At 38.9% G+C, this 72,089-nt stretch overlaps 3 protein-coding genes and 1 long non-coding RNA gene across 4 annotated transcripts; 3 read left to right on the top strand and 1 right to left on the bottom strand.

The window, feature by feature from the left end:
• Positions 1–4,630: 4,630 nt before the first annotated feature.
• On the bottom strand, positions 4,631–8,500 carry pax1a (paired box 1a). The gene is made up of 5 exons (XM_061300758.1): positions 8,268–8,500; positions 7,218–7,850; positions 6,512–6,645; positions 6,161–6,374; positions 4,631–5,595 (listed from the first exon to the last, which is right to left on the bottom strand). Exons 1-5 carry the CDS (start codon positions 8,269–8,271, stop codon positions 5,501–5,503), a joined length of 1,080 nt encoding a protein of 359 aa, XP_061156742.1. The 5' UTR covers positions 8,272–8,500; the 3' UTR covers positions 4,631–5,500.
• Positions 8,501–8,577: 77 nt separating this feature from the next.
• LOC133168986 (uncharacterized) lies at positions 8,578–17,451 on the top strand. Its single transcript, XR_009718343.1, has 2 exons — positions 8,578–8,701; positions 9,381–17,451. It is a non-coding gene; the product is annotated as an uncharacterized LOC133168986 (long non-coding RNA).
• A 20,485-nt stretch (positions 17,452–37,936) lies between these two features.
• Positions 37,937–39,623, top strand: nkx2.2a (NK2 homeobox 2a). The gene is made up of 2 exons (XM_061301703.1): positions 37,937–38,537; positions 38,871–39,623. Exons 1-2 carry the CDS (start codon positions 38,273–38,275, stop codon positions 39,425–39,427), a joined length of 822 nt encoding a protein of 273 aa, XP_061157687.1. The 5' UTR covers positions 37,937–38,272; the 3' UTR covers positions 39,428–39,623.
• Positions 39,624–54,529: 14,906 nt separating this feature from the next.
• nkx2.4a (NK2 homeobox 4a) lies at positions 54,530–60,359 on the top strand. The gene is made up of 2 exons (XM_061302235.1): positions 54,530–55,131; positions 56,046–60,359. The coding sequence occupies exons 1-2, from the start codon at positions 54,762–54,764 to the stop codon at positions 56,687–56,689; spliced, it is 1,014 nt and encodes a 337-aa protein (XP_061158219.1). The 5' UTR covers positions 54,530–54,761; the 3' UTR covers positions 56,690–60,359.
• The last annotated feature ends 11,730 nt before the right edge of the window (positions 60,360–72,089 follow it).

A 72,089-nucleotide genomic window follows, 5' to 3' on the forward strand; every position in this document is an offset into this window, starting at 1 on the left:
TTCTTTTCCATAGCAGAAACATATCTAGAATTTACTCATTTGTCGAGTCCAACTGTGTTTCCCACATGACTTTACTTCTTATCCTGTAAGACACAGTTGAGTTGCATATTTGTGAGGCGCCATCATCTTATTAACACTTAATAAGAATTTAAGCCAGTTACTAGCACTAACATGGAGTAATACACTGTTTCAGAAAACTTTAAATAAGTTACAGATGGGCATTTTGGCAGAAGAGAAAATAATATCAGCGTAGGTTCTTCTTGTGCAAACTAAAATGCACCAAACAAGGTCTGTGTTTGATTGTGATTAAATGACTTTAATATTGACAGTACATGTTAGTTTTACAGCCTAATTCATTTTATGACTATTTTGCTGGGTCTCCCAAAGATGAAAAACAGAACCGGAACCTCTTGAGATCAAATGTAAAATGACACGTTTCCATTCGGAAAGTCAAATGTCATCATGTCGCGTCTCGGCCCGTTTTGGCCCACTCAAGCATCCGGTCGATGTGGTGAGCTGGCGGTGCAAGTAGGAACATGGTGAAGACACATTTATCATGCTGCAGACTCCAGAGCTGTAACACTGCCTGCTCGGAATTGTTGGGGATAGTCAGTCGAAGGGAGAAAAAAAAAAGAGAGAAAGAAAAGTAAACAGCAGATGGATTGCATGGCAGACATTTTCTTGAACGTACTAGAAATTAATAAAAAAAAATTGATCACTTCTAACGTCATCATTGGTCATGTATACATTGTACAAGACATCATGGATAGTAATGGTAATAATTTGTTAACTTATTCGCAGCTGCACGTATTAATGTAACATATTCCTCCCTGCAGTCTGTCACAACTTGAAGCCGCCAACAATGAGCAGAGGTGAACTTGTCAAATATTACACTCTGCTTGACAAGACTAGACCGTACACTGTTATCGGACATGTTTGCATGCACTGTCGCCATGGTAAATCCATTTATTTGAAACGTTAGACGTGAAAGAGAAGTGCTGACACACGTCGTCTTCGTAAGCCATTGAGATGCGAGGCCAACTCTTTCTCTATTCCAAGATATATCTCACCTGACGTAGCTGTCCCGAGATGATCTCTTCTTAACTTAAAACAATGCCAAGAGAAGTTTGCCACACCCCACACGGTAAAAGAGCGCAGTGAGTTTTATGTTCTGGAATTTTTTTCACTAAATGATCTGTATGGTACATGTCATGGATCATTTGAGTTTGATTTGAAGGTCCGTACTTGCTTTTTTGGAGAACCTCTGTCATCTTTTGATGGCTGCTCGGAGGATTTGTGTGCGGTCAGTTTTAAAATCCCTTCCAATTACAGACTTTGGTCAAACAACAGATTGGAGCTCCAACGTTCAAACGGTCAGAGATTAAACTTGTGCTTGTTTTAAGATATCTTTTAATTTTCATCCGGGTGAGCTGGAAGATGGCTGCCAATAAAGCATTTACACCTATGAGCAATTCAGGGTGCTCAGTGAAGACATATTTTTGAAATGTGGGAGGAAAATGGAGGACCCACTCAAGACCCACGCACACTCGGGGTGAACATGTAAACTACACACAGGAAAACTGGAGTTAAGATTTGCAGATCACAACTCCGAGCGACTGGGACCCACGGCAACAAGATTTTAAAGTTTTTTTTTTTTTTTAATCCATGTGATGTCCCGGTAGCTTGAAATGAATGAAAACTGGAAGATTGTACTCCTCTGAATCTTTCCACTGAAAAGGGAAATAAATTAGAATCTATGTCAAGAGAATCCCAAGGGTGTGTTCTTTCCAGACATACTAAATTTGGATTAGTTTATATGAGTCAAAGATATGATAAATAATTTTAAGTTTTCAGATATTGAAAACTGATTTTCCTAACAGTTTACTTTTGAAAACATAGGTAGGTTACATTTCATCATACCGCCATCAATTTGGCTTAGATTTACAGATTTCATTCAATTCTGTTCTTCCCTCACATTCCATTTCATTTTTGGAGACATACGTACGTCTGCTTTTGTATGCCAGACACTCTATATATACCTAAAGAAATGTAAACTATAAATAATAAAACACACAAGCACATATGCATTCACTCACGCACATGCATGCACGCGCTCAGGCCCCCACATGCACACACACGTACGCAAGCACACACACACACGCACGCACACACACGTACACGCACACAATGTAATGCAGTGTAGTTCTAGACTACTGATAACTACAATTTAAAAGTTTATTAAATCAATACGTTTTTCAAAATCAATAAAGTCAGTACGCCATATAAACTAATCTTTGTAAAGGGAGACATTTTCATACAACTCTTCCCTAGATTGTGCAGACGTACCCAATTTTACATCCAGAATGATCGAGTTAAATCTTTTGGCACTGACGTGAGGGTGTACCCGAAATTACAGAGGCACAATGTTTCTGTGCTCTGAAAAGAGGAGGAAACACCAATCCAAACGGCCCACCTGCTGTCCGCCCAACACAGAGAACACAGTTGGGGGTATCACAAGCGCCCCTGATTGATGATCATAGGTCCCGTAGGAAGTAACCCCGCCACCATGAAGGAGTGTTTTCTGAACCCCAAGTGGTATCCGGAAAAACATGAACGACTTCAGTCAGGGAGCATGTGCGTGCTCATCAGCCGTGCTAATGTTTGGACTTTGTGAGTCTCGTGGGGCTTTACTGCAAAAATGGGAGGAAAGGAATCAGGGGCAACAAAACACAGCACAGGGAGGACCCCCAAATCTTACAACCTGCCATAAAATTGGAACAGTGGGACATTTCCTTGAGCGGCCTGACCAGAACTATTCATACAAATAGTTAGCGGGGGAAAATATGATTAAATAATGAAGCCTCATAATTCAGAGCTCATATTGTGTGGCACCAGCTTACAATGTTATGACCTAACATTATGTATACTGAAATATTGTTTTGTCATTTAATATGTAATAGTTACATGATCATTTCACTTTATAGATGTTGTTTCTGTTGAATAACACTCACACACACACATGCACACGCATACACACACACGCGCACACACACACACACACACTAAATGATATTCCTATAAAAAGTATTGTATGGTAAAGCAATAATTATGGATCAAAAATAAATTTAAGATGAACACAGACCAGTAGCTTCATAAATCATTGTTTTTACAAATAGTCATACAGCATCTTATTTTCACCAAACTATTATGTTATATAACAAAAAACAAGGATTGATGAGTGTTGTTGTTTTTTCTAAACTTGTTTGTTGGAAGGTAACTGAATTTATATCTATCCATTCATTTGCTACAGGTCTTGTACTCATTAGGGTCACGTGAGAGTTGGAGCCTGTCCCAGCTGAATTGAAACCAGAGGAGAGGTACAGCCTTGACTGGTTGCCAGTCAATTAGAGGGAAAACCGCAACAAATGACAATTCACACTCACATTGACATCTACATAATTTAAAGTTGACAGTCAACCCAAGATCCATTTTTTTGGAACATACGAGGAAGAGAACCTACGCACACATTCGGAGAAGATGCAAACTCCACAAGGAGGACCTGAGAGGCAGACGTACCATGACTACTATTATACTGCGCTGTTACCAATGTTTTACTGTATATACGGTTTAAATATAAATCAATAATTCCTTCAGTATATATACATTGGCTCATGTATGAAAAAAAACAAAGATGACTCTTCACGACTTCCAAAGTGCTTCTTTCTGCATTACCTGAAACATCTTTATGTAACACCCTGATTCATTTCACAAGAACGATGACAACACTGATGATGACTTGACCAACTACATTCTTTCCTGACCGCACAGTCCTCTTTTAATTCACAATCTTGCATGTTTGTTTGCAGAAGAGAATGACAACACCTCAGTTCAGGTGTAAGGGTCACTTGAATGTCACAAGTACAATAGTGGCTTTAAGGTAAAGGTGTTTGGTAGCAGTCAAGCAGATGACATTTAAAGTGAGACGGTCATGTTTTAATAATTTTGGATTTTTTATTATAGTTAGTTTTTATTTGTTTTGACTGGCTTTGTTTTGGTTTGGCTTTTATTCATTTTAGTTTTACTATTTTACTATTAGGAGTATTTGTTGACTGTAAAGTTTAAAGAAAGGTCACTAAATATCATGTAAAGCAAATTACATTTTTGAAATAAATATTTGACCTTTCTTCCATACCAAAATAAATACATTTAAATACATTTAATGAAACCTGAAAGCTCACATGCGATATTAATTGACCAAGACAACAAGCATTTTTCAGTAATTATAGTTTTTTAACGTAAAATTTCAGTTAGATCTTTTTTTCCAGAAGCACTTTTACTATATTAACAACAATTCTGTCTCATTAGTTTTCCGTACCTATATAACCTCACTCAGTACACACTAATGATGCTTTTGGAACATAAGCTGCTTTCCATCAAATATTTTCAGCCTTTTCAAAAACATTTCAAAGGCACTGAGAAGACTCTATTCACTACAAATGACATTAGCATATAGAAACGAGCATAACTTAGCAGTGACATCAGACAACAAGCCCTCATAAATTGGTCAGGGAGTCTATTAAAAACTTCTGAGAAGACCACAGAGCAAACATGGCAGTTCAGTAGGAAGGAGTTATGAGGAAAATGCTTATAATTTATTTTCTGAAACTTGGAGAGGCTTCGTGGAAGTAGATCTGCTGTACTTGCTGCAGCCACACACAACTTGCGCCATCACCCCTTAGATTTGCATCATGGCAGCCTTCATTACCAGTAAGATAACATCAGTGAAGGCGCCCAGACTGTACACAACTCTCTGGAAAGGTGGGGTGGTTACACCTGAGTGCTCTTCCAGCTAAGAACCCATTTAATAACCAACAAATATTATAATTCCAGGAAACTCAAATTAGGCCCTACTCTTAGACTAGGCCTAGGTAAGATCTGCAGGCCATTAGAAGCAGAGAAGTGCAAGACCTGATGAAAAACAGCCCACCAAAAATAATTCAAGGCTGCTGCCAGAAAATGGTTCAGAGCTCCAAAAAGCATGAGTCTTCCTTTTTTGAGAGTTTTTGAGAGTATCCCTTTATGTTTATTGATCTTATAATAAGCTGTGAAAAAAAGTTTCTATTTTTTAATACTATCTTTAATATTGAAATTATCAAAATATATTTATAATTAAAGCTTTGGCAAATATTCTTTTTTTTTTCCATGACTGCAGAATGGAGTTGAAAACACGAATGAAAACACGTTTAACAGCTTTTTTCCTTATCAATGATGATCTGGACATGCAAAACTTTTTTTTCTCTTTTTAATGACAAAATAGTTGTACTTTGCGGAGCACCGATGCATCCATCCATGCAAGCTTACATTCATAAGGCCATTAAAGCCTGTTTTGGCTTTACTGCATCCACAAAATGAAGAGAAGCCCATGTTTGTTTGGGTTCAGACTTACTGGAGTTGAAATGAGTTCAGTTAAATCTGATTAGGAAGCTGGTAAAAGTCCCGGTTATGATGATGAGGTAGGGAGACTGAGTCCATGCACACTGTTCAAGTCTTCATGCTGCTGCTGCTTGCTCAGCGGACTGGGAGGTTTTCTTTCTCCTGAAATTAAAAAAATAAAGATACGTCGATACTGTAAAAATGTTTAATTTTTTGTGGATCCACATTTTTAGCCCATAGGTTAATGTACCAAAGAGGGGCTCTTGGTGTGATATGCTTTACAAAGTAAAATATACTTTAGAATGAATACAGTCAATTGTAATTTTATTGATAATGAATTTTGACTGATGCAGTAAGAAAGGTATATAGGCCTATTAATTATATAAGTTAAAGTATTATTATTTATGTATGATAGTACAGCATACAAGTACATATAGCACCTTTCTACAACAACCCAAACAATAATCATATTAATAATCATAGTGTTAAATGAATAGCTCTCTGCTGGTGTGATTCAAATCTGAGATTCATTATTATTATAATAGTTTGTGAAGGCACAAATTGATAAAAAAAAAATGCAGCTGTACCATAAAAGAATGGTCAATGGAGGCATTAATTTTGATTGGCGAATTGCCATGTGGCTGAGCATTATAAGATTTGGTGGCTGGAAAAGTCATTATGCAGCATGTGGTATTTTCATTTAAATACGCCACCACTATGAATGTACCTTCTCGGGCGTGGTGCTTGAAGGCCATCGGAGAGTGGATCTCCCCCGCGTGCATGCTCATCCCGCTCCCCGGGTGAGACAAAGCCGGGCTCTGGGGCTGCCAGTGGTGGTGACCCGGCGCCACGTAGCCGCCCGCTGGGCTACTGTACACCCCATACTGGTTTGTGGGGGAGTATGCACACGCTGAGACATAACCGGACAGTGTGGAGGTTGGCTGTGGAATATACACAGAAGAAAAAACGGATTGGCTGTAATAGGATTGGAGTTGAATGGAGCCCCTCTGCAAGAGATAGGCTAAATATGACAAGAAATTGTTCGTAAAAATACTGTTTGTATTAAATGCATTGTTACCTGTGCGTATTTTATATCAGCATCAATGGCTGATTTATCGATGCCGTTGACTGAGTGAGCTGCAGGAAAAGCTGCTCGATTGACGCTGCTCCACTCCTCCATTTTGGTAGGATATCCCTCCGTCCCAGCAATGGCTGATTTCAAAAAAATGAGAAAAAGGAAAAAGGGGAAAAAAGTAAGATTACATTTTTCAAAAAAAATTGTAAATGATAAAATGTTTCATTTATCCTATAAATGACGTGCATCACAAATGTAATCTAGTATAATCTGGAAACAGATTCTAAAAACGTGTAGCGTTATTACTGTAAACAAAAAAATATATAATCTGGTAATTTTATGTACTATTAATAAATGATGGTTAATAATGATTACAATAAATAAATAAAATTGTATTTGATTAATTTATTATTTGTAGTCCAAAATATATCTAAGTTAATTATTTGTTTAACATTTTAACGCGCAAACATTCATTAACGCAAATATGTCCATTTTGAAAGCGTAAAAAAACCCGCATGACTTTAAAGGTCAAGAGAAAAAGTCTATAACGAGCAGTTGGGGGATTAGAGGGGATCGAGCTGGTGAGGAAGGTGTTTGCACACACGTCATGCGTGAAAAGGCCCATTGAAAGTGGCCTAATGGACATATTGTCCTGCGGCCGAACAGGTTGTGCAGAAAAAAAATGCACCACGGGAGGTGTTGCGCTCACCTGCGGGGTCCATGAAGGCTCGGAACCCGAGGATGTTGCTGACGGTGTGTGCAGAGGGCCAGCCGGCCCTGGAGATGCTCAAGTGTCCCGCCGTCACCGGCACCCCAGCTGGGGAGCCCATCTTGGTGGCAGCGGGTGACATGGTGTTGGGGTAGGAGTAAGGATAAATGGGGTTGTAAGGGAGGCCGGCCTGAGCCGAGGCTTGCTTGCCGCTCTCGTACTGGCTGGGCTGGGACAGATTCCCGATCTTGTTGCGTAAAATCCTGCTGATGGAGCTCACCGAGGGCACGTTGTACTTATCGCACACGCCGTCCGCTAAGAGTCTGTCTCGGATCTCCCACGCAAAGATCCCGGGGTCGTTCTGTTTGTATTCCCTGATGTTTTTCACCACGTTGGGCGTCGTGACGCGAGGTTTGCTCCCACCGATTGCGCCCGGTAAAATGGAGCCAGTCTCGTTGTACCGCGCCAGAATCTTGCTCACGCAGCCATGCGAGACGCGCAACTGCCGGCTTATGTCGCAGGGTCTGATCCCCAACTGCGCCAGCTCCACTATTCTCAGCCGAATGGCATTGGGCAGGGGTCTTCCATTTACGAACACACCGCCCAGTTGGTTCACCTCTCCATAGGTTTGCTCTGCACCACAAACGCAGAAGGAATTAAGAAAAACATTCGAATAACCTTGCACAGATTATTTTTGTGTCAATAAAAATGCTTGCAACGAGTGCAGTGGATGTTTTAAAGCCCCTCCAACTGTCTTGTTCCGAAAAAATGGTGTTCATAAAATATTTGCATTGGCACTCTCGATCATTGAAGATAAATTTAAAAATATATATATATTTTTTCATTTCAATTATAAAGACGATGCATTTTAAGCAGTGCTGGCATAATTGCAGCTTTTTTAACTCGACAAAAAAATGCACATATATTACGCGCATGGTGAGCAGTGCTTGGAGGGGAATTGTGACTTTTTACGCAGGCGTGGTGAGCGCGGACACGCTTCCCATCAGCTTCAAACCAACCAAGCGTACAGTAAATAAGATGCAGCCTTACCCATTTGCCTCTTTACGTTCCGTAATGTTTGGAAGTACACGAACCCTCTTGAGATGGCGGCAGAGTGAACGCACACAATAAAGTGGAACAAAAAAATAGTCCACTTAAATGTCCCTGAGTTGCAGCACCGCGATGTTCTTCTGTCGCCTTGCAATAAAGGTGGCCGCCAAAGGTGATCTTCATCCGATAAAAGCAAATTGAAGTTATCCCGGGAAGTCCGAACTTTGCTGGAATTAATTTGACGCGTCCTCTCCACGTCAATCGTAGCTGCTCTACGCGAAGGTTGTGCTTCGGTTTCATTGGTTGCCCAAAGCTGTGCAAAGCTGTCAGCCAATACAAACCTCATCCGGTTGGAGCTGTGCAGCCTCCTGGAGTATTTTGCATAGGGGAAGTGGCAGAAAGGGGAAACGTTTCATCCAACATGCAGCCTCCTGGTAAGAACTCCAATCATATATATATATATATACACACACTACATATGCATTCGCGGGAATGACAGAGGGCATCAAACGTATTGAAGAAAAACAAAAACGACGACAAAAAAATGTCGGAGTTGCAATTTTGACGTAAAGCAGCTTTTTTTTTTAAGTGCTACCAAATGTCTAAAAGCTAAAAGGGAAAAGAGTGTATCAACAATGTTTGTCGAAAGTATACATTATGCGTATGTAAACCATAATATGATTGAGATAATATCAAAACATTAATGCATATTGTTTCCTTTATGTGTTGCAATTGGCATGCAATTAAAAATGTAGATACATGCAACAGATTGACAACTTGGAGATGCATGTTTATTTATTTATTTATTTATTTATTTATTTATTTATTTATTTATTTATTTATTTATTTATTTATTTATTTATTTATTTATTTATTTATTTATTTATTTATTTATTTATTTATTTATTTATTTATTTATTTATTTATTTATTCGTTCATTCATTCATTCATTCATTAATCAATTCATTCATTCATTCCTGTGACACTCGTGAGGATGAAGCGGTTTGGAAGACTTTTTTTTAATGTATGTATGTATGTATGTATGTATGTATGTATGTATGTATGTATGTATGTATTTATTTATTTATTTATTTATTTTGCTTTGCTCCCCAGATAATAAGTCGACATGCTGACTGTGCAGAATGTCTGCAGAGGCTTGGGGCTGCAGAGTTTTACAATAGGAAAGAGCCAGAGCAACAAACCGGAGTGGCCTCGTGTAATCAATAACGCTATACATTTCCCACTTTTCCAGACTAGGGGTTGTCAGTGCGGATTCCACAGACGTGCATTATCACAGCATGTTTGCAGACCGTCCACGCTAGGGAATCGGTTATATGCTCGCAAAATGGGTCTTGTAAAACCTTACAGTCGACCTCAAGGTAACAAGGTGGAGCACCCTAACCCCCTCCATACCTCCAAGCACTATGCACCCCCACCGCCACCACCATCATCATCGTCGTGTCGTCGTCACTGGAGCACATGGAATCCCGTTATGCTTATGCACTATTTTTTGTGTCACGAGACACGCAAGAGAACACATGCTGTATCTTTGGAATTGCTCCCAAAATTAAGTGCAAGCCATCTGAAGTCGTGTGTGTTAATCTCGTTGTCATGCAGGACTCCTCCAGCTGGACATCAGAAGAATTGCATATGTTTGCTTTCTGGCTGGTCGGTACGCCGTTTACGTGCTTAAAAAATTATAATGATTTTATTATAAACATGTATTGAGCTATAATATATTCATAGTTAAAGGGAGAGTGCGAGCGTATTTTTTTTATAATAAAAATATATCTTTATATTTATAATGAAGACAAATATAATTAAACTACCGAATTTTGAAAATATCTTTTATTATTAATAATTCTTGTCACAATGTTCAAAAGGCAGTATTTCCATCAGAATTATTTTTTTTATATTATCATAAGCAAACTGATCTTCAAATTCTATATTTTAATAACGTAAAATGTTGCCTAAATGTTGATTGTTTTCTAGCTGTTTTATTTAATTAACTAATGTTTTTAAATAGGTGTTTAGATGGAAAAAAACACACCAAATCATCTGGCGTGATGGCGCAATTTTGGTTTTAATGATGTGTGTGGCCTTGCATGGTTTTAATAATTTCGAAAACATGTACAGTGGCATAAATAAGCAGATGGTCATTTTTATTTAGCGACATTACATTTACCACTTATTGTGCACGTGAATAGTTTCACTTTGCTACATGAACTTTCAAAATACAAGCTGCAAATCTAAATATAATATCCGAAACTAAATTACAATAGAGAACGGTTCCCCTTGGCAGTTTAAATAAAAGTTATTGAACACTGCGCCAATACCTTTCGCCCAAAAAAACAGAACAATTTCCTTTTATGTTGAATGGTGTTGCGCTAAAAGAAATCTCGCATAAAACGAAAGAAAAATACTTTATTCATAACCACCAAAATATAGTTTTTTTTAGGGTCGACCGCAAAATGAAAACCGCGTGAATGTCACTTTACTAACAGAATTAAAAGCATGAGAATGGAAGTGGTTCAGAAAACGGATGGATCGTATTTTGTAGCGTTTTAATGGAAAAAGAGGGCAGCAACGTTACTGATCATTTAATTAAACGGCTCCCTTTTGTTCAAAAAAAATGTAGAGCGAGATTCTAGATAGCTTAATAGTAATTAAAAGTTTCACAAAATGTTCTAATTTTTTGTTTTTGATGTCCCGCGACCCCCGTGGAGACAAGCGGTATAGAAAATTGATGGATGAATGGGTTTTTGATGTGAGGATATTATGAGTGTATAATCAATAAGCATAAAACATAAAAAAAAAAAAAAAAGGTGTTTGCTGAACAAACTTGGTCACCACCTGACACCAGCAAGGTGCAATAATTCCCCCACCCTTCCCTCCCAAACCCCCTCAGTAAATATTGGTGTTGGTTTAGTGTGTCATCCAAGGATTCCTTTCTTGAATGTATTTCGTCTTTAAATACCCATTAAGTTATATTTTATTGTGTCAGAGTGATATTGCCCATCCCCTCCCCACCCCCACCCCCCTTCAGTGAGCTAGAAATATTACCTGGACGATGTGCTTTATATACATTTAAACACTGACTTTTCAAATCAGATTTGCCTCGGACTTTAATTGTTTAAATGCAAACAACAGAACATTTCAGAACGTAGCGTTGCTCATATTTCGGGGTAAGCCCAACCAATTTACTGCAATGCAGCCCCCCTTACTTCAGCCCAACCGTCATGTATTCGAGGTGATGATATCTGCTTTTGAGTTTTTGCTAAAATGGAGGCTAGGGGACAGCAAGCTGACTTCTTTTATAGGCCCAAGCGCCACTTTGGGCTGTCGAACACGCCTAATGAGGGTGTGCAGCGGTGCCATGTGAGACATGCCCGTTTTTACCAGGCTGGGTAATAGCTTGTGACCTTCAATAAACACGTCTCATATTTCTTCATATGTTCTCAGTATTTACATCTAATTGTTACATTAAGTTCTGTTTCCACAATCTGCGACTTTTGTCATTTATACAGGAAATAATTAAGTCATAGTTAAGTAGTGGATGTTTGCACTTTCTTTTTTATTTGCTCTTCTACCTGAACACAATTTACTTGGAGGCAAGAGTGTTTCCTGTTAATGCCACATTATATTTTATTCACCTTTCCGCTTGTGCCACGAAACTAACTCAAAAGCAGTTTTATCCTGTTTAGCCTCCAATTGTTCTCCTTTATTGGTTATTTGTGTTACATAACATTTGCTACTTTGGCACTTTAGAGACAAATCTGACTTTGATTTAATTGGTAATGTACTATCACAATGTTATTTATTTATTTATTTATTTATTTATTTATTTATTTATTTATTTATTTATTTATTTATTTATTTATTTATTTATTTATTTATTTATTTATTTATTTATTTATTTATTTATTTATTTATTTATTTATTTATTTATTTATTTATTTATTACTTTTATTTTTTTATATCTATTTTTCATTTCTGTCGCTTCTTAGCATTCACATGCTGTGCTTCCTCATGGCCCCAAAAGTGATGTTAACTTGCACTGCAAAACTTCAGGAAGAACAGGTGTGGTGTCCCCATTTGTTTTTAGATGTGTTATCCTGAACAGATAAAGGAGAACTTGCACTACCACAATAGGTTACAATCAGGTCTGGGCAGTAAGTGTCACAGTTGGTCCAGAACAGTGTATGTGTTTGCTTTCAGAAAACAAAGATAGCAGCCAAGATACGGAAAAATAACTTCATGAGGATTTGATTTGAAATTCTATTTTAGTCCAAAATTGACTTTTTTTTTCCCACCACAAGATGAGAGTCGGTAACTTTTGCTAAAACACAAAGATGTCAGTGGCTAGAATACCATGCAACAAAAGGATAATGTTTTTCTGGCATTTTGAAATAACTTTCGTAACATTCATTAATTGAATATAGTGATCATTAATCCGCAAATCTCTTGAAGGCCTATACTTTGAAAGTACTTCAATATTTAATATCATTAATATGAGTGCACAGTGCTTCTCATGTGAGAGCCATGTTAGAAAATAATAAAATGTTGACAATAACAATAATGTCAATGCTACTTCGGAGATCTGACACAGTACGTGTGGTGTTGTTCAGTGTCTATTATAGCTTAATTGTTTACCATTCAGTGTTGTGTGATGTTTATTTTCATTTTATATTCCAAGCTATTTAATGCTATTTCAGTCCGTTTTTTCCTCATTCATATTGACGTCAGCAATCAAATTGATGTTGAAGTCCTTTGGATATTTCTTTTTGCAAACTATACTTCTATTTAGAGTGGGCTCGGTAATTAAGAAGGGTGGTTTTGGGTGGGTCGAGCTGCTACATGGTGAATCAAGATAATGGCACTTTTTTTTTCCCAGCTCAAGCCTCTTGTCTAAACATGGCAAACGAAAAACGCCCAAACCTGATTTTCAAACTGCAGTTAGCAATCCATCCCATGTTCTCAACAGAATTTAATTGAACTCTTCAAATTGTTGTGACTTACTCAAATGAGAATCTCTAATGCCGTTATAGATTGATTTATATTGAACAAAATAATCTTATCTTTGTGAACTGTTTTTGATGTTGTTATCGAAACCAGATTGTTTCGTTGAAGAACTTTAGAGGGACTTGTACAGGTTATAATAAATAAAAAAAAATGGTGAATGCACGGTGGGAAGCATTGTCTTCAGCTGGTTGAAGTCGAAAGTTTGTAATGGTTGCGTGCACATTTGAGTCCGTCTATAGTTGTCTGTTGTTAGCTTGTGCAACTTTGCTGGTCTGTTACCAATTAGTGGAGGAACCTAATTACTTTGGGAGCACTTCAGACTTCATCTACAGCTGCTGCTGATTCATGCGTGTTCTGCTTGGATATCAGCCACAGACTTAAAAATTGTAGGTCACACATGGTTGTTGACATAAGCCTTGTACACAATCTTCATTTCACGTCTGCTCTGATGTTTAACATTAACTTTTGACTTTCAGCTCCGTACCTTTTTTTTCTTATTTACGCTTTGTGCCGTCCTTCAGGTGAAATTTCTCTCCATCTTCGGTTTCACGACTCAAATGCAGCTTTGACACATCTAATAACAGGCTTGCCTTCATTTGTGGACTTTAAACTGAAAATGCAAATTGTGTGTCATGAATTGCTGCAAGACTGTGTCTTTAAGAATCCTGAATCCATTATGGAGGAATCTGGAAAGGGCTATTCAAGGCCTTCTATCAGAGGCAGTGTGATATTGTTTTCCGCCAAACCAGAAATCAAGGACTTGGAAAAATCTTCTTTATGTCAGGAATAGGGGTAATGTATTTGCTCTGACAGCTGCTGCTTTTAAGATTAATAGCCTTATGAAAACCGGGTGTCTTCTTCCCAAAACCAGGCCCTTTATCATTCAGTGAGACCTCCTCACAGAGCCAAAATTAAAGTCACAACACAGGGGAACTGTGTGTTTGTGTGCGCGCAGACCTTGGTTGCCAAGTATCATGTCTTTTTTCATCAATACTGAATTAACTCAGTCCTACTCTCTCAGAGTCCGTTTAAGACTTTCTACTTTTTCAACTCATGTATTTGTCAATGTTGATCTTGGAGTCAGGGCCAGTGGAGGTCACCCAGGAATCGAGTGAGCAGGATCTGGATGTCAAGGCATCTCAAATGAATCTTCTTTCTGCAGCATAACGAGACAAGTTTTTTTTTGCTTCCGACTCGGTGGCAGGATGCTTTTTTGGACAATGTTGACAGTGGCACAAGACACAAAGCAACATCCATAAAAGCACACTTGGATGTGGCTGGTGAGGAAGAACTTGAGCCACCAAACACTTTTTACGATGACCCAAAACAAAGACAAAAATCCATCTGAGACCAACAGCAGGATTTTTTTTCTTCATAATCTCCACTTCCAGTGTTGGTATTTCCTAAATCTCAAAACGAAATAATAGTCATCATGACTTCTCTCCTGGTGGCCCACAGAGATCTGGCCTTGTACTATGACCTCACTGAACCACATGCTCATAAATACGCTCCCTTATTTCTACCCTTGCGTGCTTGCCAGTTAGGGCGAGAAGTGGGTTTGTTTTGGGTGTCCTGTGTATATTCCCGCAATAGCCGTGCTTTCAGGACGTCCTGAATCACACACACTCTGTATTCCTTGCCTGTGGTCACCTGTCATGGAGGTATTCTGCTGAAAGCTGTATAACCGGAGTCCAGCGTCCGCATAATGGACACTTGTTTGTCCTGCCGCTGATGGTTTAATTAACTCTATGTCCGTCCTCTGTGAATTGTAATGCTGTCCACATTCAACAGAGCCACACCTGTAAATGGACCTTTAAGCGCAGATGTGTAGGTGCCTAATGTCAGAACCTCAGCCCACATGGTTATTTTTTGGTCAAATGTGGAGACGTTGTCTTTCAACTCGTGAAAAATTACTATTTATTTTACGGTTAGCGCATATTTCAGGAATCCCTCGTTTCTCTCATCGGCATGCCGGCGTTTAGCAAGAATAAGTTCATGCCTTTTAAAAACTAATGAAGCAGCTTGGATACATTTGATATGTTGGGAGCATTTCAAGCTGACAGCGTGAGGTAAAGATCAGTTCACTTTTCTATAGGGGGAGCTGAGCGCACTCATCCTGGTGGTGAAATGTCTGACATGTTTGCACTGAGTTAGGACAGACAGGTCTGAAACCAAGTCCGGACTTGCAGGCAGAGAAAAAGCCCCTCAATGCTCCCCCGTTTTTCCAAGGAGGCGAGTCCACCCCCCACCACCTCCCAAGGGTGACAGCTTCCTTCGTTCGTGCGGCCATCACCTATATAGTATTAATTGACATCCATTGTCTATTGTTTTCACAGAGACTGTTGCTCATTTAAATCAATGCACAAGGAAGAAGCACGGTGAAATGAAAAACATTGTTTGCCATCACAAATGGTAGGAGAGAAGAGGGGAAGTGAACGAAGGTCAAATAGAAAGCTTTAAATTAATGACTCGAGAATTTAATGTTTCACCACTTATTGAGCCAAAGTAAAAATCATCTTCGTATTATTAATAAAAATAATATGAATAGAGTAAGTTGAAAATGGATGGAAGGATATTATTATGTTATATAGAAATATATTTCATTATATTTATGAATTAAGAGTTAGGATTTGCAACAAGTGGAATTTTATTTCTGAAACGTCATAGTTAAATGTCAACGCATGGTAAAATCTGTATTGTGCAAGCTTTTATTGGTCAAACCTAAAAACAAAACATGAAAATAGCTCAAAAATCTGGTGTGCTAGAAAAAAGGGAAAAAAATCAATCAGCTTAAAAAATAAATAAATATAATAGATATAACAATAATAATATAAAAATAATAATAATAGTAATCTTTTGAATAAATTGTGGTTATAAATTTCATTTTTAATATATATTTTTTTCCATGTAGGTATTTCACGTGATATGTATTTTGATTTCATTTTTTCTGAAAGCAAATCAATCACAAAATGACATATTTGAATTAAAATATGTATTACTGAAACTTATTCTTCTTTATTTTATTCTATTTTTCCAATTTGTATTGTATTTTACTTTAACCATTACCACCTACTGTCAGCCATATCGATATTTGTACCTTGCAGTTGTTTTGGTTTTGTGAAAAACCTGATGTTGAATATAATAACCGGATAACCCATGTCTTATTTCATTATCCTTAATAGTCAATATTGGCTGCGACCGGTTGCATAAATTCTACCTGCTGTATTGTGACCATATTCAGGAACCTGATACATTGAAGAAGATTAGGTGTCAAATGCCCTCTAGTGGCCATTGTATGTATGAACAAAGCCACGTACAAAATATATTTCCAAGAACTGTGGTGTTGGAGTTTAGTTCGTGAAAACATGCCAGTAACTACTTAATTCCTCCTTTCAACTGAAAGGTGCCAAGAACACATGATGTATTATGATTTACTAGTAAGATTGAGAACCCATGTTCTTTGTGAGTGTTGCGATCATAATTAAAGATAAGCCATTGTGATATTATTTTTCCGAATAAAAAAAATTCAGTGCCATTGACTGATTTCCCTGCAGGCCCATATCAAATCTTCAGGTAAATATGGGTCCTGACAACTTCCTTCAATGCTTGAAGTATAATAAAATGTCAAGGAGAGTGTAAATAGAGGGTATGTTTTTTCATTATTTATTTTTTAGATATATTTTAAATTCATTACCCCAGCGTCAATATGAGCAATGAGTAAATGATGAAGGGGGGGGCACACAGAACCACACACTTCCTTTTTATTATGATTATTCCTATTTTTTTAGAAGCTCATCTTGGTGTCAAAGAGCATGTGCACCGTAATCTGATTCTCTCGAACTTGCAATGATTTGCAGCAAATGTGACAGGAGTGTTCAAGTATGCATTTCACATTAAAAGCCCCTCGACATGTCAGATTAACAAATTGGCACTGTCTCGTTTTCTGTATGCTTCGTTTTCTTTTTCTTTCAACATAACTGAGCTCTCTGTGTGTTTTGAGTTCATGTTATTGTGGTGTCTATGACAACCAAGCCGCACTTTTTCATTTTGCAAATGTCTTTGTATCTTTAACCTAGCTGGGAAACATTCAGAATTTCTTTTTGACTGTTGTGTATAGGGGACATCAAAATAAAATCATCAAGTGTCTCATCCCAAAACTTAATTTGCGTGAAGTTTATATGAATATTTTGAGAATGATTTCAAAATTTGATCTACATTGATATGATTTCATCAATGTTGAATGTTTATGATTTGAATAATGCTCATCAATCAGGTCCGGTGTCACCATGCTAAGTGTTAGCACATAACATAAGCATAACTTATGTAGCACAAAGGTCTGTTGTAAAGCTAACTCACCTATGAGAGCATATTAGGATTTCCTAGGAATCTTGTGAATATGTGAACACTAGCGCATATTTAGAGAAAGTATTGCATATTGATATTTATCTGTTTTTACCACGTTAAAACATTGTTGATACACGTTTATGAGAAATAGTTTTCAGTGTCTTCACATTGACGTTCGCATTCATCAGTAGCCTTGAAGTAGCGCTCATTTTCAAAATGTTCGGCGATACCTGCTGTAAAATGTCAAGTTTAAAATATTGAAACAGACGAAAAATAATTCTGTGGATATAAAGGTTAGAATGGATGTGTGACTGTCTGCTTGCCTCGAGATGACTCATACTAAGCCGCACTTGCCCCTTTCTCCTTTACTGAACTTGAACCCAAACAAGTACTAGCAAGTCCTGGAAGACAGGTTTGATGGGCTACTGTTAATAGTTTTCTTTTCTTTTCTGTACTAACACATCCAGCTGGCTTCAAGATTGGAGACGATAACCAGCCACCACAAAAATGCTTGGACTGACTTGTTTTTAAATTTAGTACCATGTTTTACTAAAATGAGCAGTACCTAATGTGACATACTTTTTTTTAAAAAAAGGGACCTCTCACTTTTTGTTGGAATTTAGCATTGATTTTCTGGATATGGACCAACAGATCATTGTTTTGCTCTTCACCTTTCAGCCCTGTGGGTCATATCAAGTTCTCAGCAGCGAGAATGCTGACACCGTGATAGCATCAACAAGATGGTGCAAAGTGATGACAAGTCTGCAGAATCAGCCTGCCTGACAAGGCGAGAGGTCACGGGTGATTGAGAACACGTAGTTTGCTAGTCATGCCATCATCATTAAGAAATGAGCTGAGGATTCCTTACCTCAGACACTGGATGATTTATTAATTTGTTCATCAATTTTGAAATATTTTCATTCCAATTTGGACATTACGGTTTTAAGTGTAAACATTGTTTTTCACTTTTCGTACTTCCCAAACTCTTGACACCTACAGGGACATAACAATACTGAACTATTCTTTATTTTAGTGTAAAAACAATAAGCGGGTGCATACGTAAATTCTGCAGCCTGACTATCAGAACAAAGTGGTTACCCAAGTGAACTCTCTTTTGGAGACATTTATATGTAAACATGTTCAGTCTGCAGGTGGAAATATGGGCCGTTGGTAAATAAATAATCATAACCTGTATACTGGGGGTCATTGGGCAAATGTGAAACTTGGACGTGATGACAAAATCTGAATGAAAACATTCTTGAGCGCATGACAGTCCTCTCTAACAAATGTTTGACTTTTTTAACACAACTGAAAGTGGTTGAAAGTTGGACTTTACAACAAAGAAACAAGAATTTAGTACATTGCCTTATATTGCCCCAATTAAAGGGAAAAGTTAAAGCAACTATGTTAATTGAATTGGACTAGACAACCTGTTTGTTTTGTTGTGCTAACTCACAATGTTGCCACAAATAAATCATACTTTGAAATTTTAAGCAAAAAAATACTATATAATATATTTTTGTTTCATTTATTTGCCTCCGTAAAACATACAGTTATCCAGCAGATGGCAGTATAGGCTCGCAGAGCTAAATGTTCTCTTTTCCATGCGATGTATGAACAGCAGGTGTCAGTCTATACCAATGTGTTCAGAGGACACGTTACCACAATCAGTTTGTTGGGAACATGCAGAATGAAGAACACTGCAGATATTTTTGGATCGTTTATCAATATTACTCTTTACTCTTAATATTGTTCTTGCCCTTAAGTTAGGCAGTTTTTAACTTTTTACACAGTTTGTTGTGTGAGTGACTTTTTTGTCCAAGCTAATTCCTATTACCAACAAAGATTTATTTTTTTTTGCGTTAAATGAGCAACACAAAACATAAACAATGCGTGTCATTCTTTTATATGCGGTAGCCATTTGCAATTTGTTTTTAAATAGTGATTGACAGTAATGTAAGGAGTACTGACATATTTGCCTATAGTTTAAATAATATAATACACTATGACTGGTATATATTTGATATACCTGCGTCAGCTCATGAGGTGTTTATATAAGATCTATAAAAGAAAAAAAACAGCAGTTTTTACACAGCCCAGAGAGTTTTCCTTGAAAAGTATTGTTGCATCGTACAACCTGTAAGGATGATTTTCTAACTGCATATTTTTAATTGCCTTATCTAATTAAGTGTCCAATAGGATTGTGATTTTACAAATTAAAAAAAACCCGCACGTTTTGCTTTAATACCTCCTCCAGCAAGTCTTTTTATCTGACTTTACCTCAGTAGGGATCACAACACATCTGCACAGAGCTGCAGCAAATTGTTGAAAAGACACTTCTGATTAATGTGACACTATAAAAAATATATATATCATTGACGGAAAGGTTCACATTGCTCATGGGGTTCATGGGTGTCGGCTCTCTTTTCTTCCCATCCTTCATCCGCTCCACCCGGTCCCCTCCACCATGAAAGTCGAACAAATGTGCTGACATTGATCCTGTCTCCGCGCCCGGCCTAATTTCATTCCAGCCCGAGAGAGACGGCAATCTCCAAAGATCTTGACAGACAATTGTATTTACTATTTTCTTTTCACCAGCCAATAAAGGGTGAGCAGTTATTGCATCAGATTATATAAAAAAACGTTTAATGATTCCAATTTATAACTCTAGACTGAGTAATGATACGGCTAAGAGCTGACAGGCCATGATAAATGAAGCCTCATATAAAACATATTTAGTGTGAAGAATTGCTGGAGATGAATTGCACAGTGATACAAACTCATGATAAAGAATAGTAAGAGCCACTAGAAGACTTGATAATGTGCTATTCATTTTCAAGTGATTTTGCTGGTTAATAAAAGAGCACAAATTAAAAATATATTTATTGTAGAAAGATGGCTGCCTGGTGAGCCACAATTGAAGTGTTACCCCTTTTTTTGAATTGAAACCTGACTTGTAATACTTGCTGACAATGCATTCCCTTTCATTTGGTCTTTTTTGTCCACTCATTTTCATTCCCTTCCAGTTATCATTATTATTTGTATACTTGAAAAACCACGATGCAGAACCTCATTTGAGATCTCCAGTGAATTTCTCAGCCCACTCAAACAAAATATGAGAACCGTTTTCGTACTAACAGCCCTGTCTTTTGTCTGCAGAATCTGTTCTACCACGAGCCTCCTATATCATTTATATTTATACATGTTTGGATGCAATTGCAGCATTACACCTATTGCACCCTTTCGTCTTTTTTTTTTTATATTGTAAAAGGTTTAAGAGATCTTGTGGAGTTGTTAAGGAAACGTGATTGTTAGCAAACGAGGCTATAGGCTGCCATTCTGTTTGAGATATTGAGAGGCAGGTTCTTGCAATGCTGTAGGATTTATGGATCAATTGCTTTGGCTTTAACTGCATGCTTTGAATATTTTTGTGTGTGTGTGTGAGGGGGGGAGGTAGTTCAAGAATGAAATTAGAAATATGGTACATCAATTGTACCATGTATTGCAATTACATCTGCAAATAAATGTATATTCATGATTACGGATATCATAGACAATGTATGGATGAATGGTATGAATATCATTAAGGCTAGCTGATTTACTAAGTGTGTACTGTGCAGTGATCAATCAGTCAGAAAAGTAGACTTGCTGACGTCACTCTAACCCGAAACTAAAACAAAACACTCAAGGCCTTGGGCGGATTACACTGACATAGCAACACATACAACACAAGAGGGCGTGACTCACCTGTCAAATCTGACAGGTGAGCCACGCCTTCATCCATCAGCTGATAAAGACGCGTCACAAACACATCAGTGACACTCTGATGAAGGCGGAAGATTCCGCCGAAACATGTCAGGTAAATGAACCTAAAACAAATTTGTTTGATATAGAAGAACCAGAGAAGTAATTGAAAAAGAAAAAACAAGATGAACCTAGTACAACTATTACGAAGAAGTTATGGAGAGAACTGCGTCAAAGAGTTTCGCCTCCTTGAAAAACTGACGAAAAAACGAGCTCGCTATAGGAACCACCTGAGGTTCAATCTACGCTGCCGAGATGAAGAAGTAACGCCGGCCAGCCTGACAATCAAGAACCCAATTCCGACCAGGAATGCGGAAAGGATTGTAAGGAGAGTGCGGATGGCTCTGGCCAAAGAAAGGATACGCTGCACAAACAACAAACTCAACAATATCAACGATGAACTACAGCGACGGACGGAACAATTCAAACACCGGTATGTCCTGGACAATGACACGGGAACAACACTACACGAACATTTCGATAATATACACGAACAGGAATTTGTCGCCACAAAAAACCGACACATCGGGAAATTGGACAGACTCATTGCACAAAAGAAGACACAACCGGATCACACACACATCAACGAAAAATGGATTCACAACATGTCACGCCATAAACTCACCCAGGCAGAACGCAGCATATTAGCAAAAGGACTCAACTACGCAATCACACCCAAAAACATACCCCACGATGATTTCATTTTAGCCACGGAGTTAGCATGCGAAAAAATACATAACCCAGGTCAAAAAGCAGCACTACGCAATGAAGTTGCAGGGATATTAAAAACGGCTAAACCACCACCCAGTAATATTACAAAACAGGAAGCAAACGCAATGATCACACTAGCGAAAAATAAAGACATTACAATCCTCCCGGCGGACAAAGGCAGAACAACAGTGATTATGGACACGGACACTTACGAAGAATCAATGCAACAGTTACTACAGGACGATACCTATGAAGTAATAAAAAAAGACCCAACAGAAGACAAGAAAAATAAACTCAAAGCATTACTCAAACCACTACTCATGGAAAATAAAATAGACAAACAGGCATACAATCACCTAATACCCACAGCAAACATCATCCCCAGAATCTATGGCACACCAAAAATCCATAAACCAGGTACACCTCTCCGCCCCATTGTAGACAGCATAGGGTCAGTCACATACAACCTTTCAAAAGCACTCATAGAAATAATAAAACCACTATTAGGACACACGGATCAACACTGCAAAAACTCAAGACAGCTTGCCACGGAACTCACACACATAAAAGTACAGAAAGATGAAATGCTCATATCACACGACGTCATTTCACTCTTCACAAAAACGCCCACACAACCTACCATACGCATAGTACATGACAGACTATCAACAGACAAGACACTCAAGAAACGGACAAATCTAACAGCACAAGACATCACCCAACTACTTCATTTCATCGCTACCTCCACATACTTTCAATACAGAAACACAATATACAGGCAAAAAGAGGGATTCCCCATGGGAGACCCACTTTCTGCCATCATGTGCAATTTTTTTATGGAAGATTTAGAACAGAAGGCACTCTTAACAGCCCCGGACACATACAAACCCACTCTATGGAAACGTTACGTCGACGACATTCTGGAAAAAGTAAAAACAGGACATACACAACACCTCACAGACCATCTCAACACCATAGACACCACGGGTAACATCAAATTCACCCATGAAGAGGAAACAGCTCGATCCATAGCCTTTTTAGACATTAACATACACCACACAGACAATGGTGACATAAGAACAAAAGTACACAGAAAACCCACACACACCGACCAATACCTCCTCTGGACATCAGAACATCCCACTATACACAAACTGTCAGTAGTCAGAACACTATACGAACGTACAACAATAATCACAGATCCGGACGACATAACACAGGAAGAAAAATACATACAACACGCACTCAAAAAATGTCAGTATCCACAATGGGCAATAACCAAAGGTGCAGAACAGGTAAAAAACAAAAAATACAAAACACAGGAGCAAAGAAAGAAACAAACAAGGAAACAGGAACCCAGCGGAATGGTGACGTTGCCGTATGTGAGAGGAATTACGGAACGCATCAAAAGAACCATGAAAAAATACAACATAAGCACACCTATCAAACCACATATAACACTCCGTCAGATACTGGTCCACCCAAAGGACAGAGTAAATCCGGAAAATAAATGCAATTCCATATACGAGATTCCATGCAAATCATGTAATAAATCATACATCGGGGAGACAGGGAGGAACTTCATCACAAGAAAAATGGAACACAAGAAGGAATGTGAGAAGGAGACAGCAACAAGACAAACAAGAGCAATAAAACTACAAGCAGAACAGGAACACTACAAGTCAGCCATCACCGACCACTGTAAAAGGGAAAACCACATCATGGACTGGGAGAAGGCCAGAGTCATCCGCACTGAAGAAAACAAACATCAGCGTTGGATCAGGGAGGCCATTGAGATCCGCAAGCGGGGCCCGAGGACCATCAACAGGGACGAGGGAGCATACATGCTCTCTACAACCTGGAACAGTGTTTTGGAGAGGTGAACTGACAGCAGAGGGCGTGACTCACCTGTCAAATCTGACAGGTGAGCCACGCCTTCATCCATCAGCTGATAAAGACGCGTCACAAACACATCAGTGACACTCTGATGAAGGCGGAAGATTCCGCCGAAACATGTCAGGTAAATGAACCTAAAACAAATTTGTTTGATATAGAAGAACCAGAGAAGTAATTGAAAAAGAAAAAACAAGATGAACCTAGTACAACTATAGCAACACATATATGAAATCTAATTGGGCAAAAAATTAAATTATAAACACTTCTGGAAGCTGGATGTGCAGCCAAGATGACATTTTGCTGAAAAAGTTGGTCAGCAGGTCTGATAGTTTAAGAAATATACATTTTTGATGCTTTATAAATGTTTACAGACTTTTAAAATGGCATGGCAAACTAGTTAAAACAGACTTTAGTACTGTTTGGGGTGTCTACATTTTTGGCAAAAAGAAATTCTGTGTCTGTAACAAATAAAATGTGGTGTAAGGGTAGGTCACACTTGTTTAGTTTTGTTTCTATATTATGAAATGTACATTGACTTTTGCCAAGTTCAATATATGCAATTTAAAGAACGTTTTTAATGACAATTTTGCATTTGCAGTCATTGGAAAACAATGGATCCTCAGGTGGCTTGTAAGACAGACATACTGTATATGGAGCACTTGAGAGCTCCACACCTCCTTTTTGTTCTCCAGGGTGATGTGCTTGGAGTGCAAGGGCAGCACCCTCAGCCATCCCCGCATCCATCCCAGTTTTCAAGCCTAAATTAGAATAATCAAAGTGCATCACTGATGAGGAAATGTAAATGAGGAGAGACAATACGGCCTTCATTTAACGGTGACGAGTGCATGGGGAGGGAGGCGAATTATCAGAGGGTCACGTCGATGCCTGGAGCGCACACGAAACCGAGACTATCGTTTTTGCTTTTATGTCGCTAGAGAAGGGTCAGAGGATGGTGAGATGAAGCCCATCAGAATAAGTGACCCAACGTCTATTTAGGAGAGCTACGTAAAAAGAAAAAGGCTTGAACAGCCCGTTGTTCTATATGAGCACGTACTTTAACACGGATTGACATGGACCTCACACTTATCAAGCCATATTGCTTAAAGCACCACTTAGGTTCATGCTAACACCATTGCTATGAAAACGGTTGACTGGTAAAGGCGAGTGAGTTTATTCTTCACTAATGTTTCAATGCCTTATTTTGCAAACTGATATCGTTTGACATTGCATGGAATTCTTTCAGTGCATTGTGACAAAATGTGTACAAAATACTTTTTACTGTGGTGTCACAAAATACATTACAATGAATTTGTGAGATACCGAGAGATGTGGTAAGAAAGTCGTACCGCATGAGAGGCTTCCAACGTCACCGTTTTGTTTCTCTCAACAGATCCTCAAGATGTAGCTCATCCGTGATTGCCTGATAGTTCCGCACACAGAGAAGGCTGAGCTTCAACCTCCCATACACAGCCTGGCAACACTCAAATGACCTCATCCCTCCGCCTCCCACCCATCATGGGAAAAGGATGAACAAAAACAATGCGGTCTTCTTCTCTGCCACCTTAATATCTAAAGCATAAACCCACAAACATCATTTCTGTCCATTTAAGGAATAATAACCTACATTCATTATAGACATTTTCATCATATTAAATTGATTTATTACCGTATCAGTGCTGTTTTTTTTAGGAATGGGGGGGCATAAAACACGCAGAAACAATACACATTGTATTTCCCCTGTTGTTATTTAGGCGTGTTAAACCCTCCATACTGAGGCCTCCCACCCAGAACATTATTTCTCATCCAAGACCTCAGGCAACGGTGAACAAGGGCCATCTGAATGGCCCTAGACTGGCCTTTGTGTGGCCCTACTGCAGTGTCTCTTTATTTACACAGTCTTTAATGCTGTATGTTTTCTTTCCCTTAATTGCGTTGGCCTTTGGTGGCCTCTGGTCAATCAATACCATCTCGCCAATGACATCAGCACCTCTATTCAGCCTGTTTGGCCTTGCCAGGTGATGGTGCCGCTTCGTGTGAGAAACTAACTAGCTTTCTTTTTTTTTTTCCTCCCATCACTGAGCTCACAACAACATGTAAATTATTGATAGAAAAGACTACAGACTACACGAATCAGAACACTCTGACTCAAACCTATACGTTTGGTCTCTCTGTGTTTTAATTTCTCCACAAAACTATACATTTTGGCTGGATACTTGCAGCAACAATTGTGGGTTGGTACTTTGAGAACAACTATGGCCCATTGTACAAATCAAGGTCCTTAAAGGTGTTTGGGAGGTTGAGTCAGGTCCTTTCATCAAGCATCAGTCTTCTTGATGATTGAGCAAAATGTTACCTTTTGTACTATGTCATTAAACCTACCTTATCTGTCTAGCTAGCAATCCGTATCTCCTCCTACTTGCTTACCATCTATCTACTTATTAAATGATTCATGTTTTCAGGCGGCGCTCTTAAATAGAGTGTGTGCCTTTCCTGTACACTCACTCAGCAGTGGAAATGGTGAAGTCTTCTTGATGCGGCAATCAGTGTCGGCAAAACAATTTTGCTGACCTTCGACACGGGAGATGAGCATGGGAGAGAGCGAGTTGACATGCACGCAACCGCTAGCCTGGCCGTGTGCGAGAGCGCAAGCACATTCATCATAAGAGCTCCCTCTCCTGTGTCCAATTCAGCGGTGATTCTCTAGTGCACCACCATGGCAATGTTTAGTCAGAGCAGGACATAATTAGCTTTTTGTGTACTTTAATAAGGAGACATCCGAGTGTTGAGATGACAAGGGCACACACACTACAAAACTCCCGTGCTGTGATATTATCCCCTCCATTCGATGTAATTAAAACATAAATAATGAAATGCCGCTAACTAAAGCAACTGGTATGCAAATTTGAGGATCTAGTGAGTTGAAGAACACTTTTTTTTTTTTTTTTTTTTTTAATGCCAAATGGGTATCATTTAAAGTTGACCTTTGGAAATGTTATTTTGAATGCAATGTGATGGCGCTGTTTAATTTGAAGAGGTGCTTATCTCAAAGTCAACATCTTACTTCTGTTTTCCTGACGCACACTCAGTCACCATATATTAGGCAGTAGCCTGGCAACCACAAGAGTTGTGCTGTAGCAAATGGATATGTTTGCAATATGCCAGGCCCGCCGTGCTCCTTACTGCTGACCCCGCCTGCCATTTTGTTTCGGTCCTGTGAAGGTGTCACTGATAAACGTTACCTTGTCTCAGCAGGTGTGCCTGGATGGAGGGCCCCGCCGCACGGAGGAGGTCACCAACCCCACAGTGTTTCCCCCTTTTATTTGAATAATGGGCCATTAGGACAGCTGGATGTCCGACGTTAAAGTAGCCGTATGTGTCTCTTAGATAAAAGACATAATTATCTGAAAGGGAGGATGTGTTTGTACACACAGTTTTTCTGAGAATTGGCACATAGTGTCACCTCTAGATGGCGACAGAGAGCGACTGAGGAAGGGACAGCTCGACCATGACACTCAATAACATTTACTGGAAAAATTGTGGTAAGCTATAATCAAGTCGAGAACAGTCAAAAGAATGAATTTAAAAAATATATGTTGCATTATTGTAGTAAAATCACAACTTTGTCTCATTCCTACCATTAGGAATTTGCTATAATAGTGCAAAGTAAGCGATTGCCTCATTCTTACCATTAAGAATTTGCTAGAATAAGTAGGAAAGTGTAAACCTTTAGCTTGCTTTGGTGTTCTTTTTTAACAGCATTGTGGATGCTTTTCTACCACACAGGTGTAGTTTAAGTGCGACTTTCCATTCAATCAATTGAAATGTGGATAGGACATTTGAAGTGTTATTTATCCAATCCAAAATGGATGCCAATTAAAGATGAGTTCTTTATCATTTATTTGCCCTTGAGGGTTTTATGCCACTGCTATCACCTTATAAAAGCACCCTTTTATCGCAAATAATAGCAGCCCATTTTCATGACCTCCTCTAATGTATTTTCATCCATCGTCATTGCCTGGAAAAAAGTTTTCACCTCAGGACAAAACATCTTAATTGCCAACACGGGCCTGGTATAAAGAAAATATCTCCACGCTGATTATCTAAATATGTCGACAACCCATCTGCAGGAAGCCATTGAAATCACTAAATTGTGTATTCTCCTTGTCGTCTTTCAATTTGAATGCATTCTTAATCAAAAGGCTTCAGAAATGTGCAGATGGGTAATCCTTGTGTCTGCAAGGAGCAGCCTGGTTCAAGGTGAATGTCTCACACCCCGAAGCCCTCGTGTTTTGCCTCCATTGTGTGGTTTTGGTTCATATCCTCATGGGTTGCTCAGCGCACCCAAATGGGAAATTTTCTGGAACACATAAGCAACTACCCCAAACACATCAGTATCTAGTCTGATTTTGAAAATGCTAATAAGATTCTTCCAAGAACAACATGTGGTGTTAGCGATTCGACTTTTCTCGTCACACTAATTGAGGCATTTAATTTGTAATCGCTGACTTAATTGCTCTCCAGATTGATATGTGTTGTTCGGGAGAAATTCCCAAGCACCAAATGAAGATTTTTTTGAAAGAATCAAAAGTTGAAGGCTTTGAGTGTCATTTTTTGTTACGAAAGCACTTTATGAAAAAAGTTTGATACTTTCAAGCTGACCTGTAAAATATATACAGAATATTTAATGTTAAGATTGCAACCACAAGCAAAAAAAGAAAGAAAGTCATATCAACAGACAAGTTGTGTATGGTAGTATTATTTTAGGATTTTAAATGTTATGATTTAGGATTTTAAATGTTTGCAACCACTAGCAAAAAAACAAAGAAAGTCATATCAACACACAAGTTGTGTATGGTAGTATTATTTTAGGATTTTAAATGTAGCACATCTTTTTCATTAATTTTACCCAAGATTTTTGTTCTGTTTTTTTTAGTGTTTTTTTAAGAACAGGAAAGTCCTTGAGAAATGGATGTTCTAATCTTGCCCATGCACTGCTATTCAAATATATCATATTCTTTACTGCTATATTTTATTTTGGTCCTTTACTGAAGGTTAAAGTCGATATCTTAGCAAAGCTTTCAAATATTTTCCTGAAGATGTTGTGTGAAGAGAAGACAAGGCCAAACTCTGCCCATCGTGCAATAACCCATCCTTGACTCATGCTATGATTATTGTTTCAAGACGGCAGAAATTTCGGTAGACTAAAGCAAGCTAACTGTTGCAACCTGTATTTCTGAAGTTCCCTTTTCAATGACTCGCTGTAAAATCAATTCAAGTCACCGCGTCGACATCTCTCGGCTACCTTGAGAGACCGCCACTGCGCCTCCATTGTCGACGTGCCTCTCTCCACTTCCATCTCTTATTCACCACACGATTTGCTTCTCCACCAGTTTTAAAAACCTCTCCAATTGAGATTGTTGAGGAGGTCGTAGCTGTGATTTGATACCGCTCCTCTACGTTCACCTTGGGAGACGGCTATTGTCCACTGTGTTGAAGCTGACCCTGCGAGGTGACCTTCTTGATTTTAATGCTACTTCCAAAGCTATTAAACAAGAACGCTTCAACGATAGTCCCTGCCTAACAGTTAATTTGTAGCTTTTATGTGAGAACCATGTGCCCAGTTCTTTTTCTTTCTTTACTTACTCTAACTTCATATACTAAACATGATCGTAGCATTGGCTCAGTCAAGAGAAATTTATTTATTAATGTATCGCTTCTGTCAGGTGCTTAGCGAAGGAGATTTTTTGTATCGATAGAGAGCGCCGTAGTGAAATAATAGTCAAGTAGGGACTGAGTGACTTTATTATATGAACAAAATGCTAACAGGAAATGAGCTTGTCAGTTATGAAGTTAGTTCCCATTTGCAGCAGTAACTAGTTCTAGTCATTTGTGAGCATTTTTCGGGTCACACTCAAACTCTCGATTGTAGTCAATCCCAATGGTGTTTGATGGGGTTGAGGTCAGGGCAATTGAGTGCTTCTGCTTCTATAGCAAACCCATCCAATGGTAGGACTGACTGATCTAACTAATACCTCTTGATGCGGTGTGAGAATTGTCTGAGAAAATTGAAAAATTGTGCCAACTGATGGATTAGGAAGCGCTTAGTCTCATGTATGAATTGGTGAAACCAAACTATGGTGTGTACCAGACCCTTATTATATGATATGATATGATATGATATGATATGATATGATATGATATGATATGATATGATATGATATGATATGATATGATATTGTATTATATTGTAAAAAAAGTACTGCTTAAAAACGATCCAAGAACAATGGCCTAGTCCAGGGGTCACCAACATGGACCCCAAGAACCATATAAGTAGTCAGTGGGCCTGTTTTAAAAGTACCTCACCAGTGATGGGACATTCTGATTTTCAAGTACGGTTGTAGAAGTGATCATTTGAAAATGAAAACAATGGCAGACATTGTAGCAATGAAGTTACATATTAAGTAGGTTTGAAAATGTCCTCATTATTATTCAATGTTTAATTACTTAATTCCTGGATGCTGGATTTGTAATCTTGCTTTCCAAATATCAATCAAAATACATTAAAATAATAATATGATATAGAGAAACTTTTGGTGGTAAGCACAGCAAGGTCTCATTTCTTGTTGGTTACAAAACATTCTGCAGTAATTTTAAGGCAAACCTTTTTACACGTTTCTTGGCTGCCGCTCTGAAACTCAAAGCTTCAACTCCCTCCAAAGGTTTTCTTTTGAGTTGCCGTCTTGCGATTGACTCGGCCACTCTTTGACCTTACTATGGACATATAATTTAAGTCAGTGTCAGATGACTCAACTCTCGTGTTCTTACTGAGCAAAGGAGGTTTTCATCTGAGATTTTACAGTGCACACCTCCATTCAAAGCAGCAATGTCGGCCAGTAACCCTCAGAGACAAAAAATGCCCGGAAAATGTTTTCAACTCCACGTCTGACAGGGGCGATGGGTCATACTTAGAACTTTACATCTTCCAACCCTGAGGGCAGAATTCTGGCTGAGTAGTCAGTAATCAAACACTATTTCACTCAACATTTTATAACTTTTATATTGTGTTTGAAATGCCTTTTTCATAATAGTCAGTCAATTACCGTAGTGAATTTTAAAAACACATGAATATTTGAGATTGTATTTATTTATTTATTTATTTATTTATTTATTTATTTATTTATTTATTTATTTATTTATTTATTCATTTACTCATTTATTTATTTATTTAGAAGTCTGCACTCTATTTAGTTTTGTATTTATTAGTGTATCTATTAGTTTATTATAAGGATGATCAGGTTGTACATGCATGCCATGTGCTAAAAAAAAAAGAAATGGAGTTAAAAGATGGTTATGTCAAGTGCAAAACTCACATACTAAATAAAATTACTTGGTTAGGGTTAGTTTCTTGAGTCCACTGAAGCGATTCCATTTTACAGTTCACGCCACTTTGAGACAGCTCATTCCATCTCTATCAATTTCACCTCTCCAGCTTAGAACGGTTCAAAAATGTTAAGATCTACATACTCCAGAGGTCCTTGCATTCACAACATGAATGTTATGTAAGCCATGCAAATACTCAAACGATGTGAAGCATTTCTTCGCCAACAGCTCATCTCCTCTGCAATGCTCTTGAAAGACTAAAAGCATTCATTCTCACACTCCAAGCGTTCGCATTTGAGAAGAAAAATCGCCAAAGCTTTCATACAAATAGCATCGGCTATCAGCGTATTGAAGACTCCACCACACAAGTGAGCCCTCAGGTTTAATTAAACTTTGTAAAAAGTGTATCATCCATGAAAACCTGTGCCAGTTTCCTTGAGAAGCTCTCCCACTTTCTTCTCGAGTGGTCGATACATTAAAACTTGAACTGATTGATTTCAGAAAGCCGTGCGACCGGTGTCCTCACGCAGCCATTAACGACATTTGAAGTATGGTCATCATCGAGCTTAAGGCCGGGGATTGATAATAGCTTGACCGACGGGGCCTATCTTACCCATCCCTTTTCAGGAGGTCTTGTATTTAACACCCAGAGCACTTGTGGCGAATCTCAAACAACACAAGAGTATTCTCAGAGCGGCTGAGTGGGAAGCTTCTTTCTCATTGGTGTGAACCCCATGAATACATTCCATTTCTAACTAACTACTCTGCCATAATGTGGAATTTCAAACGAGGTATGAGGCCAATTTATTTATTTGTATTCTCCGGGTCTTGGCGACACCATTGAACACAGCGATGGCTGGGAGGATAATCTCACTCTTTCATCAACAAAGTGGTGCTGCACAAAACCGCATCAGCCACGTATTCACCGTTGATTGATGGTCACTCCTGCAACACCAGGCAACGCTGTTATTATCATGCACGGATTCCAGACTCCCCACAATAAAATCATTGTCGTGATTTAGCTTCTACACCCCCAAAGGTGTCATAATAGCACGCCCGATGTTTGCCTTGTATTGCTTTCTTCCTCGACAATTAGCCGTGTCCTCTTGTGAGATTCTATACAAGCAGGGGTTGATGTTGTGTATGCTAAAATTAAAGTGCAGATAGGCAGTTAGATGGAATTCATAAATTTGACAATTTAACATGAATTTGAATGTGACCACCATTTTAAGTGTCTTTTATGAACCCCAAATAAATTGCGGCTGTTCTAGTAGGCTTTTTTTGTTGTTGACATTTTTGTAGTCCAATCTAGACGCAAGTCAAGCTGTATTGCTTTTTCTTCAAGGGTATCAGTCAGGATAAGGATACAACAGAATTTCTAAGTAAGTAATTTCCAGGTGGAAAAGTAACATTACCAAGAACTGAGCAATGAGAGAAGCAACAAGCTTTGAAGCAAACTAAAATAGCAAAGTCACTTTTATAAACTTTAACTTCAGAGTAAAGAAAATCTACAATTTGTTATATTTAAAACCATCTGATGAACTTTCTTTTCTACCTTTAACCAACATGAAAACATTGCAGTGTATCAATATGCAACACTTTATTTTTATGGCTCTCTGCAAGTGTTTACATTTCCAAATGTACCCTGCAACAACATTCCTAGGAAATCACAACACCGCATCACTTGGTAATCATATTTGAAAACGTGGACGCCATATTTATATCCTTCTGCATCAGTGCGTATCCATACACAGTTTTAGTCATGACTATCAAAGTTAGACTGTAGTCAACCACGTTGATTATTTATATTTTCACCATTATGAAACTTTATGTTTTAATAATACATTAAGTTTTTATTGATTTTGCATTGTTGGTCATTGTTGTTGATGTCATCATCATCATGATGAAGGCGACATTTTGGCAGTTTAGGCTCTTTGGCACGGGTTGGCTAAACGCCAGAGTGGGTCCACAAAAGGGATTGTGAATTGGTGTGTCTGTGGGCTAGTCATCATCAATCATTGTATCAGGGTATCTAATGTAAACGTGGCTGCGTGCTGGATAACATGCCACATCTGCTCTTCTCTCAGTGTTGCTTCTTGGTTACCAAACCATTTATTAGAGAGCCCTACGTGGGGAATACTGTGAAGATCAACCTGCTACCCCCTTATCTCCTTAACTGTAACATTATTCACCAACATTATAGTCCACAACGGTTGCAGATGGCAGGAAAAGAACGGAAAGAAAACCAAAAGTGCACGCAGGGTTGATCCACGCTCTGCTGTGTTTGCGCTCCAGTCCGGTTTATGGCCCGATGAACATATGGCCAATATTTTGTCTCACGTCATAGAAGGGAAGACAAACATTGTGCAATGCAAAGGAGTTAGCGAGAGCAGAACCTCTTGGCCAGCTATGCAAACGCTCTCGGACAATACGAGAAGAGGAGCACTTGCTTTCAGGGTATATAAAGCACATCAGGCTTATCTGTGCACGCACTCCTCACTCTCATTTGGAGATATTTCATGAACCCCACACGCTCGGCCACGACTTCGCCGACCAGCCTCCCACTGGTGTACGAGGTAAGCCCACGACAAGCTTTTGTTTCGCTGATGGGCCTGCATGCGTGGAAGCGGTCGTCACGTGAGTGTAGACAGGGAACCCGAGCATACTGGGTGTGCATCATAACAGAAATATCTTTTTTTTCCAATTACAAAAACCCGTCTGCAACATGTGACAAGATGTCAAAATACAAATATTAATTTTGGAGTGTGTATATATTTGACTTCATGGGGTTACAATTATTAATTAGTCATCCCGAATTGTAATTTTTTGGAAGCCGTCTGTGGGTACCCCCTGTTGTTTCCTAAAAGTACCGGTAGGGACCGCTAGAGCTCTACAGATGTCAACAGATGTTCACGTTATTGTGACACTCACTAAACAGGCTGTCTGAGAGGAGGGAGGACACGTTTCTATATGAGCGTGACAGATTGTGTTTATTTCTTTACTTGCTTATGTGCACTGTGCACTTACACTCAATTCTAACCACGTTGACTGATTTTTGGAGACAAACCCCACCGATTCAAACCATTTATGCGCGATACAATTGTCCCTCAAAAACGTGAGGATTTTAGCAATTCGTCCTGCATACATAAATGACAGTGCGTGTATGGCATGAAATCCACCGTTACAAATAAACTGGTGCTTTAACAACTGAAGTCATTCTCAGGGGGCATGGACGCGCCGCTTTAATCTCACCGTGACATGTTTAATTATCACACCAATAGAGACGAATAAAGGATTTCCCTTTTGCCTGGAAGTGTTGGATTCTGCGTTTGGGTGGAGAAAAAAAAATCTTCCCTCGAGGCGCATGTCCGCAGGCCACGGCTTAGCCACCCTTTAAATAAACCGCAACGGCTTTACCTGAATATTAGATGTACTCTTTAATCATAGAAGAGGGAAATCGGGTTTGTCACATTTATCACGGGTGCCCGAGGCGGGAGTGGTCACCTTTATCAAAGCTTAACTCTCCTCCCGAGGCGGCCAAATACGCTGAATTTTGGCGATTAAAAAGAAGGGAGGACGATCAACATCATTATGGATCCTCCTGCGGCATTCTTATTTGTGCATTCAATCGAAAGATGTATTTAATCAAGAATATAAAAAGCTTTTCTTCTGTTATAACGGAACCAATTGTGGGCATGAATTTTTAGTAGGAATTGTAATAAATTGTGCGAGATATTTTGGGAGAATCGTGCAAAGAAAAAGCTTGACTGATTCACTTTTGCTGATAAAGTGAACGTGAAAAGTAACTTTTGCTCAGTTAATATATGGTAATCCTACAAATGTGCGTCTATAGCCTATTTCAGGTCATACGATCTCTCTGACGAAAAAAAATGGACAAAATATATATTCTTTTCATGTGTCGTCAGAAGGTGTTGCACAAATAAGAGGCTGATGAACTGCAGTCATGCACTTCTGTTTTGTCCCTTAAATGCCCTGGTCAATGTGTGCATCTGCAGCTTGGAGGCCTTCCTTTATCTCTCTGTCTCATACGCGCGCACATGCACACACGCGCACGCAAACGTGCGCACGCACACAACGCGCACGCACACACACGATGCCAAAACATTTATTTATTTATTTATTTATTTATTTATTTATTTATTTATTTATTTATTTATTTATTTATTTATTTATTTATTTATTTATTTATTTATTTATTTATTTATTCAATCAACGTCAATTTAATCCATCAAACTGGCAAAAATATTTTAAACAATTGATTTTCAATGCAGATTAATTATGCGGCAATAATAATAATAATAATAATAATAAAAGAGAATAGTTCAGTGAGTCAGTGTGTGAGTGTTTGAACGCGCAGTTAAAGTAAATAGGTAAACACAGCCAGATAGTCTTTCAAAGAGGATAAGTCCACTTAGCTTGCATGTGCACTTTTACCTCATCCTGCACAACCCTCACGAGACTGATCAAACATGCACCACCCCTCCACCCCCATCCCCAAAAAAGTGTCCTAGTCCGGTCTGCAGCAACTACTTTTGACACCCTCTTGTCACGGTGCCATACACACAAAAGCAAAGCTCCGTGACATGGGCCGATAAGCCTCCGTGGTCTAAACACAGTCTGATCTGGCTCAGCTCACTTTTTGGGGTTAAATGAGTAACAGTCAAATGACGCCCTGCAAGGGCCCGGTGTGCTTCCTGATGAGGTTGCAGCTGCTCGCGCGGGCCCTTCCTTGGTGCTGCCAAAATGTCTCTCTGGGTGTCTGCTGGGCGCACTCTGTGTCCCCTGTCACATGTCGGATTTAGCTGGGTGCAGCATTACTTGGTGGATCAGGTCAGTAACCTCTCTCTCCCTTGTTGGGGCCTAAGAACCGGCTCCGGTCTTTCCATAGAACCTGCTCAACTGAATGGACCCTTTGTGGGATGCTGAGACGTGAGATTAATTCTACCACATTTTGTGGAAAATAGCTAAGGTCTAAAATACATAAGAATCAAATTTGAAAATAATCAAAACATCAATGATGTAACTCAATAAATAATGCGCACACAATAAAACAAGAATATTGTCGAAATGTTATTGATTATTATTATTATTTATTTATTATTATTATTATTACTATTATTATAGTGTTAATGATCACAATATTAATGTTCAACAAAATGTTGAAAAAAAATGAATACTGATGAATGACGCAAATACTGTTTGCATATAAGTAGATTGTGTGTCGAACAGTACCCGCCCATAAGTTTTCACAAGTTTCCTGTTGTGTGTGCGCGCGCGCGTGGCCGTGCGTGTGCGCGCGCCCTGGAGGACTTGCCTTAATACTGTGCAAGGATCCAGGGATTGAATGAAGAGATAGTCCATTGAAAGCAGTTGAATGCCATGACAACTAGGAACAAGCTCAGATTTATTCCAAACAGTTAGAAAGCATTGTGCGCGGGGCGTCAATCATCTATTATTTGGGGGTCCGAAATAAATGCAAAAACTGCAGCGGCACAAAAGCTTCCAACAGGAGCCGGACATTTGTCTACATTTCCCCTATTGTCTGCAGCTTAGCAATCGGTTTGTATTTGTGTTTGCCCGGGTACGACCACCCAGGATGCGGCCGGGGACTGAAAACGTGAAACATTGTCACCCACATCACATACTGGATAGCGGGCAGAGGGAGGAGAGCGGCAGGCAAAGTCTTGAAGGAGAGAAAAATAAAGTATAAGCAACAATGATAGCGGGCTTGGAGCGCTGTAAAAGAGGCTTTATACGCACTCAAAACAAATATGGTGCCAAAATGAGAGTGGCACCGGATTGAACAAGTTGATTTAGTAATTAGAAAAAAAAATCTGAAAACTAAGGATTTTTTTTTCAAACTGCGTGTACAGGTTAATAATAGTAAATATATTAATATTGCAACGTTATTATGATTACAACATTATTATTATTATTATTATTATTATTATTATTATTATTATTATTATTATTATTATTATTATTATTATTATTATTATTATTATTATTAATCAGCTAATTACACAATAGGTCCACTATTTGAAACGGAATAAACAAAGCCCTCCTTCAGCCTCTTGTCCTTAAGCTCCGGCCAAAATATTGACTCAGAAGGTTTACATAAATTACCCCTACATGTTTGGACAAAACCAAACTGCGTTACAGAAACGAAAATGAGTAAAATGTTTAAAAAACGACAAACGTTTTGTTTGCGTATTGCGAATATTTCGTTTAAAGTGCGCCTTCTTTAAACAGTAACTGTGAGTCTAGCTACTTGGAGTTTCTTTGTATGTAAATAGGGAGTAGAAAAGGCCCTCCCAGTCTTTGTAATTAATTGACACGTTATACCACTCATCATACTCTGAAGCACCAATGGTAGATGCTCGGATCTCCCCAAAACCCACAATTTCACATCTGCAAACACTGTCTTCATCCACTTGACTCCTAAGACCCGCCCACACGTGGCCAACCTTTCGCGTGTTTTAATGCTTTTTCACTGCAGGTTCATATGTGCAGACCAACCTTATATGGACGCATCGGACAAGGTAATGGCTTATTTGCCTCCTGCACCCAGCACCGGCACTGTATCCATGAGCCGCGCATAGCACTTGAGCCACTTTGGCATCCCTCCCTGGACCCCTCGGAGACCGAACCAGAGCTACTTCGGCTGCAGGCGATGCTCGCCCACAGCGGCTCCTCTCCATAGCCTCGACTCTCCTTGCCCCTTCCCAATATCAGCTTCTCCTTCTCTCCCTGTGTGTGTCGCCTCAAACAGCGACAGAAAGGTGCTGGTGCTGCAACTTTTTTTTTTTGTCGCCCCCCACCAGAATATGTCGTTGACCAACACAAAGACGGGCTTCTCTGTTAAGGACATTTTGGACCTTCCGGACACGAATGACGAAGAGGGATCTATCACCGGAGCGGAGGACGACACGGAGGGCTCAGAGAGCACGTCCACGACGAAAAGCACGGGAGTTTTGGTGAAAGGTCCCCTGGAAAATGTGCAGAACCTGCCTTTAAAGAACCCATTTTACGACACTAGTGACAATCCGTACACGCGATGGCTCGCCACCACGGACAGTATTCAATATTCATGTAAGTAGATGCTCATCATCTTTAATAACTGTCATGCTTGCGATGTAGCCATGAAAGATTTTTATTTGGATGCACCGAGGCGTAGCTCAACAAATGCTGCTTTCTATTCCGAGGCTTATTTGAAATTTGATGTGGACGCGGTGTTCTGGGAGACTTCCAGGCACACAATGCACATTTGAACGCGCTTCACTGACTCCCCCGGTTATTTTGGGGTGCTGTCGCCGTTTGTTGAAATATCTACTTTTTGTGATGACGCATGCAAGTGTGAAGTGTCTTCTTTTGGAACCGGACATAACATTTTGACAGTGTTCCTCCCGTTTCTCGCCGCCGCAGTGCACGGCCTCTCCGCCGGCTCCCAGGACTCCGCCAAGTCCCCGGAGCCGTCCGCAGACGACGAGTCGCCGGACAACGAGAAGGAGACGTCCAGCAGCGGGGGGAGCGACTCGGGCAAGAAGCGCAAAAGGCGGGTGCTGTTCTCCAAGGCGCAGACCTACGAGCTGGAGCGCCGTTTCCGACAGCAGAGGTACCTGTCCGCCCCGGAGAGGGAGCACCTGGCCAGCCTGATCCGCCTCACTCCCACCCAAGTGAAGATCTGGTTCCAAAACCACCGGTACAAGATGAAGCGAGCCCGGGCTGAGAAAGGTATGGAAGTGAGCCACCTCCCTTCCCCCAGGCGAGTGGCCGTGCCCGTCTTAGTCAGGGACGGGAAGCCTTGTCACACCCTTAAAGCTCAGGACTTGGCGGCCACTTTTCAGGCCGGGATCCCCTTCACGGCGTACGGCGCGCAGTCGCTCCAACACATGCAGTACAACGCGCAATACGGCGCAGCGGCCACGCCGCACTTTCCCACGGCGCACCACTTGGTGCAAACGCAACAGTGGACTTGGTAAGGGGACGCGATAGACAGAGACTCGATTTTGGGAAGGCAGTTTCACTCCTCACGCAAAGAGAGGGGGAAACATCACGCAAAGCCACTCACGAAAGACTTCATTTTTTCGCAGTCCACACAATATACGGTACCATTTTTATTCGGGGCTTACGTGTGCACCGTGTTTACATGTTTTCGTTAAGAGAACTGGCTCCAAACCCCTGTCCCAAATAGATTTTATCGAGAATGTCAATGCTCTTCTTGTGAACATTTTTTTTTTGTAAAAGTATGTTGTGTGTTGGTTGTAGATATATATATATTCTCTCCCCCCCCCCCCCCCCCCCTTGCCCTCGTGTTATTCTCAGCACGTACGAACCACTTTATAATTATAGAAATGTTAATTTCTTGCTTCTTTTATGGACCGAAAAATATTTATGGCCACGAATAAACACTGGCAACTTTTCAAATTTCCTTATCATTCTGTTTTTATTTAATGTACATTTTTGGTGCCTAAATGTTATTCTGTGCGTAAATTTGAGATTGCGCATTTAAATGTAAGTGTAGTAAACTTCCATTAAATTTCCTTATGCTACTTCCACGTTCGCCGAGAAAATGTAAATACCACAGCACTAAGAAAGAAAAACAATACCACACTCTAAACGCGCAGAAAAAACATTATTGTATAACAGAATAGAACTTGAGCCCTCAGTCTTTTCTGGTTAGGCAGATTTAATCCATGAGAATATTTCTTCTAAATCCAAGCGCCCTCACCAATAAAGCTTGAAGTCACTTGTGAAATGGGACCAAAATCCACTCACTTAATAGAAGAGGGCTTTTCAACACAAGAAGCTTTTATGTCAAAAGCTCTCCTTTTTGTTGCATCTACAACCGGTCCCCCGGCCTCGTGCAAGCTGGAGCAAAAGTAGTTTAACGCAATAAACGTGGTGTTATCTTGTTAGACGCGTAACTTGCAAACAAGAAGAAGGAAATAATCGATAGACCCGCTGTCATCAGCAGGGTTGAGCCTCGTAATTGAATACATTCTATTTAAATATAAACCGTTTTAACAATTTATATATTCTGTCGCTGTCAGACACAATTGAATTTATTGTTACTCATTTAAGGTGCGCGCAGAACACGCACAAATGGCCCCCATACACGGTGGATTATCTGACTCCAGTCAATATCTTGAGTAAATATGATAGCCTCGCAGAAAAAAAAAAAAAAACTCGCTGCATTTCGTTTGGCCCGTGAACACACAGACACGCACACAAAATATCCCAGCAGATGTTAAAGCCGCCCATATCATCACTGAACAAACAGCTAAATTGGACAGATTTGCTAATTATTTACAAAATGGTGTCTCAGGGGGGCTACTGCTTTTGGACCATGTGTTCGCACACCACGGGCTACATTGGAAGGTTAAATAATATGAATAATATATAATATAAGAAAAAAAAAGTCACGTGTTGCCAGGGGATATTTAATATTATTTACAATAGAATGACTATATAAAAAAAAGAGGCATTTTGCTGGACTCTATTATTGCACAATACAGTACAAGACCAAACCCGGAGACAAAAGGCCAGGTTCGATTCTGCTGCATGTTGGAGGCGTACATGTTACCAAGCAGCGGCGCAGGGATGTAGACAGTGAGGGGGGGGAAAAAGACAGCGAGCCTGTCAGAGTTTGCCGGTGGTGTTCCGAGTCAGGGAGATGCATCTTTGGGCTTTTTGTGTCGCCTGTCACTCGATGTCATTGTGATCTTTTACTACACACGTCGTATCCCATATGGGCAGCTGTGCTCGGACAAGGAGAGCTGGTGGGGGGAAAAGAGATCCTTCACAAAACCCAAATTGTGTAAAGCTTTCAAACAAGCCATTGTTGTCTCTCCAAGAAAAACGAATTAAAAATTCGTGCTATATCTATTCTGGTCCGCCAAAAGAAGAAGCTCCATTCACAGATAACAGGGAGTCCTTCTTTCTTGATAGAGCTAAGCCAACAAGAGCCCTCTCATTTCTGCTCAGCCCCCATCCTCCTGTTTTCCAAAAGTGAAAGGCTGATTATTGTCTCTCGTCAAAAGCTAAACTATTTTTAAAACCGGACACAGTTCTTCCTTGTTTGCCTTCACTCTTCGTCGCGCGTATTTTCTCCCCCCCCCCCCCCCCCCTATCAATAACAACAATTCATTCAGTAATTTTCTCCTGCTTATCGTCTTCACTTTTCGGGAGTCTGTGACGAGAAATTAAATTAAGTGCGTTAATATTATCTTCTGTCAGACATTATCCCAATGCGCATGGACAATATAGTTGTCAAGTGCATTTCGTGGTGATAAAAGCCCGAGGAAAAATAGCAATAACGTATTTGCTATTTAATTGATGTGAATTAACCGAAAAAAAATAATGTGAATATGATCCAGAAATATATCTTTTTTTTTAATGGTCGCGATAGTTTTGGAAAGTGCTGTGCTAAGATGAATCTTAACATCCTACAATGTTTGCATTATTCTCCGCATTTTCTGCTACCCTATTGGAAACAGAATTCCTACCCTATTTTTATTTTATTTGATTATCTTTTCAGATCGTATTTCGTAAATTACAATTTCGATTTAACGTAGATTACTTGACGAGATGTTCAACGACCCTCTTTAAATGTGCAGTTCAAACTGCGTGGATAACACTATTGTCCCATGCACGAATACAATACTTGAGGAAATAACGCACTTGCAACACGGTGGATCTTCGTCATCCTGCCCATTTGAACCCCGACACAAATCTTTTTTCCTCCATGTCATGCACATCGCAAAATAAACGAGGATTTCAAAGCCATATGAAGCGGCGCTTTTTTTTTTCATTTAAAGGAAGCTATCTAGGTTTTATTGCCTTAAAGGAGATCCAGATTAGATTCGCCACAGTGCTGATATTAAAAGAGAGGGAGTGATGGAGGGCGGAGGCGCCACAAGAGGGAAATAAGTTGTTGCGCGCAAATGCCGCAAGATGGAACCAGAGGTCTTTAGTTTGGTTACCCATGTCTGTCTTATACCACTTATAATAAACTAAGGTTTATCTAAATATAACTATTTATCTGTATTATTGTTGTTTATTAATATATATATATATTTAAATAAAAAATACGATTATGGTGTATTATAGGGTGCAAATATTAGTCTGCAAGATATTATCACTATCGTTTGAAGAGATGAGACAGCGAGAACAGTGACTTGTAAGCTTCCACAGTGTGGCGCAATAGGATAGGGGGACAAAAAATGGTTCAGCTTATTACGCTCCAGTGAAAGTGAACAATGGCGTTGAAGTGTGGTCCTCCATGGGAAGTCTTCACTCAGCCGGAATCCATTCCAACAAAGAGCGATTGAGTCAAATATCCACAGCAATGCGCGTGAAGGATACTTGTCATCTTTTATTTCCATCATATATCTTTGAAAACAAACGGATTTAAATCCGGAATATTAAATATATCGTGGTAAAATGTCCTATTAAAACTATGCTATTTTGCTACCGAGATATTTGTTTTTGTGAGCAGGTACCGACAGGGGGCCTCGTTGAGTTAAAAGATGCAAGCGCAGGGAGGGTGCATGCATAGACTCCAATATGATGAAAAGAAGCTGAAAAGTCTTTATTTGCAAACGTTCAAAGTTCATTGAGGTCAATCAAGACTGAATAAATATTCAAACTCCACAAAACTGAGGGGAGAGACATGTAACATTTCACAATCTGGTCCAGCGTTTCTTCTTGCTTGAATGATGAATAAATATGGAAAAACTCAATGAGTGACTTTTCAAAGTACTGGAGGTGGTGCACGAGTGTCTTCGGGAGGAACACATCATGTCTCCATACAAAGCAGAATGTGGGCGAGAATGTCAACAGTAGGGTCTTTGGATCGACTGCTACATGATGAATATACACCGACTTCTGAAACGGCAAGCAAGGAGGAACCCAGACCTGCAGGTTGCAGCTTCGGCAATATTTTCGAGACTTCTACAATCTACATTACCTCTACATAAATCACATTTTTTAATCAATGTCTTTAATTTCTAAGCCACGTCGCCCGATTTAGAATATATAATTAAATGTAAACTAGTTAAGAAATATATTACCGTTTTTTTCCATGTATAATGCGCAAAATTTAACTAATTTATTGTCCTAAAATCTGGCGTGCGCATTATACATGGGTACAAAAAAAAAGTTTTTTTTTTTTTTTTTTAATCCGGATATGATATGGAGGCCGCCATTACAGATGCGCTTTCTTCTCTGCTGTTCACTTCAAACACGCTCCATACGAACACAATGCTCTCGTATCAGACGCTTGCTCGATCACCTGCTCGTTTGCTGTCACAATGTACCCTACACAAATCCGAAACATTTCTTTGCTATCGAGTTTGCTAGCGCATGCACAGTGATACTGACCGGCAGAATAACATCCGGTTGTTCCCAAAGATGATCTTTTTTCTGAAATAATTTTACGTTTACGTACTTAAGTAGGAGTCAAAATTTGGGTGCGTATTATACATGGGTACAGGCTTTTTTCCAGCATCGACATGCCATTTTTAGAGTGCGTATTATACATGGGGGCGCATTATACATGGAAAAAAACGGTATTTAAAATGCAAAAACAACACTATTTGAATGTTTTTCTTACATTTATATGTTGATCAAAGAAGTAGTAATCTACAGTATAATACGAAATGTGGGAGTGCTATGGAGTATTATTGAAAATAATAATGTGTACTTTAACACGGATGGATAGAGTTCACATATACCCACGAACAACTGGTGAAAAATCTGACAAAGGGATGAAAAATCAATGGTATTTCAATTGCAGCAAAAAAAAAATTGTCATGCAGATCCAAATGTAAGAATAACAAAGAGTATAGAGAATACGCAGAGCATGCCACGAAGCTACAGAATTATAAAACTATTTAATAACTAGCATAGAATGTTGAGATGCAAATCTCAGTGTCGAGGTATTCACACTACAGTGTAAATAATTGATATTATGATTGTAGAAAATTAATTGGATATGGCTTTCCATTTAAAGTTGTGTTATATTTTCAATTTAACAATAGTAACTATGTTTAACACCATAATTATGTTAAATATGATGCTGAAACATCAACCACGAAGGGTACAAATATATTTTAGATCTATTGCTTGCCTTAAAATGATTCTAGCCTCTCAACTGTAAATGTTTTCTTATTTCTGCAGTGCTTCATGAAAGTGGACTGACTGATAATATTTTGTGTTTAATAAAAACAAAGACATTTTCAAACTTCTACGTACATTTACTGTGGAAAAAAGTGATGAACATTTTCCCCTATTTTCCAACGTTACAATCTCAACCATGTGAATCATAGTTAATGAAAAGAAATAATAGTCAGTAGTCATCTATTATGAAAATGATCATGTGCAGCCGTAGGATAATTAACCTGTGGTTGACATGTTGAACCTGAAGCAACCTTAGAAGTGTGCATCAACTAGTAGCCCTTTTCATTAATCAGTACCCAAAGAATAGCACTCCGTTTTAAAAAGGTTTATGAGTAATATTGCTGCAATGTTTATTCCTTCTGTTTAATCATTAGACATAATGAATAATATTGAATAAAGTCAAGAGGTTAATAAAGAGTATCATCCTAAAATTTGGATATTTTGGGGAAAAGATTTCCCTCCATCCATTTTCTGTACCGCTTTTCCCCACGGGGGGTCGCGGGCGCACTGAAGCCTATCCCAGCTGACTTCGGGCAGTAGGCAGCGTACACCCAGAACTGGTCGCTAGCCAATCGCAGGGCACACAGAGACAAATAACCATTCGTACTCACACTCAAACCTACGCGCAATCTGGAGTGGCCAATCAGCCTACCATGCATGCCTTTGGAATGTGGGACAAAACTGGAGTACCCAGAAAAAACCCATGCAGGCACAGGGAGAACATGCAAACTCCAAAATTCCACACAGGAAGGCCGGAGCCGGAATGTGTGTGTTCATAATACTGTTAGCATTTGCACACTGAGTGGTTAACCCAGCACATATCAAGCAAATTTGACATATGAGGCATCTTGCTAGCATTCATTTATAGCTACAAAAAGCGCAATCTCCACAAAGGCTCATAGAAGTATTTACTCCTCTACTTTCACCTCCTTGCAGAAAGCAAAAATATGACACTGCAATAGATGCTGATGGTGCAGTTCCTAGATGACAGCATTCTGTGGGATTGAGCTTTAAGTGCTGCACATGACTCGCAGCCAGTTTGGAGACAGTTTTGTGCAAACAGAGTGCATGTCAAGGTTCTTGACTTTGCTAAATGTTGAGATTAGAAAAACAGCAGAGTCTGCAAAGTGCACGGATATAGTCAAGTTGACGACTAAGAGAGTTTTCTTCTCGGCAAATATGTGTACTCCCTTACTTGTACTCTGATTAGAATAATATCATACATGTGCCGTATGACATTAAAAATGAACATTAAAAATGTATCACATGAACAAACTGCAACCAGTGTGCAAGGTGTGCATCTAATCTACATTTACATTTCAAACATCTATTTAACACAGGGTGAAAGATTTTTTACTTCCCAATTTTATAGGATGGAGTAGTCCAAGTTTAGTTTGAAAGGTTTATCACAGCTTCCGATTTTCCTGTGCTCCAAATACGTAGTATGTTAGAATTGAAAAGCTTTCATGTGTCCAAAATAAATGCTCATCCGAGATTCTACATACGTATATTGTAGTAACTCAGTTTGCATGCTGTCTAATGGGGCTTCTTTCAAATTATAGCATTATATTTTATCTCTTGTGCTGCTGTAAATGCTTTGCATGCATTGCTGAAAGGTCCTTTACAATCAAAGATCCTAGACTCGGACTCAGGTTACCAAATTTGAGTGTTCACGTTTCATTGAATGGATTGTCTCACCTTCTTCTGTGGAGCAATGTATGGTGCTTGACATGTTAGCATTGCAAACTCAGGGACGTCAGCCTGATTGTAAGTAGCTGTTTTACGTTTCCGACATCAGTAAGAATAATGATCACGGAGGAATGATAACGATTGACTGAATGATTAACCCTCTGAAGACATACAAGGAGCACTGCCATCATATTTGATGTATATGTAGATTCACATATGAATGCCAAAGTATCTTCTTGTTCTTTTTCTTCTCGTTTGCAGAATACAGAATGTCTTCTTGAACAAACATACCGTATTTTCCAGACTATAAGTCGCAGTTTTTTCCATATAATGCCGGGGGGCGCGACTTATACTCAGGAGCGACTTATACTCAGGAGCGACTTATACATTATATAATTTTACATTTTATTTTCACGCAAAACCGCAAGAGGGCGCTCTACATTTACAAAATAAACATTTGTCTAAATTGACATACTTAAATTTTGAAACAAGTACTCAAACTTCACATTTCAACTTAATTTGACCATTCAAATCTATAAAGTTACTCAACAATCAATACAAATATCCATTTTCATACCATTTGCGTCTTGACCGTGTGATGTTCTGTTGTTTGTTCCAGTGCTACCAAACATTTCTCCTTTGTTCATTGCTGTCCATGCCATGCAGGCGAGTTCCAGGGCTCAAGGGTTGGTCTGTTTTTGTCCGACAGTTTGATCTTTCTCTGCCCCCTGCAGGTTGGGAGGTTTGGAGCTGTTTGGAGCAAGTTGCCTGTTTCTGAGTGCCTGTTTGAGTGAATGTGGCTTTCACCTCTGAGTTGACATGACACCTACCGAATTCTTTTTTTGCTTTTGTATTATCAAGTGCAAGACACACGTTCCAACACTCCGTTTATCAGCCCCGGGAAGTGACTACATATGGTTTAGTCACTTTAAGTGTACTATGATTTAATTGGATTATTCCCAGACGTCTATTCCCCTCAGTTGCATTTCTTGCATGAGCATATGTGGCTGGATTTCACTCTGTATGGGCCCAATTTACATTTTCCATTACAAGTCTAATGCAAAGCATGTTTGTTTTCGCCAATTTTGGCAGCTTGTCAATATTTTATGACGAATTTGAGGGATTTAAGGAAACATCTTGAACTATTTCCACCCAATGGGAGTTATTTATACGTACCTGTTCAGGAAATACTGTTTCGATACCATGCGAATCACAGAGGTCCAATGCGTTACGTTTAGAAGCGATTAATGCATATGATCATGACTACTATTTATTTGTAACGTAGAAATATATTAACTTATCAAGTCTGATCAAGTTATCTCAATTTTAGTGTGTTATCCAGTATCCCATGATATTAATAATATTATCTATTGCTTGGATAAGAACATACAGTGTCAACACAGTGCTCAAGCACAGCGCCAAGGGTGGGCTTGAACGTCCTTGAACGTCCAATATGTGTGGGGGCTGAAACAATACATATTTCCATTTCATTTTGTTTAATTTCACTTACTTAAGAGGTTCTCTCATTCATTCAATAAAAGTATGACACACCACAAATATGCAGAAGGTGTTGAGTAAATATTTTTGATCGGCAAACTTGTTTGAACATATTTGCACAGTACGTTCCAAGGTTTTGATAAAATCCAAGCTAAATGCTAAAAACATAGCATTTGTTCCCATAATGCCCAGAGGTGTTGACTTGTGGATGGGCAATTAAAAAAAAAATCTCTGCTTTTAGCATTTAGCCTACTTGATACATACAGGTTCAAAGTTAAAATGAATAATTAAACAATTTTTATTAGTATTTGTTTTTTAGTTTTATATTAATGTCTGCAGTGGATGATTCCGATCTATTGTGTGCATTCTGAAATGTCCATTGATGTTTCATGTCACAATCACAAATTTTGTACCGGTATTGGTATTGACTGCACACAGATGAATCTACGTCAAGAAATATTAAACTCATTATCATTATGCGACTGCCTTTCTATGGATAATGTATATACAGGCAACATATTGTTGATGAAAAATGTGTTAATATAAAATCTTTCCTCTTCTTTTTCTACAAACTTAGCAAAACTTGTGTTTGCTTTCTTAACTGAGTTGAAGTGGAGGGAGAGAGAGAGAGAGAGAGAGAGAGAGAGAGAGAGAGAGAGAGAGAGAGAGAGAGAGAGAGAGAGAGAGAGAGAGAGAGAGAGAGAGAGAGAGAGAGAGAGAGAGAGAGAGAGAGAGAGAGAGAGAGAGAGAGAGAGAGAGAGAGAGAGAGAGACCCCCCGAACAGCAGGCATGGGTTTTCCCTACTATTTTGTGATGGTTGAAGAGAAGAGGCCAGCAAAGCATTTCAAGTGGCCGAGCAGCTAGTGTACTGATGACCCAGACAAGATGGAATCAAGCCTCCTCAAAGATGGCCATGCACATGCAGCTGATATCCCACAAAAGCAAAAAGTGCTGCTGGAACAATACATGACAAAAGAAGACAAATAAGAGAGTCTCAGATAGACTTGATGGAGGCAAGAAGTGAAACGAAGACGATTTACCGAGTGTGATTTACCGAAGTCAAATTCCTTGTTTGGCACAATCAAACATGGCGAATAAAAAAAGTCTTGAATCTTGAATCTTGATTCAGTGCAATAAAAAGTGCAACTGCCATGATGGACAGTTCTTGAATTTACATTTAGATAAGTAGTATTATGATGTGAATATATTTCATTAGCTTTGCTTTTTACTCCAAATGCTGTAAAACTGAAGTGCTAATGAAATAAATCCCAACTAGCATTGTTTAACTGCAAAAAAATGATTTGACAAATGTATGTGTTACTACGCAACATTTTGTATGCACAGTACAAATAAAACATTCTCCAATACTATACTGATTAAACAGATAGAAAAATAATAATAAACCCACATTACTGGTAGTTGATACATAATGCATTTTATTCTTATTCAATTGTCAGTGACAACCAGTGAAAAACTGCAAGCTTTAAATCACATAGCTAATGTTTTTAAAAGGTTGGCTTTTCTTTGGCAACAGACATTTTGAGTGTTATGTTCTAAATACTTTATCGTTTTAGAGACATTAAAAACACTCGAGAGAAATGATTTCCGAACTTTACTCAACTGGCAACCCACAAAACATGATTCATGGTGACCTTTTAGATGGGATAGAGTTATTATTCAAGAAAAAAAAAATAAACACCGAACAATTATCCAGAGCCAGTATACAATTTTAAATGTGTTTATTGTAGATATATTGGAAAACAATAAACATACATTTACTATAAAAAGGAAAAATATAATTTCTGCTATATAGAAAATTAATAAAAATGATAAATAAATACATAATGATTAAATAAAAAATAATGTGGCATTTCATTCGTAAAAACATGTTGCCAATTTTATCATAGAATACAGTGTACATGTTAAATCCACAATAAAGCACATGCTTATTGGTTTTAAACTGACTGACACTGCTTTAGGAGCCTTTGCTGCTCAGCTGCACGTTTACTCATTGAGAAGAAGCCCAATTATTCTTCCCATTTGATTTATTCAATTTATAGTCAGACTTTCTATTTCAAATGATATTACAGAAGTTTTGTACCTCTGTTAGGATCAATAGATTCAGAGAGAAGTCATTTTGCGATGTGTCTATGTGAATTATAATGGCAGTCTGTCTTCCTGCATAAAAACACTCAAAAGAGAGGATAAACACAAGTGAAATAGGTCGCTTCTATATAGACACTGTCAAATAATTTTGAGATTCAATTTAAAACTGACATCCAAAGTGCTTGAAAAGTTTGGACAGAAAGATAGAGGCCCAACTCTTGACTGCTGAAATAAAAACACAAATTAGCATCAAGGTACGACTGCACACAAGGAAACACTTGAGACAGATTGCAGCTGTTTGCGTGCACTTCTGGTGGCGGGGACAACACATTTGATCAGCTTTCTTCAAACAGGCAGAATTTGCCGGAAACATCTGGTTCAGCTGTTTCTGGACAAAAACAAATAGAAAGAGCCAGAGAAACAGCACAGGGTGAAATAGAAAACCATTTTTCCAAAATCAACAAGACAAATTAAGAATTCCAACATCGCCAGTATGGCAGAAGTTAAGCTTGTGAGATTTCATATTATTGGGTACACAATACTGGACAGAGACATTTTGCAATTTGATGAATACGTTGACTGAAGTTAGTGACATGACAAACTCACTAACGGCTTTGTTTACCTGCCCCCGCTGCTGTCGTGCAAGCAATACGGGAACAAAACTAGGTACTCTGTACTTGTGTGCATTTGCTATTTTACACTGATCTGAATCACCTTTAAAAAAAAAAAAAAGGATATCCAAATGAAAGTGCATGGCCATTTAAAATACTGGTACTTAAAATACAACACTGACCAATAATTTTAGCCACCAAAATATTAGACTCTTAACTTTTCAGGCCTCATTGTATTGTATTTCAATAAATTATCAGAATGGGAGAGTTTAATCTGCCATCATCAGTGAACTTCCTTTTTACATTTCACTCAAATTTAAATTAAACAAATTGTTTTCGTCATGCACATTCACCAGGACCGTACAATAAATTTAATAGTAACTTTGTCAAGTAAATGAAGTGGGAGCCACTAAGAATGGGCTCACTAATCCTATTACACTATTTTGCATTCACCTACTGGCAATCTTCCCAAGATGCATGATCAGCATCCACATATTCTGTTTTTGGGGTACCCTATTAGCATCATCTCTTCCATCAAGACACATTAATTGTGAATGAATGAAAACTCCTGGAGTAGAATAAGGTCTTGAAGAGGCCTGTCATATACTTTCTCCACTTGGGAGGACCTTTAACCTACTTAGCGGAGGGACAGAACCGTTTCAAGTAGGCCAGCATGAATGATATGCACCTGCCCGCTTTTTACTCCCACATTGCTGGGCCGTTTGAGAGGAGAGAGAGCATTTGAGCTAAATGGGGCTAGATGCACATGGAGTTTCCACACAAAATGTGATTTCTTCCAAATTTGAAATCTTAGTCTGAAGACAGTGTGTGTTCACTTCAAAATAAAAGTTGAAGATTTGGGGTTATTCTCTAAATAGACTAGTCTACTCGTCTGTTCGATCTCCAAAACAATCTTTGTGAGAAATATACATCTTGTGAAACAAACGGCACTTGAGTCCCACGTTTATTGTATGCATGACATTTTTTTTAAACACCCCTAAAACGTAAATAATTTGTAAATCCGCACATTTTTCATTATATATTAGATTTTGTTTGCCCTATTTGTTACTATATGACTCAAAACCGACGATGATGCATGTTGAGTAATTTCCCCACATGGCATTAAATAAAATATTGGACCAAATATAAATGAATTAAAAAATAACCATTCACAGTCACTGGGCGCAGATTTTATTTCCACCTTTTAATATAATGAGTGTGACGTTCGAAAAAACAACAAAAAAAAACGCGTTTTGCGCTATACGTTTGCATGCACGGCTGGTTTGCGGCCGAGGGGGCAGGTCGGGACCTCAGCTCTTCAGTCGTCTCAACATCTCTTACGGTATTGAATCAACATCTAAGTGATGGAGTGAAGTATTTCGTCTGTTTTTGGTCTATCTGATATGTTGGGATGAACTGCAGGTCGACGTCCAGAATTTGATTCAAATTACATTAATCTATCATTGATTAGTTGTACCAAAATGGCCCGGCGGAATCCCTTGCATAAATGGTCTTGATGACAAGTTAATATCCTCGCGCAAAAAGCGCATTTATTCAGTTATTTTAAGTCTTGTGTTAAGAAATTTATTACTGATGATGATGATTCTTTTTTTATGTGAAAAAGATGGGCAGCGTCATTACAGTCTTAAATTGGCCCTCGAGCGGGTTTGATTTATTGTGCTAAAATAAACAAATACAAAAAAAGAAAAATCAGGACTGATCACAAAAGTGAATTGGACCTGCATACTGTCGAAAGTTGAGATTTTCTAAAGCGTTATCGCGTCAAAATGATTTTATTAGCTGCCGTATCATACGCAATTGATGCAAATATTGCTAAGGCGGCAGTTAAATGTGAAATAAAAAAAAACAGCCTACTCTAATAATAGTCATTTTTAAACAACCGAATCGCTATCTTCTGAATATTGTATTCATTTTGCATTCAATTTCTTACAGTTCTCAACTAACCTTCAATGGGCCTCCTGGCGGTTCCGTTCATCCTGTTATAGCCTCCTGAGACACCGCGGACGCCGCCAACATCACGGTAACTTAAATTGAGATCAAGATTTAAAGAAACAATTGCTCGGAAGCACGATACATGTATAGCCAACCAGCTCCAGATTTTTATCACATCCCAACGTGGAGGGTCTGTGCTACCGGGTCCTGCTCTCTGACTTTAGGTTGAGAGGTTTGCCTCATTTGCATAATGTTCGAGTTCTGAGCCGATCGAGGTCTTGCTATTTTCTCCTCCAGCAAAACATGTAAGGTATTTTTTTTTGTTTTTAAGAACTATTCAATTGGAGTTAAGACAAAATGTTTTGTTCCTGTTTCGTTCCTGACAACTCCAGCTGTTGTGCGTGCGTTTGTGTGTGTCTGCTTGCGTAAGCGTGTGCACGTGCGTGCGTAAGCGCGTGCGTGCGTTCGTTCCCCCTCTTCCCTCGCAACAGTAAAATCCAAACACTTCATGTTATATCCGAGGAGGAAATGTGTTTGCAAGCATGGATGTGCTTCAATCAAGCTAACCGGAGATTGTTTAGTGTTTCTTCACTTGTCGCCTTAATTGATGGCCGACCATGACACGTCTTCATTTGCTCAATTAAACTAGGTAGCTCCTTTAGCTGCCCCGACACGCTAAATTGCATTAATGCCTTGATGCAGACTGACTCAAATGAAGAAAGAGGCCCGTACGTTTATAAAATAACCTGAGCGGCAGAGGATCACAAAGCCCCCATTGAGGCATGCCTTGTACGTTTTTCAAATTATGAGGTTATCATCTAATTTGACAGTTAAACTGATTAGACATGTAGGCTATATATGATGCATTTACTGATTTTAGATTAGCGCCGTTCAGTATAACTTCAGTGCTGTGACCCCCCAACCCCACCCCCTCCCAGAACACTCAGGCCCCCACACACAAACCGCCATCTCCTCCTGCATATTGTTTGTCCCCTTGCTCTGATTCCTCCCCTGGCGCCTGTCAGTTTGCTGAGAGATTACAATGTCAGGTGGAGACTGCAACAAAGTGTCATCAATGCATGCTGGCCAGGCTTGAGGGTTAGAGGATTATAATGTCGCCAAGTCGCATTAAGTCTTATCCCCATTGCATTGGGGTTTCATAAAATTGCAACGTGTTCACGAGCTATATATAAAAATGTGCAGTTGTGGTTGACAACATGTGAGAAGTATTACACAAATAGTGTTTAGTATTTGTTTGTAAACTCAGGTGTGTTCCTAATATATTGGTTATCTACAGCTATGTAAAAGGCAAACTAATGAAATGAAAGACTAATAGTCCACCATAATAAAAGTTCACCTGCGTACCATTGTAAAGACGAATATTTCGGTTAATATTCTGCTACTCGACTGCAGCAAAAAAATAATAATCTATTGATATGATAGTTGCCCAATGTTCATCCATATTTTTCTTTCATAAAATCTACTTTAGTTACTTAATTTGATTGAACCTGGAACAATGACAATCAAAGTGTTTTCTAAACAGTGATACGTATTTTGAACGCAAGCAGCTGAAATGATCAACTCCAAACATAATCATAATAATAAACACCACAGCAAACAACATGCTACAAATGTTTTATATAAATACTTGGCATTACGATCTTTGTAAAGGCAATAGTTGTAGTTCTTTTTTTTTGCACAGCTGTACCTAATATTGTGGCTCGTGAGTTCATATGCTGTTTTAAGTGTCGTTCGTGTTTGCGGAAATGCAGTTTGAGAAGCATCAAGAAGCACGTTATTCTACTTCATGTGACACTTTGATGATACTCGCTGGCCCAGTATTTCATCGAAGTGCTCTCAAAGTTTGCCCCCCATCACAGCCCCCCCCAAAAAAACAGCTGATGGTGAATGTAGGTCATTCATCATCTACCACAAAATAAGAAGAATCTCTTTTTAACGTGCACTTCACGTGCTTGCTGGTGTACATGAAAGTTTGTTTTCATGAGTTATGTGAATAAAATGTCAATGAGCATTGTTTGCTGCTAAAGGCGCGTGGCTCCGCCCCCCCAGTGTTTGTCATAAACCTGGCTCCTGGCTCCAATAAACCCGGGCTAAGAGCGCCCTGGGCTCGCCTCCTTCTCCAAGGCGATCAATAGGATCTCAGGCGCACTCCAAGTCCTCTCTTACGTAGACACCCAACAAGGAGAGAGCCGATACAACAACACGCTTGATCTGCTCCAACACACACAAAAAAAAAATTCTACCTGCTTTCTGAATCATGTCGTTGAGCCCAAAGCACACAACGCCTTTTTCAGTGACAGACATTTTGAGTCCAATCGAGGAGACCTACAAGAAGTTTAGTGCCATGGACGGCGCGGGGAACCTGAGCTCTCCGCTGGGAGCCTACAGACAATCGCAGGTGTCTCAGGGCGGCATGCAGCAGCACTCCATGGGCCACAACGGCGGCGTGGCGGCCGCCTACCACATGCCGCACTCCGTGTCCCAGTTCTCCCACAGCGCCATGGGGGGATACTGCAATGGGAGCATTGGCAACATGGGCGAGCTGCCGTCCTACCAGGAGAGCATGAGGAATAGTGCCGCAGCAACAGGCTGGTACAGCGCCAACCCTGATCCAAGATACTCCACCAGTAAGTGCGCTGTTGCCGGACTTGCGCAACACATTCTTCTTCTTTTATTTATTTATTTATTTATTTATTTTCCACCCTCTTCTGCGCTCCTGTAATTGAAATACTAAAGCAAGCTTACTTTGCTGGAATTAATTACACAAGTGGATTTACAGCTTTTTTTTTTTTAATTGAGCAACTAACATTTAAGTTTGACATTAAGGATTCTTATTGCAAGTCTGACTCATTATTATTATTATTATTATTATTATTATTATTATTATTATTATTATTATTATTATTATTATTATTATTATTATTATTATTATTATTATTATTATTAGGCACCCGTTTAATTTATGATTTGAAAGTTTTCACTTGTAGGCTACGTTATTTTAAACCAATCATGAAACATCAACTTCTGCAATTTCTATTATTTGCACGAGTCAAATTTGTCAAATCACGTTTTAAATATTACAAATTAATATAAAATTCACAGTTTTTCTTCATATTGTAATTGTAAGACGTTCACAATTAGCAATTATGGCTTGTTCTTTGCTTTTTAATATTTAAGATTGTTGAATGATATACATATTAAAATAAATAAAAGGGCAGTGCGCATTATGTTTCTTATTTTACAAAGTAAACTTGGAATTTTTAAAATGAAAAACAATTTTATTATTATTACAAAGCAATCATCTAAAATTCTCAATTTCAACTTTACTCTAATTATTGATTTCAGAGATAAATAAGAGACCGTTTTATTAATATAATATAGCCGTCCAAGGGAAGTAATATTTTATCATCCATAATTTTCTAATATTATGCTTAATTTGAACACAAGCGTGAGGCAGAACGGTGATGTACTCTTATGTTGATTGAACGCACGTATATGTATGTATATGTTTAAGTTTCTAGATTCATGGGACCTTCCACAGGTATGAACATGGCGGCTATGGGGGGTCTCACGGGGATGGGAGACGCTTCCAAGTCCATGCCGGCCCTGCACGCTGCACCTCGGAGGAAGCGGCGGGTCCTCTTCTCGCAAGCTCAAGTCTACGAGCTGGAGAGGAGGTTCAAGCAGCAGAAGTACTTGTCGGCGCCGGAGAGGGAGCACCTGGCCAGCATGATCCACCTGACGCCGACTCAGGTGAAGATCTGGTTCCAGAACCACCGGTACAAAATGAAGCGCCAAGCTAAGGACAAGGCAGCGCAGCAGATGCAGCAGCAACAGCAGCAGCAACAGCAACAGGACGGGACCATGTGCCAACAGCAGGCCCAGTCCCCGAGGCGCGTAGCCGTACCGGTTCTGGTCAAGGACGGCAAACCGTGTCAGAACGCCTCCAACACGCCGACGCCGAACCAACAAGCCGTGCAGCAGAACCAACAGCAGAATGGGGCCGGAGTGGTGCTGGGCCAGCACCAGAACCAACAGCAGGTAAACGATTTGGACCTGGAGGAGATGTCGCCCAGCCCCCCCTCGCTTCACAGCCAGCTCAGCATGGCCCAAATAGACACTTCTGCTGTAGATTACACCAGTAACATGGTCAGCTCGAACCTCCTCTACGGCAGAACGTGGTAGGACCCAGTGCAGTCACTTTTTCTATCAACCTGAGGATGATGAGCCCATTCCACACACGCCTATAGACGTCAAATATGGTCCGATAGAATAAGACAAACGTGAGGCCCCCGCCGGCCGCCTCGGGCTGCGCACATGCACAAGAGTACCAGCTGATCAGGGCACATTTTCTTGACATCTCTAAAGAAGGGAGTCTATTTTTGAGCATTACACATACGGCTGGCCCTTGAAAAGCAATCAAGACGCTTTGGACCCCTTTTGTAATCTTTTGGACCTCCCTCATGATGTTTTAATGTTTGTCTATGTTTGGAGGGGGGGGGGGGGGTCGATAGGGAGCTGAAGTCACCAATTTTGTCATATGGATATTGTAAACTAATGTATTCAATTAGAATTCTTAAACGAATTAGGGGACATGTACATTTGGCTAACACAAGAATATGTTTTAATTGTATAATAATTGTTATTTGCGTCCACTTTTATGTTTCCATTATTCTTTTGTAAGTTAAAACGATCAAATGGAGCTGCTGTATATGTTTCAGATCCAAGTGAACAATAAGAATAAATAACTTGAAGTGTGACAGCGATTTCTGAGGACGTTTTTATGTTTTTTAAGGTATCTGTTTTGAAGTGCATTTTCATTATGTTGAGATTGTGACCAAATTGAGAAGGAAAGCAAGGTCGATGAGGGAGCCAGTATTGTTCGGGTGACATTTTGGAGGGCTGTCTTTTATACTGGATGTCTGCAAATATCCAAGACTGGAAAATACCCCTTTAAAAACATTAACAATCATTAACCCCCCCAAAAAATCTTGTCTGATGTATACGTCTATATTTGTTTCTCTTTCTTCTCTTTTACCTTGTTTTAACTTCCCATCTTTTGCCGCAGTCTAATTGGACAATTTGTTTGTGAACGCGACCTCCGGTTCACAATTTCTATTTATTTATATTTGATAAAACAAACTCAATAGATCTCAATTATTTTTAAAGTAATATATTAAAATGTTGATTGCTAAATAATAGAAAATACATTTTTAATATCCAGTGAGCAAATTAAATTGATGTAAAAATAAATAGACATTACTTTTGCCGAAATCTGAGCTGTACTGAATTTGAGCATGAATGAGCCTGCATAACTGATATGTAGTTTATCAGCTAATAACTATAATAATAATAATAAAATTGTATTTTGTCTTTTTTATGTTTTACCTCTATTTTTAAAAAAATAATCCACCAAATATGCCAATTCATGTGACTTTTTTATTTCGGTGAATAACATAGAATTGCTGTTTTATGCTCACTTATTACTATCACTTTCCGTATATTAAGGTTGATAATACAGCTAATACAGCGGCTTAGTTTTCTGATTCATTGCACACTCTCACACACACGCACCCACCTGCACACTCGCAAGCGCACACACGAAGACACAAGCATCATTGTGATCAATCTCTTGAAAAGATAAATGATTTGTTCAAACCAACTCCAAAGTGTTTAAGCTCATCACTCGTGTCCTCCAAAAACAGCGGCTGATAGTTGCATCTAACATCTCATTTCCTGTGGTCATTTAAACATGTTTGAAAAAAAATGACTTGTGGAGCCCTTTCGGTGATGACACCCCGCCATGATGATGATGGCTATCAATGTGTCTCAATGGAGACCTCGGAGAGCCTCCATTTTGCAAGCCCTTCACATACCTGGCAGCTGTATGTATATGTGCTATCCCGATACTCTGAGGACGATCAGAGCCAATATGCACCTGACATTTGAAATTGGCTGCAGCAAGACCGCCTGCAGGGACTTGGATAAGAGCATTAGACAACGACAAATGCATTCCTGGATGTACTTTGATGCGGCAAGATTTTTCGGATAGATTTTGTCCCGGAATTGAGGGCATGAATGAGCTGTCAACAAAGCTTTTGATGGTGGACCACATGAAATGAAAGTGGAGGTGAAGCCATTCTATTCTCTTTTCAATAGCCATAGTTATGGCGCTCTAATAGGCTATGCTTGGTAATCACTGCCTATTGTGTCTGTTGCTTCTTTCACATTATTGTGGGGTGGACCTCTCTTTGTAAGGAAATATGAGTCTGACTGGCTACTGTAATTGCTGCTGGATGCATCATTTCAGTCTGGAAAGTTTGGGGAGGGGTGACAGTGTCACTTCCATTCGCATGCATATATATCTTTATGAAAATTCATCCCTCACACGCACAACTGAATGATACATTAAATAAAATTGCCTCTATTATACAAAGCAGATATTTCCATAAATACCAGATGGACTCTATACCTACATGCCTTAAATGACACATTTGGGTTATCATAGAGTTTGATAGGACAACGATAGTCTTTTTTTTTTTTTTTTTTTTCATGCATGCAAAGGACTTTTCCGTCTATTCTTGTCAGGTAATTGCAGGTTGCACTCCATAATGTGCATGTCGTTTCTACAGCCCTGCAAGCCCCTACTCCCAGCCTCCCCCCAACTCCCTTCTCTCCCTTTATTCTACTTAATATGTCAGAAGGTCTGATCACAGAGGAACCTTTTCAAGTCCTATTGATGTGTTCCTCAATTGACCATGGCGACCTAGCAACCTAGTGAGCGCTAATTGGCACGGGCTCAACATTATTGGCTCTATAGTTTACCTACCAACATACATCCTTGTTCATATTCTTCATTTTGTAGCCTGTGTTTGATATGTGAAGAGAAATGTTTTGTGGTATTGGTCTTGGCTTGACAAAGAGATGTGAATACTGAGGCCGTCTTTCCCTCTAATGATTTCTTTCAGGCAACTAAAAAATTTTTTTTTTATTATCTTGTTCAATGAAAAGAAACTTGCTGCATGAACTGCTGAATCAGCTGTTAATGATTCATTTCCAAAATGATAATTCCACCCATTTAAGAAACTTTCAAAGGAAAAAGTGCTGTGTATTTTTTATGTTCTCTTACTCATTTGAACAGATTTGGGAGGTAATTAATGGATGAATTATTCCTACTACCTACATACTACTATGGATCAGTATAATTTATTGTTGAGAATTAAGACTATTTTGTAAAATTGACGCTACTGGTGCTAGTCTCAATTAGCTTGAGGTTTGAAGGAGAATAAAATGACGCCACACAAACCTCCACTATGTCAGCATATTGTGCCGAACACAGGAGTTCAAACGATGCAGCAAGTGATTCTTCCATCTAACAATCGATTGAAACAAATACAGAAGTGAACAGAGCGAGTTTACGCAGGCGACGTTAGCGTCAACATTTCTGCATGACTTCAGAATTGTTTGGTGATTCATGTTGACATGAATGAAGCAGCACGATGTAGCTACTTGATTTTGTGTGATGTGAAGTGTATGTTTAATGTGGAAAAGTTGAATTGAGCCTCACTTGACTTTCTTTCTGCTGCTCTATCTTGTGTTATTGTTGTACAAGGTATTTAATAGTTGCATCAAGTTTTTTCATTTCACTTTATTTTCCGCCATCTAAAGTTAATAAAAAAACAATAACTTGACAACAATTAATTGATCATTTGTTTTTTTTAATGGTAATTGATATAGGCAATGACTATTCTACCAGGATTGTTTTATTTTTATTTTTTTTATCGAGCTGGATAGAACTCATTAGATTTTGCAGTTGTGCCTAATGCTGTGACGAGTGATTGTGTATTGCCTTCATTACCGCAGAGTGTGCACCAGGGAATGGATTTTTTGAGAGGCAGACAAAATTACAAGCATACAAGTGAAATTACTAAATTGGAAAGTTCTGAGTAATTTGAGAGTGGTGTGTGCATTCTGTCACAGAGAGACAATCTTTCATGTATTAAAAAATGTTTACTGATGGATTCTTTTTTTTTTTTTCGGGGAGTCTTGAATGTCTCGAAGTGAAAAGGTAATGCAGCACACGTAATAAAACAAGATCAGATTGCTCCTTGAAAAATATTTAAAACCTGAACACTAGTGACTACTATCTTTACGAGAAGTGGACATTGGACGAAGGATGGAAGAACTCTGTTAAGAGTGTGTGTGGGATGGTGGGTTGGGGTAGGGGGAGCATCCCTTATTAGAAAACCATGTCACATTCTCTCCTGACTCTCTGTAATGCCAATAATCCCCCTTCGAAGTCCCCATATGCATGTTTTTCACTTGGCTATAAGTATTTAAAGAAACTGTTTTCAGTTGCCACTAATAACTACTGACCTCCAGTGACACAGGCCAACAATGGGTTTGTCAGGCCTCAAACGCACAACCAAAGAAGCTGATTAGGAACTCAAGTGGTTTGAAGCAAGAATCAATGGCCGCTCTGTCCTGCCGTGGCGCTTCCAGCACGGCGCGGATGATTGTGGGACCTCCATTAGTTCTGCTTCATTAAGTCGCACAAACTCTTCTTTAAGAAAATTAGTTCAGCCAATCCCACAAAAAAATCTATCGGGATTCGGGGCTATGCAGTGGCAGCTCCCGCTGAGAAGCACGTGTGCTGACATTGAAAGCAATAACATGTGGAAACTTTGCATTAGAATAGCAGCTTTAAAATTATGCGGCCTTACGATTAGGTGGAGAGTGTATTCCTTTTATTTTTATGGAGAACCCACATCACAGACTATTGATGGGCCAGCCCAGTCAAGCAAAGATGCCACACTCTCAAAAGTGCTTTGTCGAAAATAACGCAATTTAGATGGATGGATAAATAAATAAATAAACAAACTAACTAAATAAATAAACAAAATAAATAAACAAAATAAATAAATACATAAATATTTTATATATATATATATATATATATATATATATATATATATATATATATATATATATATATATATATATATATATATATATATATATATATATATATAAAAACATTAATCATAGCAAAATAATAAAAAGAAAAAAACACCACCATAACAACAATAATAACAAAACAAATTAACATTACTTTACCGTTTGTAATATACTCAAATGAGTGATGAAGACCTTGGATGATGTTTTTGGGACATTGTAATTATTGTATTGTCATTTCAGATCTCGCGACATTAAAGTTTGCCAATATAAGTTTTTGTGAGAGCTTCAGAGCCTCTGCAAAGAAACTTCACAAACATTTAACCTCACGCTTTTCAAAGTCAAACTGATTTCAAGCAGGAATATTAACGTGTCCTACATTTTTACAAATGAAAGCACATTTGCCTGACAATTTCTCAAATGTCTGCAGCAGTTTTGAATCTGTCTTTAGACGTGCGGATAAATAGTGAGACTGAGTGAAATGGTTAGTGATTGTGGCCCTCATTTTCATGACATGAAAGACAAGTGTTTCCGCGAGAGATTTGTAATCCATTCAAAAACACCTCTTTCTGGTGCATGATATAATTATACTACAACCTTGGAATGGGTGCCAAGCCGTCCTAAACAATACATCAAAAATGTAAATGAAAGACTTTTAAAGACAAACTCTGATTACCAAAGTTCTTCCATCAGAAATATGAACATTCTCAATTGGGGAAAACACTATGCTTCACAATACTCCTTTTTAACTTTGAACCAGAATGCAGTTTTTTCCCCCCACTTACGGTTGCCACGGTAATGGCCAGCTGCCAGTCTACAGATTACTGGTTAATAGGGCCAGGCCTGGAGAGCAGTGCAATGGATACAATCAGTGCGTTTAGGTTGGGAAAAACTTATCCATGTGCAGGTGTGTGACCATTCCTGAAAACAGTTGAGACCTGCAGTCTTTTGTCAACACACCTGAATATCCAGACTGCATTCATACTGCACGGTATTCCAATACAAATGAAAAATCAAATATTTTCACAACTAGCGACTGATGGGATTTGAGAGCCGAGATGCGCAAACAAAGATGTGAACAGACAACAGCGAGAGCAACCTTTCAAATAACGCCACCTGACAAATTAAGCACAGAAGGACATAATCATTTCTTCAAATATAACATTTGGCCCATTGAAAACAAGCTGAAGTCTCAATCTAACTGTCCCGGAGGGATAGCGGGCCAAAGAGGACCACCCACTTTCTTTTCAATTATCATCTTGCAGCAACCTGTCTCCACTCCAGCATTCAGCAGGAGACACTGACTGCTCTCCAGAGGGAATTACAATTGGACTGCTTCCCCCGAATAAACTTCCAGACTGTAGCAAAGCATGTGACCCCCGAACACAAACAGGATTACATCCAAATCCCACGTTTCTTTACTCCTTCCTCTCTTCCTCTTGAGAAGCTGCAGTCCGGGGTCGCCACGGTCAGAGGCAGTCAGGTGAGAAATGGTGAAGGCCCATTGAAATCAGCAAATATATAAATGGCTTGAAGTAGACGAGATGACAAGTGAGTGCTGCAAGTTCGGTTGCATTGGCTTGCACTTTGCGCATTATTTCTAAAAATACAGTGAACACATCCTACAAAAAGTAAAGTTTATTTTGAAAGAGCTAGGATGTGTTTACTAATATTATTTTTCAATGTTTGAAATGTGTTACATACATATATACATACATACATACATACATACATACATACATACATACATACATACATACATACATACATACAGACATACATACATACATAATATTAAAAAATATATAAATTATATAAAATATTAATAATAATATATTTAAGAAAGGCAGTATAGTATTCTTTAATGAGATTGCCCATACATACTGTATCTTGATCACATGATGGCAATAATCAGGACGCATGTTTTGTATAGTATGTTCATATTATTTATAATTCATTTCCATGAAATGCAACTTTGTTATTTTTCTAATAAAGGAAATTAACCTAGACTCAAAGCTCTCGTCTTGTCGTAATGGAACATCGTTTCACAAAACAACTTCATACAATAAACTAAAATTCCAACTTTACTTTCGTAAATGTAGCCTTTGTGTTATTATCACACTTGTTCTTCTTTTTCTCATTCTACTTATTGTAAAATTCTGACTCTATTCTCAAAAACATTATCCCCTTTTCTCTAAATGCTACTTTACTCTCATTACATTGTGACTGGCGGGATTGTTTGGTGTTTCTTTTCAGTATCGCCATCATATTCATTTCCATTTTCTAGTATACCACATTGGTTTTGTATTTCATTTTCCCATGACATTAGAAAAGCACATTTGAGTATAAAAGAGGTGCAATCCACACAATTTAATGTCAAGATTCATATATCAATATTGACTCATTTGATCCCTGTTGCATAATTAGATGCAGTTAGATAGCTCAAGGCAGATTTTGGAGAGTTGGGGTCCTTCTATTCTTCTTACAACATTGGTGTTGTATTTACTTGTAATTTGTATTTTCTCTCCATTAAAACCTCATCAGTGCAAACAGCAATTTGTCTTGGGAACGCCAATTAGGAGTCCAATCAACATGGAACAAAAGCTTGGTTTCAGTTGGGAATCATATAGCAGCCAGTAGCTCTGGAGTGTTTATTTGGCCCTCTGTAGCCAGCTGGTCATACGAACGCACAGAAAGGCTACATTGACTCCACCCCGCAGGGGGTAGTGGCTGAGCCAAAGAGAAATTGGACTCTTTTTCAGCTTGCCTTTCCACAATGCAGCAGACCCAATCAAAGCCGCAGATTCTTTTGTGGGGGTGGTAGTGAGTGGACAAGAGAGGCAGAGGGTGGGAGTGCGTTTAGGCTGGCTGCCCCCAACCCTCACTCTCCTCCAGTGTCCTATCTGTGCGGCCAGCCGCACTTCAGAGCTAATTAGTGGTCAGATCCACTGGGTCCTAATCAGCACGACATGTTAAAACTGCCCTAATCAGGCCTAATCCTGGTTTAGTGTCTCACACACTATCGACAGTGCTCTACTTACTCTGTTGTATTGATTAAAGCATCGCTTGGAGGTTTGGTGGTCTATACTATTAAAAAGTACGCAGTGGCTTATAGATGTGCATTGGTTATCCACTGCAACTAACAAATCAATTAATCTGTCAATTGATGATTTATTCAATCATTGGAGAAAAGTGCTGTGTTGAAAAACGACATTATTGTCAGAAGATTGCAAATATGTTCATCATTTTTCTCAAAACGTAAAAGGACATATTTGCAAATGCCTTTTTTTTTTTTAAATGAACCATAAATTACCACGCAAAGGTAATCAGTCTGCTATGAGCGCAATTTACATGTTCAAACTGAGTAGGAAGAAATAAAAAAACATTCTGACCCTTATTCTCTTTTTTTACTCGTTACGTTAGAAACCAGTAGGTTTTACATACGCAGTAATGTATCCCAATGTATCCCGCGCTCATCTTTACACACATTGACCGACAGAAATCTGAGAATATTTATTGTTGAGAGGCTGAAATTCCTCGGACTTGGACAATTTTAAATTGAAAAGGGTCTCTAAACAATGAGCTGATTAGCAAACCATTTCTTGATAAATAAAAAAAAAAAATAAATAAATATTGAAATAAATAAAGAAAGAAAGATATAAAAAAATAAATGTCTCTATCACTATCCCTTGTGAAACAAGGGTCAAGCTTTCTTTTATCAATATTTGGGATCAGCGTCATAACTTTTGCAACCAAGTAATCTGATCCAGGAATTAGATGAGTCTTTTGTCAGTTAATTGTTTTTTTTTTTAATGTTAATTAGGTTTTAATGCAGAGACACTCAAAGATGGGGATGAATATTAAGGTGTTCTTATTCATGCAGATTATTCTATTGCTATCAATGAGTAATGAGCCTATTTGAGCCAACACGCGCACTCTGAGTGTAATAAATCTAGCGAGTGCTGCTTTGAAGTACGTTAAGGTTATTTGTATTAAGGCATTTCAGCAACTTCTTATGTCAAATCACTTGTGTGTATTTCATTTGCTCCCGCTGGTCAGCTATTCCTTTTTACTTTCATTCATTTAGAGATTAATTTGAAATGGTGCTAGAAAAAAAAAATGGGTTTCAAAATTGACAGCCTGAACAAATTTGAATGTAAGTGCTAGACAGTGGCGAATGGATTAGGTAATTACCATACTTTTTAGCAATATAAGGCGATAAATTAAAATCTTCAACAAGTTTTTAAGTGACAACTCATCTAATCAGGGGCACAATCATAAAGAGGCTTTGCTGTTTACTGATTGCTCCAATCAAAAATGGTTTCTTCAAACACAGCTAATTGGTCAGTTTGCTCACTGCGCAGCGAGGCAAATGCTGAGGGGCTACTGTTGTGATTTGAAGGACCCAAATATCTCCCATTTGCATTGAGTGCTACCAGAATACACTTGACTCCCACAAGTTATCAGCAAACCAGACAATTATTCATCAAGCACAAATTGGCACATCAAAGTCAAATCAGAGAATTACCATCAGGACGACCCTGAAGCAAAGATGGAGAGAAGACGGGCGGCCTTTGATTGACCGTGCTGCCCTTCACGCCTTCTCAAGCTCTCAACTGCTTCAAAAGTTCTACGCAGTAAGTACCCCACACACAATTAGCAATGAGCAATAAAAAGATGGGAACAAAATGGCACAGATAAGACATGAAAAATGTACTTTTTATTTTTAAGCTCTCATATGAGGCATGAATGATGATAATTGTTAATGTGGAAATCCAACCAGTTGTGGATCCCACACAACTTGGAGAAACCACATTATTGCAATGAGGGGTGCACAATAACAGTTGGACAGATAAGTGCAATATTAGGGAAACAATGACGCCATATCGTTCGTACGATATCAACAAAACTGGACCGTCAAATGATGCCTCAAATACTTAATACAGAAATTTGTCAGGTATTTTCTTATAATTTTAAGGAAAATACAGCATTTGGATGTTTATTATTATCAGTATATAACATTTTGCCCATATTGCATTGCTCTATTACTGAGTATACTGTAGTTGTCTAAAAAAAAGGATGTCAGAAAAATGGAATATTACAAATGCTTTATAATTTGTTGTTCATTCATTAAGATTTTCTTTTTAATTTAGATTTTTTTTTTGTAATTTTATTACAGTACTCAGTATAGTGCTGGCAGTATATTATGTATTGTATATTATTTTCCGTCTCTGACACTGTAGTGTACTTGTGTCATTTATCAGGATGAAAAAATGTGTTCAGCTCTATTTTCATCTTGTGTGTAACAAATATGAATAGCACTCCATGTGCTGCTGTAGAGGGAACCCAATTTTTATTGCGCTAATTGTCAAAATACCTCTTCTCACACAAGCACTGCAAGACTTGAGGGCACTTGTTAGCCTCTTGTGCTTGGATGATGCAATAACACCAAACAAGTTTCCATCCTCGGTGCGATACCGCTCATTGTGTGATTTCATTCTTCCTTTTATCGCTGACAGCAAACCATTTGGTCAGCTGCTGATTGGAGCTAAAAAAGTAACTTGTAATCCAATTTACCGTAATTTTCGGACTATAAGTCGCGTTTTTTTCATAGTTTGGGGGGGGGGGGGGCGACTTATACTGAGAAGCGACCTATATGTGAATTTTTTCAAAAATCTTCCAAAAAAAAAAGAAAAGAAAAGTTAAACCGCGATAAACGAACCGCGATGTAGCAAGGGAATACTGTAATTTGAATTTCAAGTGACATCAGCAGCACGGCGCGGCGGTTGTTTACAAAAAGTACAAACGTTGATCATGGGATGACGAAGATGACAAGAGCCCCACATACTACTGGCATCATTAGCGGCTTTGTTTGTAAGTGACACGGAGGACGGAGAGTTTGAAGGATTTAATGATTTGAAGTGACACAGAAGGTTTGAAAAACTATTATGGCTTTTACGCACGCCCGGTCCTACTCTACGGGGCTCTCTTTAACCTCCGTGGCTGGAAGTCTGGGGCCGGCGCTCGGCCGGGTGGCTGTCCGGGGACGGTGGATGGGGCTCGGACATGGCTTTTATGCACGCCCGGTCCTACTCTACGGAGCCCTCTTTCACCTCCGTGGATGGAAGTCGGGGGCCGGTGCTCGGCCGGGTGGCTGTCCGGGACGGTGGATGGGGCCCGGACATGGCTTTCACGCACGCCTGATCCTATTCTATGGAGCTCACTTCCACGTCCGTGGCTGGAAGTGCGACCTCCGGGGATAGAAGTCCACGTCGCCACAGGCCTGGAAGTCCCCGCCGGTGCTTGGGGCCGTGTGGCGGTTAACTATTTATGTTATAATTATTTGATATATTTTATTTCGTGTAGCAACTTGTATATGTTCTTATCGTTACAGTTCAGTAGTTGTTGGCTCGTTGAACTCTTGTTAAATTAAATGAAGAGCCGTTTACCTAAACCACGTATTTCCTTGTACTTTGTTAACGCTACAATGTAGTTAGTTATATACTAGATCTGTGGAATAACGACGAGGCTGACGCCAGGGCGCACGCGTGGAGTTGTTGACAAAGGACGAGGAATTTGATCGATGGATTTAATGATTTAGAGTGACACAGATGGTTTGATAATATTATTGCTTATATAATAGTTATTTGATATATAATTTATATATCATTATATGGGCCTGTGGAATATTTTGAAGTACAAGCGCAGTCAGCGGCGCGCACCCATTGTTGACAAAGGACGATCGATGGATTTAATGAATTGGAGTGACACAGATGGTTTTATAAACGTGTTATTTATGTAATAGTTATTTGAATAACTCTGAATGTTATGTCAGGCCCGTACTCAGCTCTTCGTTTGTGTTTATGTCACGTTAGCATACCTATCGTTTAGCGTGTTGTTGCTCGTTCATGTCTGTTCTTGGTGTTGGATTTTGTCGAATAAATTTCCCCCAAAATGCGACTTATACTCCCGAGCGACTTATATATGGGTTTTTTTCACGTTATTGTGCATTTTATGGATAATGCGACCTATATTCCGGAGCGACTTTCGAAAAATACGGTAGTTAGTTTTTGAATACACTAATCAGTAAAGTAATTAAGTTTTTTTTTTTTAATCATAAAATTCTGTTTATTTTTATTATTGCAGCTATGGTAGTAAGCAGCGTCACCAAACACTTAGTCCAAATCTTAATTTTGGGTTGATTTGTTCTGAAATAGAAATTAGTGAGTATTCGGTTCAGTTCCAACAGCTGATCTGAGAAGTCTGAGTACGTTCACCTTGAGCTCAGCCCATGCACAACCACAACAAAAAGACATCATCAATGGAGTCCCGTAATGTTGATTCACCATGGCAACAGACAGGGAAATGTTAAGTTACTTACATTCTCTTTGGAACTGGAGGTGCTAACGCAGCAGTATAGTGACTATGAAAATGTATTCTATTAAAAGCACAACAACAAGGACAGGAACAGCAATATTTAGAGACACTTTAAATCACAGCATAATTGTATAATCGGAAACAGTAGCTTATATATTTGCTTATAAATCATTCAATATTAAACATATATTTTTTAAAATATACAGTATATTGTACCAATTTGTGTCAGTAATTTGTTCAGCAAAATAATGCTAACTGACTGACCTAAATATGGACAAGCAGATAAACGCTGTTGTAGCAAAGAGCTTTTTTTCATCTTGGCAGGCTATCCAAGGTCAAATATCTCTTCCTTTTTTTTTTAAATCATGTTTTGAGAAAAATATGCATGCATGCATTTATGACATCTTGCCTTGACTATTGTCATGTCTTGTTACTCTGACCTCCATCTTCCATGCTGCTGCTCTTTGGCTAACCAGAACGCTGACTGATAAGACCACATCACCTCAGTAATGTCCTTTCTTCAATGGCTTCCTGTGCTCTTTTAGGATTAATTTTGAAAATGTTACTTTTTGTTTTTAAGCAAAGCACAGTTAAGTGTTTATCGCTGACATTGGGCACAGTGTGGTAAATGTAATATTTTCTTTCATAAATCTATACAATAGAATGTTGGCGTTAATATTACAAATTATTGACCAATATGAACTGTGAAAACTGGCTTGCTCGCTCTGCTCACTATTGGTTGAACTATTTAGGGGTCTCATGAAAACATTGGTTGAGCTACAATTCTTTTTCCTGGGATAGGTGCAAAATATTTTTTTATTTCTTTTGTTTTACAAGTGTTTTTTTGTTTTTTTTTCATCTCCAAACCAAAGAGGGTTCGAGAAATACAGGGCCATTTTGCGTGGCCCTTTTGTATATTTTCATTCATTTTTATTTTTTCTCCTTAATTGTCATATAAAGGTTCTGTCCAAGAGGTGGTTTCATTTTTGAAAGCATTGCTCAAAAGAAAAAAAAAAACGCTAGTCAATCATACAGTCAGGGAATTGGTGTTACCTGTTGTCAGTGATTGACCGCTGTGCAATGTTAAAATTGCCGCACGTTAATTACTACCGGCAACTGTAATTACCGTAATTTTCGGACTACAAACCGCACCGGACTGCAAGCCGCACCAACTAAAACTTGTGATTCTGGGTTCAAATTTTGCGAAGTTGCGGCTTATAGTCTAAAATTTACGGTAATTAAATACTTCCCAGATAAACCAAAAGCTTCCCTATTCCTCATTTGGTTTTGTGTTGGACAAATCGAAAAGCTGAGGGATGCCCACAAATGTTCAGCTTCTTCTAGATTGAAGATGGCCTGATATTAGTGCATCAAAACTGGTAACTGGTTTACCTTCATGTAATCCTTTCAAAATGTTTTAAAAAAAGACGGATTAAGTCACCGTTCATATTATGTTATTCCAAAGAGGGACCCCAGCAATAAACAAATCATGGCAGGCAGTTAGTAGATTCATGTTGATCCCTTGAATCAATGCTAATGGCTGACCCTGTATTCCCACGTGAGGGCTAGTGAGCATGCTACAACCTCGATAACAGGCAGTGTTAATAACAGGGGAGTCCAACCATTCCCCCAGCTGTGTCTTGGGCTAATACGCTTTGATCACCTTTTGTTAACATCTCTATCATCAACAGATTGCATCCATCAACAGTGCATTACATTAATGCCCCTTCCTGTGAGTCAGCTGAACAAAGCATGTTTTCTCCTGAGAGGCAAAAGAAGGGAAACGGTGTAAAAGCAATACAACGGGTTTTGTCGCATGCATAGAGCAGAAGATCACATCTCTACACCCATCCCGCAACCACTTCTTCATAGTATCATTTAGCATTATTTGTGCACTCGGGGAAAGATGCAGAGCAGGAGATATCTGGATGCGTTGCAGACGGGCACAGGCACGTCTCTAGTGGCTGGAGGAGAGTGTACCATGAATAAATTGTGGCGGTGTCCCAAGAGATTGCATTCAATCATAATGCATAAGGTGTCAATGCTGAATCCTTGGAATTATCCTTCACAACATTGCTGATTTAGGACTGGGGATCAGACTAAAGAGAAAGGAAAGTCGTGTGAATAAAACTGGCCAGAATCAGAAATGAGGTCCTAGACCAGATGTAAAGCTCGATGAGGCACCAAATCGACTCAGTAGAAAGCGAGGGTGATGATTGCCGTCTAATTACAATGTCTACAGTTCCCTAATCGGGTAATTTGAGCAGTGGTTCACGTTACTGACTTTTATATAGCTGAGTGGGATCAATTCCCACTCAATCGCCCATTCCCATGACTGACTGCCGACCAATCGAGAGTTTAGTTTGCTTTGCTCTAATGTGCCTTCCTCACTGGCAAGCATCCACTCTACTTTTTAATTCTATTAAATTTGCTAAAATGAGTCAATCAATGGACAAATATAGTTATTTGAGCAAGTTTTCCAAATTATTTTGCTTCGTTTTTAGTTATATCCTCACCCCTTTTAAAGTTTGGGATTGTTCACGATTTTGGCATGTCCCACAGCCTTTTATCTCACTGGGATGGATCCACATTCAGTCATGACCAAAGCAAGAGTAATCAGCAATGAGAAGACAGTTTTTTAAAGCTGTGTTTATTTGAGGATCTGAGTCATTAATGTGATATTTTCACAAAACAGACCTTGACACATACAGCAAAAATGGAGGAAAATATGTTTCCTTCTTAAACTTAAATATCTTCATTTATAAGGCATTATAAAGAGGAATGTTTTCATTTATTTAATTGTAAATATGTTTTTTGCATATCTAGAAAGGCTCAATAAATCACATTGATTATTAGTAGGAGTTGTCTGGCACATCGCACAGATGGAAGTTGCAGATGCCCAACTTCACACTTTTTCAACACCTGGACCCAATATGCTTGCAGGCCATGTCAAAAATGCCGAGGGCTGCTAAAAAGTCAGTTGCAAATGGCCCCCCAGGCTGTAGTTTGCATACCACAGATATAATTTTTGCCACTTTGCTGCAGCAGTCAGTGTACTCGCTGCCCTCGGTAGTGATGGGAAAATGTAGCTTCAAGAAGATTCATGAACCAATTGTGTTTATTGAACCCTTGAGATAACACTCTCTGCTCAACATAAGACTGAAAGCCCAAATTTCTTAAATGCCTTTCTTTAAAAACAATAGTGCCATCTAGAGCAGTCAACAATATAACAACTGGTTCATCAAGCAAATTT

This window comes from Syngnathus typhle, linkage group LG16, assembly GCF_033458585.1.
Source record: "Syngnathus typhle isolate RoL2023-S1 ecotype Sweden linkage group LG16, RoL_Styp_1.0, whole genome shotgun sequence".
NCBI lineage: Eukaryota > Metazoa > Chordata > Actinopteri > Syngnathiformes > Syngnathidae > Syngnathus > Syngnathus typhle.

Excerpts from the sequence above, each read along its gene's own strand:
- pax1a (XM_061300758.1), bottom strand. Across the intron at positions 6,646-7,217 it reads AGCCTTCATGGACCCCGCAG|CCATTGCTGGGACGGAGGGA; the intron begins GTGAGCGCAACA and ends TTTTGAAATCAG. Across the intron at positions 5,596-6,160 it reads CAAGCACCACGCCCGAGAAG|GAGAAAGAAAACCTCCCAGT; the intron begins GTACATTCATAG and ends TTTTAATTTCAG.
- nkx2.2a (XM_061301703.1), top strand. The coding sequence starts at position 38,273 with ATGTCGTTGACCAACACAAAGACGGGCTTCTCTGTTAAGGACATTTTG. Across the intron at positions 38,538-38,870 it reads GGACAGTATTCAATATTCAT|TGCACGGCCTCTCCGCCGGC; the intron begins GTAAGTAGATGC and ends TCGCCGCCGCAG.
- nkx2.4a (XM_061302235.1), top strand. The coding sequence starts at position 54,762 with ATGTCGTTGAGCCCAAAGCACACAACGCCTTTTTCAGTGACAGACATT. Across the intron at positions 55,132-56,045 it reads TGATCCAAGATACTCCACCA|GTATGAACATGGCGGCTATG; the intron begins GTAAGTGCGCTG and ends GACCTTCCACAG.